This window comes from Pseudorca crassidens, chromosome 5 (genome assembly GCF_039906515.1).
Source record: "Pseudorca crassidens isolate mPseCra1 chromosome 5, mPseCra1.hap1, whole genome shotgun sequence".
Classification (NCBI taxonomy): Eukaryota; Metazoa; Chordata; class Mammalia; order Artiodactyla; family Delphinidae; genus Pseudorca; species Pseudorca crassidens.
Window position 1 is genome coordinate 10,743,162 of NC_090300.1, and position 72,089 is coordinate 10,815,250.

The following is a 72,089-nucleotide window of genomic DNA, read 5'->3' on the forward strand; positions in this document are numbered from 1 at the left end:
ATAAAAGCAAAAATTGCCAGAATTAAAATATGTTGACATTATATAAAGAGCTTTTATATTAGGAGTTTTACATTATATAAAATATATGTTATATATGGAAGTTTTACACACTTTTAGCTATTGTTATATTAGATTCTTATATACTTACCAAAAAGTAGTAAGAATATAGAGAATTGTAACAACATAATAAATAAGCATGTTTAAAAGACATGTAAAGAATACTAAACCCAAAACTGAAAGAATACCTAGCCTTTTTGAGAACATAATAATGTATATAAAATTGACCATGTGTTATTAATAAAGCAAAATTCAATAATTTTTAATAATTGTTTTCATGTGAATCATAATGCAATTTTAAAATATTACAAAGAATTTTTTAATGCATTTGGAAATTAAGAAATTTTCTAAATAATTCAGACTAAAAGAAAGCATCAATGTGAAAATTAGAGAATAGAATTGAAGTTTAAGTAAAATAGTATCTATTAAAATGTTATTATTTAGCTTGTTAGAAAAGAAGAAAAGCTTAAAATTAATTCATTGAGCTTTAACTTAAGATGCTAGAAAAAGAACAAAATAAAAAGGTTAAAAAGATAGAAATAAAATATACAGAAATTAATTTAATAGGTTAAAAAAATCTGAGAAAGAGGATCAATGAACTAAAAGTTAGCTCTTGGAAAATGCTGATAAAATTGACAAACTTCTAGCAAGATTGATCAAGAATAAAATAGATAACCCTTCTCTAAAAATGTTAAAAATAAAAAAGTGGAAATTACTACAGATGCATCATTATAGAGATTAAAAAGAGACTATTATGAATAACTTTATTCCAATAACTGTAAACACTTAGGTGAAGTGCACAAATTCCATACATACATATATATTTATATATGCATATACACACATACACACACACACACACACACAATCACACACTTTACCCAAACTGAGTCAAGGAGGAATTTTTTTTAACTAATCAACCTAGTTAATTAAAGAAATGGAGTCAATAATCCAAAATATTTACACACACACACACACACACACACGCCTATACATTTTAACAGGTGAGTTTTAACCAAAAATTTAAGAATTTTCTGGTCCAATCTCACATAAATTCTTACAGAGACTAGAAAAACAAGGTATACTCTCATTTTATGAGGCTAGTACAACTTTGATACCAAAGATAGTATAGAAGAAAAGGCAATATCACTAGTGAACATAAAAAAAAATATCCTAAATAAAACATTAGCAACCTGAATCCCGCAACTAACTAATTTAAAAGATAACACAGGGCTTCCCTGGTGGCGCAGTGGTTGAGAATCTGCCTGCTAATGCAAGGGACATGGGTTCGAGCCCTGGTCTGGGAAGATCCCACATGCCGCAGAGCAACTGGGCCCGTGAGCCACAACTGCTGAGCCTGCGCGTCTGGAGCCTATGCTCCGCAACAACAGAAGCCGCGATAGTGGGAGGCCAGCGCACCGCAATGAAGAGTGGCCCCCGCTTGCCACAACTAGAGAAAGCCCTCACACAGAAACGAAGACCCAACACAGCAAAAATAAATAAATTAATTAATAAACTCCTACCCCCAACATCTTCTTAAAAAAAAAAAGAAAACATTAAAAAAAAAAAAAAAGATAACACAACATGACTAGGCTGTGTTTCCTCCCAAGAAATAAGGTTGGTTTCACATTAGAAAACCTATTAATACAATTCACTATATTGACATTGAAGGAGGAAAGGGCATATGATTATCTCAATAGAATCACAAAAGGTATTTCATTCATTCACTCACTTAAGTATTTATTAGTGCTTACTATGTACCAGGCACTATTCCAGTGGCTGGAAAAAAATCCCTGCCTCCATGAAATTTGTATATCAATGAAAATAAAATGAGATACAGCAGATGGAGAAAAATTAAGCAAGGGAGAGCATTGTAGGATGCCCAAAAGGAGCAAGATCTTGAATTTTTATATAAGATTGTCAAGTAAAGCCTCACTGAAAAGGTTACATCTGAGAAAACCTGAAGGAGGTGAGAGACTATGCCCCAGAGATACGTGGGGGTCTGAGAATTCTGACAGAAGGCCCAGCCAGGGCAATGGCTCTGGACAGGAGGGTGCCTGAAGGACCTGAAGAACTTCGTGTCTGGGCAGAGTGAGGGACATTTGAAGGAGTTGATAGAGCATACATCATAGAGTCGGAAATGAGATCAGATTGCATAGAGCCTTGTAAGGACTTTGGCTTTTACTGCCACGGAGATAGGATGCCACTGAAGGAGTTTAAGCAAAAAAAAAAAAAAAAAAAAGGTGGGGGGCTTCCCTGGTGGCGCAGTGGTTGAGAGTCCGCCTGCCAATGCAGGGGACACGGGTTCATGCCCCGGTCCGTGGGGATCCCACATGCCGCGGAGCGGCTGGGCCCGTGAGCCGAGGCAGCTGAGCCTGCGCGTCCGGAGCCTGTGCTCCGCGGCGGAAGAGGCCACAACAGTGAGAGGCCCGCGTACTGCAAAAAAAAAAAAAAAAAAAAAAAAAGGGACAAGATGTTATTATACTTTAACTGGATCACTCAAACGACCAGGATCACTCAAATAACCATATCAGAATAGATTGTAGGTGGGAAGGATGAATCAGGGTGACTAGTGAAGATGCTACTGCAATAATCCTGGCAAGAGATGATAGTGGCTTAAACCAGGATGAGAACACTGAGAAGTCAGTGAGTTCTGAATATATTTTGAATGTAGAGACAACATTCTTTGCTGACAGATTGTTTATGGGGTCTAAGAGAAAGAAGAGTCAAGGGGAATTACAAAAGTTTGATCTGTGCAACTAAGAAAATGCAGCATTTATTCATTATTTAATCATTTACATTAAAAAAAAAAAAACCTTTCACCAAACTACAAAAATAAAATATCATTGCATTCAAAAAAAAAGTTTTAGGGCAACCACAGACGGGGGATAAATGGAAAATAAACTTTTTCACCTGAATAGAGAATTGCATACATTCAAACTCCTAAAGCAAGCAGAGAAATGGGGAGCTATCAAGACACTTAGAGCAACAAGACTGAAATTTGCAAGCAAAGTGAATGCCAACTGGGACCACATTTCCTCAACTCTCCATTATGGCTGTCTCACATCAGTCCCCCAGTGAGAAATGGTCTGCCTTCCAAACATTTTTAAGTCCGTTTTTTTTTTTGGAACTCAGGATATATTATTCTCATAAAAACAATGTTACAGACAGGGTAGAATAGCCCACAGAAGTCCACTTAACTCATAACACGGATTATATCATTACTAATAGGCCTAAAGAACACAACCATCATTGACAGTATTGTTCCTCAAGGAAAACCAAGGCCAACTTCTACCCCAAACACCATAGTGCTAGTTTCCTCTTGATGTATACCCAGGAGTGGGAAGGTAAATTGTCCCCACCTGCTATCCAAAGCCACAGAGGGGGAGATTCCAGCAGTTCCATAAGCATCAGGAAGAAAAATTAGGAAATAAAAAAGCATCCCCCAACCCTAGACCTCCCCACCGTCTTACCCCAACAAAATCTCCAGCTAGACAGTCTCACCGTAACCAGTGGCAGCCAAGAAGAGTCCCAAGCACACCCGGATGCCTCCAGGATCAGAACTTTTGGTCCAGTCCCAGTGAAATGGAGCAGGACCCTATGGTCCTTCCCTACCATGTCCTCTGCCTGCCTTTTGTCTGTGGAAAAACTCGCCAAACAATAAGTTTAATCAGAGAAATGAGAAAATGCAGAAACAAAGGAAAACAGGCAAACAAGACCAAATAATAATAGTTTAGTCATTAAGCAAAGTCAAGGACCTTTAGTTCCTCCTCAAGGACTATAGATAATATTCTGAGCCCTGTTCTGTGAGCTGTCTTATAGATAATGAAACCCCCATCAGGTGGAAGAAGTTAACTACACGGTGATCAGGCTGTAGCCATGACATAAGCTGCCACAATTCTGAGAGCTGGCTCAAAAAATGGGAACAAACCAACCCTGGAACTAAAGACTAACTGTACTTAAAACACTCAAGATGACACTAATCAGATCACCGATGACCAATTTCAAGATGACCGTCAGAGCTGCCCGGGCTGTTTCTGCATGTAGCCCCCTCCCTCTGCCTATAAAAGCTCTTGCCCCCTGATTATCAGCTGGGAGAGTGAGTCTTTGGACAGGAGTCTGCCACCCTCACCCCCAAGTTGTGGCCTCTGAAATAAAGCAAACTTTCCTTTCCACCAACCTTGCCTCTTTATTGGTTTTTGAGTGGCGAGCAGCTGGACCCCCCTTTCTGTTACACCAGCTTGCTTTGTGAAGAGGACTTCTGGCAACCAGGCCTGGAGATGAGTCGTCAGGTCAAGGTTCACGTCTAAGATAAGTTTTGAGTTCTGTATTCAATCAAGAGCTATCTGAACTGTAGCAAATAAATATTATCAATAGGAGGTTAGAGGATAATAAGGTATTCCCTTCGCTGATGCAGAAGAAACCAAGAACACATTATTGGGCCAGAGAGGCCCACTGGCCTGTCATTCACAGCACAGGACAGTGGGTAAATGGGCTTCCTGCAGACGCTCTACAGCGCCCTTGGGAGACAAATGGGTAACAGTCACAGTTCCCCCATTTTTCATGAAGAGGAAATAAAGCCCAGAAAGTATAAGTGGCGGACTTCCAGAAAGGTTTTCAAAAAATAAGAAGCGAACCTTCCAAAATCAGACTCTCCTCTCTCTAGGTAAAAAGTCCTGCATCAACTGCAAGTATTTCCTGTTGAGACTTGCTGAAAATTCTTTGGGATTTGTTGATGAGAGCTAAGCATTGCTCAGGTCTCATGGGTTGGGGGGGAAATGATCATTTATAACTGTGACATTTTGCAAATGTTTCAACCTCTGCAGAGCTAATTATGTGTCCTAGGGCTTTTCCTAGATTTTTCTTGACTGTTTGAATTAGTGATGAATTACTTGGCATAGCTCTTCTGATTACATATGAAATTAAATCTTCTTACTTCTAGTGGGTTTTACCCCCTTTACTTCTTTTCTCATTATCTGGACTACTCAGAAAGAATACTGATATCTACTCTCATTTCACACAAATGTGTTAGATAATTTTTATGCATACATGTCAGACTTACCAAATTCATCTTCCAACTCTAGAAAAGATAAACTTGTAGTCTATTTTATGCTCAAGTTATCTTTATATATCTTTATATATATAGATATAAAATATCTTTACATTTTATTAGGTAACTCCACCCTTCCGTCACAAACAGGACTTCTCAGAAATCTTTTTGGGGCTGAAAGACGCAATACAGTTTTCAAAAGAACTACGACAAATACACAATATAGAAAAGATAAAGAGAAAAATGGACATGATCGTGACAATATATGCCTCTTATTCTTCAGTTATTTAATATGTAAGAAATTCTTGTTACACTTTCATCCGGCATCTCAATTGAAGTTCTTCTTTAAGGCATTCAGCAGGCGTGCCTTCTAGAAACTTTTCCTCATTCTAGTAAAAAGAGTAATGTACACTTTAGAAGGGTTCTTTTTTTTTTTTTAAATTCACTTCTGAAAAGAGAAGATGCCAGCCTTCTTTGACTTCATATGTAGTCGGATGGAAGGCCCTTAATATTCGTTGTCTTCCAGTGTTAAAGCAGGCAGCTAGGCAGGAGCAGAGAAGGGGGTGGGGACACAGGCCAAATGGCCGGAAACCACCACGCATCTTGTAAACAGTGGGGGTACCTGGGCAGACAAAGAAAAGCGGGAACCTCCAGACTGACAGGAAACCACATATTCTGGGGTGAGAGCTGTCCTGCAGGCAGACAAAGAAAGGAGAGAAAAGGCAGGAATCTCTGGCGTTCGAACGAACGTACCTTTTTGCTCACTATGACTTCATTACAATAAAATTAGCCTCGCAGATAAGAAGTTCCCATCATGCACCACTGCAATGACACTTCCCTTCAAGGTTAAATAAGGACACAAATCCCTCCTCCCCTCGGGAAGGTGGAGCTGGGCTGAAAATCAGGGAATACGGCCTCCCACACTACCTGTGCTCCACATAACCGGCTTGCCAAAGACACGCTGGGCAGCTACTCACCTGAGCCTGCCCACTCTCCCCTTGAAAGCGTATTATGGCTTAAATAAACCCTCACTTTGCTTTCTTGACCTCCTCCTGTCTCATCTCCAGATACTTTCTCCAACGAGACAGGAACTTTTCACCAGGAACATCTTGGCAGGGGCAGCCAGGAGACTCCATGAACCTCAGCCTCTCGCCTCCCTTGTGCTTGAGGCACTGCCTGACTTCCCACTTCTCTCTCTCTCTCCCCCCCTATTCTCTGTCGCATTTTGGGACCTACTGCAACTACGTGGCCACAGGTAAGGCCATAAAATCCACTAGGGCGCTTGTCGCAAGAAATCTCCCACCAGATGAGTGGGGTCATGGAAGGGACTAGAGAGAGGATAAGTCTGTCTGCCTACCTCAAGGCAAGTTCCACGCGACGTTTTAGGCACACAGTTAAAAGCATAACACCGCCTCCTCCCCAGGGCTACCCTTATAGGCTTATTATTGGTCTACCTATGCCTACCCTTCTCTCCTCACTGCACCCCTACCTCACTCTCACTTCCGTGCCTAACTCTGCTGGAAACGGGAGAAAAGAAATCTGCCAGGCATTTTCCAACCTCGCCCTAGGTTTTGCACGTCTCACTGTACAGGGCATGTCAGGAAAAGTTTCCAGCCATCTTCACAGGCAGCTAGGGACCTGAATCATAGGAGCTTTGACCTCTGGGTCTGCCTTATCCACCATTAATTAACTGTCATCAGGTCCAAATGTGTGGGAATATAAAATGCAACCTTACTTAGAGTTTGTCCCGTGGTTGCGCCACTTCAGTCCCTTCAGGAGCTCCCTGGCGCTGCGGGAGATCTGTGCGTGTACCTCCAGGCATTGGGAAGGGGGACAGTCCCCTGCCGCACAGTTGGGACCCATGGTGGTGGGACCGTGAGGGTGCCACTCTTCAACCTCCAGCACTGGCCCGCAGTCCGTGGACCACCAGGCAGTGGGCATCTGTCCCCGCCCTCATCTCCACCCCCGCCTCGCCCAGCGGAGTGGGGCAACTCACCACAGGGAGAGGGGTGCACATGGCCACTCTCTGGGGATACATGCCCAAGGGGTGACCATGCCCAAGGGGTGACCTGCCTCAACTATAACACCATCCTACAGGGACTCCCCTGGTGGTCCAGTGGTTAAGACTCTGCGTTTCCACTGCAGGGGGCTGGAGTGGGTTGGATCTCTGGTCAGAGGACTAAGATCCCACATGCTGTGCAGCACAGTCACAAAAAAAAAAAGAAAGAAAATACCATCCTACAGTTATAAAATACCATCCTCTTTTGCAAAAGGCAGGGAAAATAAGGAAAACATAAGGACAGAAGTTCCTTATGTTCAGGCTCTTATGGCCCTAAGAAAGAACCAGAGCTATGCAAGTCCTATATTAGGGAAACTTGCTGGCTGGGACCCATTCAGGCTCCACAAATGCCCTCTCTAGTGGCATCCCTGGAGGAACCCAAGCCCCATCTTTAGCCTCTCCCTCTTTGGTACCAGAAGTGCAGCCAGAGCTTCGTTGCCCACTTCAGGAAGTAGTAGGTGGGCCTCAGGCCAAAGTCCACACCCCTTTTTCTTTGTCTAACCTCAACCACTGCTGCATTTGCTTAGGCAGTTTCTCAGAGGACCCTAGCTGGTTCCCCGAAGAATTCCAGGCACTGACTCTCTCCTTTGACCTTACCTGGAAGGACCTAAGTATTGTTCCTTCCCACTGCTGCACCACTGAGGAAAAGACCCTTATTTGGGCTCAAACATATGCTGATGGATTATACATTGCCCAACCTCATCAATACCCTGTGGACCTTACCCCAGTGCCTCTAATGGATCCCAATTGGGACTCACAGCCAGGCCAACCAGATATCACTAGTAGGGATCACATGATCCTTTGCCTCATTGAAGGGATGAAATGATGCATAATTAAAACTGTTAACGATAATAAGGTTAAAGAGATCACCCAAGGCCAAAATGAAAATCCAGCCCTATTCAGGCTCATGGTAGATGCCCTCAGAAAGTATATGAATGTAGACCTAAACATTTTAGAGGGACACACTGTATTTGTAACTCACTTCATTAACCAGTCTGCCCCTGACATCACCGGAAGCTTCAAATCTTGTCATGGGGCCGCAAGACCCCCTCAACCTTCTTACTGATACAGTCTTTAACAATAGAGACCAGGCTGAAGAGGAGAGGAAGGAACAGCGTGACTTAAGAAAGCAAAGACAGAAAGCCAGGCTTCTGGCAGCCATCATGACAAGACCTAAAACAGCTCCTGGGAGGAGCTTCAAGACAGCGGAAGAGTAAGACGCTGAGCTCACCTTCCTCCCCACAGATACACCAGAAATACAGCTACACGTGGAACAACTCCTACAGGACACCTACTGAAGGCTGGCAGAAGACCTCAGACCTCCCCAAAGGCAAGAAACTCCCCACGTACCTGGGTAGGGCAAAAGAAAAAAGAATAAACAGAAACAAAAGAATAGGGACGGGACCTGCACCAGTGGGAGGGACCTGTGAAGGAGGAAAGGTTTCCACACACTAGGAAGCCCCTTCGCGGGCGGAGACTGCGGGTGGTGGAGGGGGGAAGCTTTGGAGCCGTGGAGGAGAGCGCAGCCACAGGGGTGCGGAGGGCAAAGCAGAGAGATTCCCGCACAGAAGTTCAGGGCTGACTGGCACTCACCAGTCCGAGAGGCTTGTCTGCTCACCGCCAGGTCGGGCGGGGCTGGGAGCTGAGGCTCGGGCTTCGGTCGGAGCGCAGGGAAAGGACTGGGGTTGGCAGCGTGAACACAGCCTGCAGGGGGTTAATGCACCACGGCTGGCCTGGAGGGAGTCCGGGAAAAAGTCTGGAGCTGCCGAAGAGGCAAGAGACTTTTTCTTCCCTCTTTGTTTCCTAGTGCGCGAGGAGAAGGGATTAAGAGCGCTGCTTAAAGTAGCTCGAGAGACAGGCGCGCACCGCGGCTAACAGCGCGGATCCCAGAGACGGGCATGGGACGCTAAGGCTGCTGCTGCCGCCACCAAGAAGCCTGTGTGCAAGCACAGGTCACTTTCCACACCTCCCCTCCCAGGAGACTGTGCAGCCTGCCACTGCCAGGATCCCGGGATCCAGGGACAACTTCCCCAGGAGAACACACGTCGAGCCTCAGGCTGGTGCAATGTCACGCCAGCCTCTGCCGCCACAGGCTCACCCCCCATCCGTACCCCTCACTCCCCCCGGCCTGAGTGAGCAGAGCCCCCGAATCAGCAGCTCCTTTAACCCCATCCTGTCTGAGCGAAGAACAGACACCCTCCGGCGGTCTACACACAGAGGCAGAGCCAAATCCAAAGCTGAACCCCGGGAGCTGTGTGAACAAAGAAGAGAAAGGGAAATTTCTCCCAGCAGCCTCAGGAGCAGCGGATTAAATCTCCACAATCAACTTGATGTACCCTGCATCTGTGGAATACATGATAGACAATGAATCATCCCAAATTGAGGAGGTGGACTTTGGGAACAACGATATACATATATTTTTCCCTTTTTCTCTTTTTGTGAATGTGTATGCGTATGCTTCTGTGTGTAATTTTGTCTGTATAGCTTTGCTGATACCATTTGTCCTAGGGCTCTGTCTGTCCGTTTGTTTTGTTGTTTGTTTGTTTGTTTAGTATGCTTTATAGTGCTTCTTATCATTGGTGGATTTCTTATTTGGTTTGGTTGCTGTCTTCTATCTTTATTTCTTTTTTTATTACTTTAGAAAAACTTTTTATAATAATTATTTTTAACTTTTATTTTAATAACTATTTAATTTAATTTTACTTTATTTTATCTTCTTCTTTCTTTCCTTTTTTTCCTCCCTTTTATTCAGAGCTGTGTGGAGGACAGACTCTTGGTGCTCCAGCCAGGCGTCAGGGCTGTGCCTCTGAGGTGGGAGAGACAAGTTCAGGACATTGGTCCACAAGAGAAATCCCAGCTGCACATAATATCAAATGGTGAAAATCTCCCAGAGATCTCCATCTCAACACCAACACCCAGCTCCACTCAACGACCAGCAAACTACAGTGCTGGACACCCTATGCCAAACAACTAGCAAGACAGGAACACAACCCCACCCATTAGCAGAGAGGCTGCCTAAGATCATAATAAGGCAACTGACACCCCAAAACGCACCACCAGACATGGACCTGCCCACCACAAAGACAACATCCAGCCTCATTCACCAGAACACAGGCACTAGTCCGCTCCACTAGGCAGCCTACACAACACACTGAACCAAACTTAGCCACTGGGGGCAGACACCAAAAACAATGGGACCTACGAACCTGCAGCCTGAGAAAAGGAGACCCCAAACACAGTAAGTTAACCAAAATGAGAAGACAGAGAAACACAAGCACATGAAGGAGCAAGATAAAAACCCACCAGACCTAACAAATTAGGAGGAAATAGGCAGTCTACCTGAAAAAGAATTCAGAATAATGATAGTAAAGGTGAACAAAAATCTTGGAAATAGAAGGGAGGAAATACAAGAAACATTTAACAAGGACCTAGAAGAACTAAAGAGCAAACAAACAGTGATGAACACACAATAAATGAAATTAAAAATTCTCTAGAAGGGATCAATAGCAGAATAACTGAGGCAGAAGAACAGATAAGTGACCTCGCAGATAAAATAGTGGAAATGACTACTGAAGAGCAGAATAAAGAAAAAAGAATGAAAGAATTGAGGACAGGCTCAGAGACCTCTGGGACAACATTAAACACACCAACATTTGAATTATAGGGATTCCAGAAGAAGAAGAGAAAAAGAAAGGGACTGAGAAAATATTTGAAGAGATTATAGTTGAAAACTTCCCTAATATGGGAAAGGAAATAGTTAATCAAGTCCAGGAAGCACAGAGAGTCCCATACAGGATAAATCCAAGGAGAAACACGCCAAGACACATATTAATCAAACTATCAAAAATTAATTACAAAGCTTCCCTGGTGGCGCAGTGGTTAAGAATCTGCCTGCCAATGCAGGGGACATGGGTTCGATCCCTGGTCTGGGAAGATCCCACATGCCACAGAGCAACTAAGCCAATGAGCCACAACTACCGAACCTGCGCCTCTGGAGCCTGTGCTCCACAATGGGAGAGACTGCAACAGTGAGAGGCACGTGCACCGCGATGAAGAGTGGCTCCCACTTGCCACAACTGGAGAAAGCCCTCGCACAGAAATACAGACCCAACACAGCCAATAATTAATTAATTACTTAATGTTTTTAAAAGTAATAATTACAAAGAAAAAATATTAAAAGCAGCATGGGACAAACAACAAATAATATACAAGGGAATCCCCATAAGGTTAACAGCTGATCTTTCAGCAGAAACTCTGCAAGCCACAAGGGAGTGCCAGGACACATTTAACGTGAAGAAGGGGGAAAACTTATAACCAAGGTTACGCTGCCCAGCAAAGATCTCATTCAGATTTGGGAGGGAAAGTAAAATCTTTACAGACAAGCAAAAGCTAAGAGAATTCAGCACCACAAAACCAGCTTTACAACAAATGTCACAGGAACTTCTCTAGACACGAAACATAAGAGAAGGAAAAGACCTACTATAACAAACCCAAAGCAGTTAAGAAAATGGGAATAGGAACATACATATCGATAATTAACTTAAATGTAAATGGATTAAATGCTCAAACCAAAAGACATAGACTGGCTGAATGGATACAGAAACAAGACCTGTATATATGCTGTCTACAAGACACCCACCTCAGACCTAGGGACACATACAGACTGAAAGTGAGGGGATGGAAAAAGATATTCCATGAAAATGGAAATCAAAGGAAAGCTGGAGTAGCAATTCTCATATCATACAAAATAGACTTTAAAACAAAGACTATTAGAAGAGACAAAGAAGGTCACTACATAATGATCAAGGGATCGATCCAAGAAGAAGATATAACAATTGTAAATATTTATGCACCCAACATAGGAGCACCTCAATACATAAGGCAAATAATAACAGCCATAAAAGGGGAAATCGACAGTAACACAATCATAGTAGGGGACTTTAACACCCCACTTTCACCAATGGACAGATCATCCAAAATGAAAATAAATAAGGAAACACAAGCTTTAAATTATAAATTAAACAAGATGGACTTAATTGATATTTATAGGACATTCCATCCAAAAACAATACAATACACTTTCTTTGCAAGTGCTCATGGAACATTCTCCAGGATAGATCATATCATGGGTCACAAATCAAGCCTTGGTAAATTTAAGAAAATTGAAATTGTATCAAGTATATTTTCTGACAACAACACTATGAGACTAGATATCAATTACAGGAAAAAATCTGTAAAAAATACAAACACATGGAGGCTAAACAACACACTACTTAATAAGCAAGAGATCACTGAAGAAATCAAAGAGGAAATCAAAAAATACCTAGAAAAAAATGGCAATGAAAACACGATGACCCACAACTTATGGGATGCAGCAAAAGCAGTTCTAAGGGGGAAGTTTATAGCAATACAATCCTACCTTAAGAAACAAGAAACATCTCAAATAAACAACCTAACCTTACACTGAAAGCAGTTAGAGAATGAAGAACAAAAAACCCCAAAGTTAGCAGAAGGAAAGAAATCATATAGATCAGATCAGAAATAAATGAAAAAGAAATGAAGGGAATGATAGCGGAGATCAATAAAACTAAAACCTGGTTCTTTGAGAAGATAAACAAAATTGATAAACCATCTGCCAGACTCACCAAGAAAAAAAGGGAGAAGACTCAAATCAATAGAATTAGAAATGAAAAAGGAGAAGTAACAACTGACACTGCAGAAATACAAAGGATCATGAGAGATTACTACAAGCAACTATATGCGAGTAAAATTGACAACCTGGAAGAAATGGACAAATTCGTAGAAATGCACAACCTGCCAAGACTGAACCAGGAAGAAATAGAAAATATGAACAGACCAATCACAAGCACTTAAACTGAAACTGATTTAACATGTTCCAACAAACAAAAGCCCAGGACCAGATGGCTTCAAAGGCAAATTCTATCAAACATTTAGAGAAGAACTAGCACCTACCCTTCTCAGACTCCTCCAAAATATACCAGAGGGAGGAACACTCCCAAACACAATGTACGAGGTCACCATCACCCTGATACCAAAACCAGACAAGGATATCACAAAGAAAGAAAACTACAGGCCAATATCACTGACGAACATAGATGCAAAAATCTTCAACAAAATACTAGCAAACAGAATACAACAGCACATTAAAAGGATCATACACCATGATCAAGTGGGGTTTATCCCAGGAATGAAAGGATTCTTCAATATATGCAAATCAATCAATGTGATAGACCATATTAACAAATTGAAGGAGGAAAACCATATGATCATCTCAATAGATGCAGAGAAAGCTTTCGACAAAATTCAACACCCATTTATGATAAAAACCCTCCAGAATGCAGGCATAGAGGGAACTTACCTCAACATAATAAAGGCCATATATGACAAACCCACAGCCAACATCGTCAATGGTGAAAAACTGAAATCATTTCCACTAAGATCAGGAACAAGACAAAGTTGCCCACTCTCACCACTCTTATTCAATATAGTTTTGGAAGTTTTAGCCACAGCAATCAGAGAAGAAAAAGAATTAAAAGGAATTCAAATTGGAAAAGAAGGAGGAAAGCTGTCACTGTTTGCAAATGACATGATACTATACACAGAGAATCCTAAAAATGCTACCAGAAAACTACTAGAGCTAATCAATGAATTTGGTAAAGTAGCAGGATACAAAATTAATGCACAGAAATCTCTTGCATTCCTATACACTAATGATGAAAAATCTGAAAGTGAAATTAAGAAAACACTCCCATTTACCATTGCAATGAAAAGAAAAAAATATCTAGGAATAAACCTACCTAAGGCAACAAAAGACCTCTATACAGAAAATTATAAGACACTGATGAAAGAAATTAAAGATGATACAAATAGATGGAGAGATATACCGTGTTCTTGGATTGGAAGAATCAACATTGTGAAAATGGCTATAGTACCCAAAGCAATCTACAGATTCAATGAAATCCCTATCAAACTACCACTGGCATTTTTCACAGAACTAGAACAAAAAATTTCACAATTTGTATGGAAACAAAAAAGACCCCGAAGAGCCAAAGCAATCTTGAGAACGAAAAACGGAGCTGGAGGAATCAGGCTCCCTGACTTCAGACTATACTACAAAGCTACAGTAATCAAGACAGTATGGTACTGGCTGAAAAACAGAAATATAGATCAATGGAACAGGATAGAAAGCCCAGAGGTAAATCCACACATGTCTGGTCTCCTTATCTTTGATAAAGGAGGCAAGAATATACAGTGGAGAAAAGACAGCCTTTGCAGTAAGTGGTGCTGGGAAAACTGAACAGCTACATGTAAAGAATGAAATTAGAACACTCCCTAACACCATACACAAAAATAAAATCAAAATGGATTAAAGACCTAAATGTAAGGCCAGACACTATCAAATTCTTAGAGAAAAACATAGGCAGGAGAGTCTATGACATAAATCACAGCAAGATCCTTTTTGACCCACCTCCTAGAGGAATGGAAATAAAAACAAAAATAAACACATGGGACCTAGTGAAACTTAAAAGCTTTTGCACAGCAAAGGAAACCATAAATAAGACAAAAAGGCAGCCCTAAGAATGGGAGAAAATATTTGCAAATGAAGCAACTGACAAAGGATTAATGTCCAAAATTTACAAACAGCTCATGCAGCTCAATATCAAAAGAACAAACAACCCAATCCAAAATTGGGCAGAAGACCTAAATAGACATTTCTCCAAAGAAGATATACAGCTTGCCAACAAACACATGAAAGAATGTTCAACATCATTAATCATTAGAGAAATGCAAATCAAAACTACAATGAGATAGCATCTCACATCACTCAGAATGGCCATCATCAAAAAATCTACAAACAGTAAATGCTGGAGAGGGTGTGGAGAAAAGGGAACCCTCTTACACTTGGTAGGAATGTAAATTGATACAGCCACTATGGAGAACAGTATGAAGGTGCCTTAAAAAACTAAAAATAAAACTACCATGTGACCCAGCAATCCCACTACTGGGCATATACCCTGAGAAAACCATAATTCAAAAACAGTCATGGGCTTCCCTTGTGGCGCAGTGGTTGAGAGTCCACCTGCCGATTCATGGGACACGGGTTTGTGCCCCGGTCCAGGAAGATCTCACATGCTGTGGAGCTTCTGGGCCCGTGAGCCATGGCCTCTGAGCCTGTGCGTCTGGAGCCTGTACTCTGCAATGGGAGAGGCCACAACAGTGAGAGGCCCACGTACCACACACACACACACAAAAAAAAAGTCATTTACCACAATGTTCATTGCAGTACTATTTACAATAGCCAGGACATGGAAGCAACCTAAGTGTCCATCAACAGATGAATGGATAAAGAAGATGTGGCATATATATATAATGGAATATTACTCAGGCATAAAAAGAAACAAAATTGAGTTATTTGTAGTGAGGTGGATGGGCCTAGTGTCTGTCATACAGAGTGAAGTAAGTCAGAAAGAGAAAAACAAATATTGTATGCTAACACTTATATATGGAATCTTAAAAAAAGAAGAAAATTGTCATGAAGAACTTGGGCAAAATGGGAATAAAGATGCAGACCTACTAGAGAATGGACTTGAGGATAAGAGGAGGGGGAAGGGTAAGCTGGGACAAAGTGAGTGAGTGGCATGGACATATATACACTTCCATATGTAAAATAGAGAGCTAGTGGGAAGCAGCCACATAGCACAGGGAGATCAGCTTGGTGCTTTGTGACCACCTAGAGGGGTGGTATAGGGAGGGAGACGCAAGAGGGAAGAGATATGCGGATATATGTATATGTATAACTGATTCACTTTGTTATAAAGCAGAAACTAACATACCATTGTAAAGTAATTATACTCCAATAAAGATGTTTTTTAAAAAAAAAAATTCACCTCCTGGTCACCCCAAAAGTACTCTCTGAAGACCCCCGCCAGGAAAGGGAGCCTGTTTTAGCTGTGGGAGCCCCAAACACTGGAGCAAGGAATGCTCAGGACGCAGGTCCCAGCCTGTTAGGGAAACCACTGACTGAAACCGTCCACCCTGGCCAGGCACCACAGTAATCATCCGCATGAGTTATTTTACGACAGGAAATCCTGGTAAGGAACACGGAACTAACAAGCCACCACCAACCGGAAGAATTCGGCAAAGGTAAAAAGGAGAGAGGAGACACCAGTCCATAAGTCCATATGTCCTACCAACCTCCCAGAATCCTCCTTGCTGGAATCCATCTTGGCTGAGCAATGCACACGTCACCAGGAAGGACCCTGAGTCTGAATGATTGGCCAGAGACAACCCAGAAACTAACCCCATCACCATAAAACCCGAGACTGTGAGCTACGTGGCAGAGCAGTTCTCCTGCGTTCCCTTACCCTACTGCTCTCTGCTTGGGTCCCCCTTCCCAATAACATCTCCTGCTTTGTCAGCACATGTGTCTCCTCAGACAATTCATTTCCGAGTGTTAGAGAAGAGCCCGCTGTCGGGCCCTGGAAGGGTCCCCCTTCCTGCAACAAGCCTACACCCAAGAAGCCATGCCCACTCTGCAAGAAGATGGGCCACTGAAGGAGGGAATGCCCCCAGCTCCGAAGGGAGTGAGGAAGGTCCCCGATGCCAGTCATGGCAATGGTTGACTGGGGGACCTGAGACCTCCCAAGGCTCCCGAGAAGACAGTCATCATCACACAGGAGGAACCATGGGTGACCATTGACGTGGCAGGTAAACTTGTCCAGTTTCTAGTAGACATGGGAGCCACTTACTCTGTCCTGCCTTCTCATGCTGGGCCCCTTGCCCCTGAAATCGGCTCTATTGTTGGGGTAGAAGGAAAACCAAAGGTAAAACATTTCACCACCCCTCTAACCTGCACCTGGGGAAAGACACTTATAACTCACGAGTTTCTTGTCATGCCTAATGCCCCAGCCCATTATTGGAAAGAGATTTTCTCCCAGTCTTGGGGGGCAACACTTACTCTCCCCGAAAACCAAAACCAGGGAATATTTTTGTCTGCTCTATGTATTATACAGGACACAAAATATTCCCCCAGAAATTAAAAAACAGATCCACAGGTCTGGGGTCAGGGAATCCCAGGAAAACAAAATTTGTCACCCCTATAAAAATCACTTAAAGGAGGCTAATAATCTCCCTTCCAGGCATCAATACCCTCTATTTCCAGTAAACTCTCCATTTCTCTGCTCTTCTGCTTCTCATGAAGTCACGTCTCCTTTAACCACACCCACACTAAGGGTCCTCCTTGTTGTTCACATCAGCACAGCTCCAGTTGACAAACATCCACTATGCCAGGGGTCCCCAACAGCAGGAGGTGAGCGGCGGGTGAGCGAGTGAAGCTTCATCTGTATTTACAGCCGCTCCCCATCGCTCGCAGTACCGTCTGAGCTTCACATCCTGTCAGCATGATGGTGAGTTGTATAATTATTTCATTATATTTTACAATGTAATAATAATAGAAATAAAGTGCACAATAAATGTAATGCACTTGAATCATCCCGAAACCATCCCCCCACCTCCCAGTCCGTGAAAAAACTGTCTTCCACGAAGCCGGCCCCTGGTGTCAAAAGGGTTGGGGACCGCTGCTCTGTCCAACTCCATGAATGCCATTGCTAAAGTTACTAACTCATCTGACTGTTGGATCTGCCCTGGCAACCGCACCTCCCCAGAGGACCTACATCTTTTAGGACTCCTGCTTCCTTGGGCGACCTGATGGGGTAACAGCAAAATATGCTGGGTTCTCATTTACCACCCAGTAAGGAAGGAAGAACTGGGGCAGGAACCAACTGGGGGCCAAATTCTCTGGAACAGACACCCGCCTCCAAATTAGAGGAAAGGGTATTTCAGCTTTTAGGCAAAGCTAGCCTCGGTTTTTCTGATATTAGCATCCAGGGACAAAAATTAAGATGGCTTAATGAAACATACTACAATCACAGTCTAATTTTTAGTAATCACAGGTGGGTGACAGACACCAACCAGACTGCCAATATCCAACAGCGGGGAATGTCACTATCTGGTGGAAGAATCTAGTGACTGGAATAAACAAAACTAAAACTCACAATAAAAACATGATAATGGTTAACAATACACAAGAGAAAGCCGATGCAGGGAGTAGACAATATTCCAAACTAATGTTTAATATAACTAATAACTATATTCAGATGTACTCCAGTTCCTCCCTGTTACAGCTGCTGTATCAAAACTTGAGGTGCCAAGGGAGAAGAAAAAACACCACGGCTTCAAAAATCTCCATCTTTAAATGACGATGCATCAGGATTTCAACACATCCCACCTGAGGATGGGGACCATCAACACCCACTGGACAAGGTTGCTGCTTCCTTCTACTCCCCACTAACCACCTCTGCCACTATAAACAACCCCGAGACCCCTCTCTCTGACAGAAAAGCAAAGAGATCTGGACCCTCAGGTAAGGACAATGCCCATGCTCAGCTGGAAGCACTTACAGAAGAGGGACTATTGACCCTTGACCCTTAAAATATTTTTTTAACATCTTTATTAGAGTATAATTGCTTTACAATGGTGTGTTAGTGTCTGCTGTGTAACAAAGTGAATCAGCTATACATATACATATATCCCCATATTTCCTCCCTCTTGCATCTTCCTCCCACCCTCCCTATCCCACCCCTTTAGGTGGTCACAAAGCACTGAGCTGATCTCCCTGTGCTATGCGGCTGCTTCCCACTAGCTATCTATTTTACATTTGGTAGTGTATATATGTCCATGCCACTCTCTCACTTTGTCCCAGCTTACCCTTCCCCCTCCCCATATCCTCAAGTCCGTTCTCTAGTAGGTCTGTGTCTTTATTCCCGTCTCACCCGTGCCCTTAAAATATTTTAAGGGTCCAGACTCCTTGGCGGTGGGGGGGGGGGGGGGGAATGTTACAGCAGGCAGGTAGCTAGATACAAGCAGAGAAAGGGAGGAATGGGCCAGGTGTCAGGAAACCACATATCTTGTCAACAACAGGGGTCCTTGGGCAGACAGAGGAAAGCAGGAACCTCCAGACTGACAGGAAACCACACATTTGGGGGTGATAAGTGTCCTGGAGGCAAAGGAAGGTGGGAAAAGGCAGGAATCTCCAGCGTCTGAAAGTAACCTTTTGCTCACTATGCCCTCATTACAATAAAATTAGCCTTGCAGATAAGAGGTTCCCATCATGCACCACTGCTGTGACACTTCCCATCAAGGCTAAATGAGGACACAAATCCCTCCTCCCCTCGGGAAGGTGGAACTGGCATGAAAATCAGGGAATACGACCCCCAAACTCCTCCCTCCCCAATGAATGTTCTGTCCCTTCATTTCTGCCCCCCACATAACCAGCTTGCCAAAGAAACTCAGCGCAGCTACTCACTTGAGCCTGCCTGCTCTTCCTTTGAGAGCATACTATCACTGTCAATAAGAAGGTTGAGGGACTTCCCTGATAGTCCAGTGGTTAGGACTCTGTGCTTCCACTGCAGGAGGCACGGGTTTGATCCCTGGTCAGTGAGCTAAGATCCCACAAACCACACGGTGCGGCAAAAAAAACAAACAAAAAAAACAGAAGCAGCAGAAGGTTGAGAGGGGTTTGGGGTCCCATGGCAAGTTTTTGCAGCTTCGGAGGAATGTCACCAGGATAATTAGCAAGAAAGAGTAATTAAAAACAACACAAATGCCAAAGAAGAACAATAAGAAAGGCTGGCCATTTTTCCAGTCTGAGTTACAGTTCCTTATGTCTCTGCTGTTGTTTGGAATGAGTGAACCACACTGGCAAACAGATGAAAAAGCCATAGGAGGTCACACAATCACAACAGTCAGCAGCAGAACAATGGAGAGGGGAGAATAAGCCTAACCCAGGAACAAAGGAAAGGACCAGAGGCAAAATGGAATTCCCTCCATTAATCACAAGAGTCTTTGCTTCTTTCTTCCCCGTGACACACCATTTCCCCCCAAATCTGAAAATGATATCTAAGAATAAAATGTGCATTTTAGTCTGGAGTCATTTTGTCTTCCACCAGAGGACCGGCCACCCATGGAAACGGGGGGCAGAGGCAGGGGGAAGGGAAGCTGCTGGGTTTGCTCTCCTACGGGAGAGGGGCAGCTGCTGTCACAGACACCTCCACTTCAGTGAGAAAGGGATAACCCCAATCAGAGCTGGAGAGAGCTTCTGCTATAGCCAATGACTGGTGAGAAAAAAGTTAAGTCCCATATGTCTCCTACCTGCAAGAATATTATTTCAATATATAATTCAATTCTTTATTCCCTCAGCTTCTCCACTACCAGTTTTTCATAAGATGTATATATACCAATATATATAATAATGAATAGGTATGGCCTATGATTTGAAGCATATAAAGTATAATATTTATTAAAATATTTCATATTTATACAATAAAATATATATTCATTTATTCAACAAATAAATATGAATACATGTAATGAATGGGTGTGGTCAGCTCTTCCCTAGCCTTGCTTCAAATCTTTACTGATGTTTGTACTTAACAAAGCAAACAGAAACAGTTTGAAATAAATCATGAAACCTTTCAGGGATATAGCCATGTCAAAGAATACTGATTTATGGGACGAGATGGACGCAATATATGGCTAAGTTTAAAACTAAGTCTATCACTAAGGCTACAAAACAGCATGTCACAGTGTGTGACTTTTAGTTACAGTTATCTATTCATTCATCCCTTCAGCAAATGTGTATTGCCCATCTACCAGCTGCCAATCACTGTTATACTCACAAAGATCCTTTGGCCTTAAAGAGTTACATTCTAGAAGGGGGTCTGGGGGAAGCAACCTGGCAATAAACAATAGATGGAATTAAATAAGTATGTTCTCCAGTATGTTAGAAAATCCTGAATTCTGTGAAGGAAAGCAGAGTGGGGCAGACTAAGGAGGCCCAGAAGTGGTGGGTTTAAGGAAGTGTGGAGTGGGTTTTGGATCTAAATAGGACTGTCAGGCTGGGCTATTTTGAGAATGTGAGATCTGAGCAAAGATCTCAGATGAGGGGTGAGGGTGAGGGGTATTTAGGGAGATGGTTCTAAGGCAGGAGATAGATGGGCTCCAGGCTAGACGTTTACAACCAGCCCCCTGTTTACACTTCGAGATGGAAATAACAACAGGAACAAGGTAAATAGCTGGACTTTGTCTCCAGTGAACACTTTAAAATAACAATCATGGCAGGGGCAGAGAGGAGCTAAACCCTGCTTGGGTAAAAGATCAAGACGTCACGTATTTCTCATCCTTGGGGCCAGGGAGGCCTTGACTGCATAAGCACAGAAAGGCTCCTCGGGGGTCCAAAGGGGGGGCCCTGAGTCAAAGAACAAAGCAAGATGATTAGCCAGATGGAAACAAAGACCGGGAAGACTACCCCTCTATAAATGATTTAAACTTCCCAAAGGCGCGACTTTTCTCCGAGCTCACCTGTGCATCTGTCGGCAGGTACACTGCTTTTGTAATAAACACCTTTCGTTCCTCTCTACCTTCCGTCTCCTTGTCAGAATTAGTTTTTTCAAGGCAGACAAGGACAGGAGCTCAGACTAGCCACTGGCCCTCGTTGTCCCGTGGTTAGGATTCGGCACCCTCGCTGCCACGACCAGGGTTCAATCCCGCGTCAGGGAACTAAGGTCTCGCTTCCAGCTGCTGCTCACTGGTGTCTCTCGGAAATCAGTCGCACTTGGGAAAGAGCCAGGACAAGGGCCTGAAGATACAGTGTGCCTGGAGTGCATAAGTGACAGCAATGGGGCCAGGGGGCGCTCATGCTGGAAGAACAACGAGCAGAAAACATGTCAGAAATGGATGAGGAGGGCAGATCCTGGGCGTTTTATAAGACACTGTGTAGTATTATTATTTCCATATAAACACTAGAAAAGTGTAAGCCAAAAAGGTTGATTTTTTTTTCTGAGTGACAGGATAGCAAATACTTCATGCTTTCTACGTACTTTGCTTTCCAGCTGTATCGAAATATCATTGATATACATTACTGTATAAGTTTAAGGTGTACAGCATAATGGTTTGACTTACACATATTGTAAAATAATTACAACAAGTTTAGTTAGCATCCATCATCTCATACTGATACAATAAAAAGGGAAAGCAAATAAATTCATTTGTACTATTTTTTTTAGATTCCACAAATAAGCAGTATGATATTTGTCTTTGTCTGACTTACTCCACTTAGTGTGATAATCTCTAGGTTCATCCATGTTGCTGCAAATGGCATTATTTCATTCTTTTTTATGGCTGAGTAGTATTCCACAGTATATATGTACCACATCTTCTTTACCCATTCCTCTGTCAACAGACATTTAGGTTGCTTCCATGTCCTGGCTATTGTAAATAATGCTGCTATGACCATTGGGGTGCATGTATCTTTTTGAATTATGGTTTTCTCCAGAATATGCCCAGTGGTATTGACACATACATGCTACTGTATATAAGACAGATAACTAATAGATACCTACTGTATAGCACAGGGCACTCTACTCAATACTCTGTAATGACCTATATGGGAAAAGAATCTAAATAAGAGTGGATACATCTACATGTATAACTGATTCACTTTGCTGTACAGCAGAAATTAACAGAACATTGCAAACAAGCTATACTCCAATAAAAAACAAATTATTTTAAGGGAAAGCAAAAAAAGACAAGAAAGATTTTTTCCTTGTCATGAGAGCTCTCAGGATCTACTCATTTAACTTCCCTGGACAGTTGACCTGTGAACGACATGGGTTTGAACTGTATGATCCACTTATAAGCAGATATTTTTTAATAAATATACAAAAATAAACATGTAGAATATCATGTGCAAAACTTGAAGTGAATAGCCTGTTTTACATAGGCACAAGGTGAGTGATATTTAATATAAAATGAATAATGTGTTAGTTTTCTTACTGTTTTATAACTTTGCTTTCAAAGAATTAGGGGGCTTCCCTGGTGGTGCAGTGGTTGAGAGTCCGCCTGCCAATGCAGGGGACACGGGTTCATGCCTGGGTCCGGGAAGATCCCACATGCCGCGGAGCAGCTAAGCCCGTGAGCCATGCCCGCTGAGCCTGCGCGTCTGGAGCCTGTGCTCTGCAACGGGAGAGGCCACAACAGTGAGAGGCCTGCATACCACAAAAAAAAAATAAAAAAAGAATTACATTACAGTACAGTATGTCTCTCTCTTGTAATTGGAGAAATTGCATTATCAGCCTATCATCACAGGTAAGTGGTTTTTTTAAATGTAACAATGTTTCCATTACTATATTATGAATATGACTATAATACTGTATGCCATAAAAATTTTACAATGATTCATTCATTATTGTACAGGCGAGGCTACTGTGAAACAACTGATTACACTAGGCTACCATAAAGCAATCATGTTGCTACTGCTTCAATATCAATGCATGAACTGATATACCTCTAAATAAACATAAATTTATTTTTCACATTACCTTTTCACTTTGAAGTTTAGTGTTAGTCATAAGCATAACGTCTACAGTGTATTGCATCACATAAGACAATATTGCTGTAGGTACTGACAGACAGATGATCTTGTAGACAGACACAAACCTAAGAGTATCGATAAATACAGTGCAGTACTGTAAATGTATTTTCTCTACCTTATGATTTTCTTAATAACATTTTCTTTCCTCTAGCTTACCTTGTTACAAGAATACAGGATATAATACATAGAACATACAAAATATGTGTTAATCAACTGCTTATGGGACTGGTTAAGCTTCAGGTGAATAGTAGTCTATTAGTAGTTAATTTTTTAATTTATTTATTTATTTATTTTTGGCTGTGGTGGGTCTTCGTTGCTGCTCATGGGCTTTCTCTAGCAGTGGAGAGCGGGGGCTACTCTTCGTTGTGGTGCGCAGGCTTCTCATTGTGATGGCTTCTCCTGTTGTGGAGCACAGGCTCTAAGTGTGCGGCCTTCAGTAGTTGTGACATGCAGGCTCAGTAGTTGTGGTGTGCAGGCTCTAGAGCACAGGCTCTGCAGCTGTGGTGCACGAGCTTAGTTGCTCCACAGCATGTGGGATCTTCCCAGACCAGGGATCGAACCCGTGTCCGCTGCATTGGCAGGCGGATTCTTAACCACTGCACCACCAGGGAAGTCCTGTAGTTAAGGTTTTAAGGAGTCAAAAGTTACGTTTAGATTTTCCACTGTGTGGGGGGGTAGGTGTCCCTAACCCCTGCCTTGTTCAAGGGTTAACTGTATATTATATAGCAGTGTTAACCATAGTCATCATGCTGTACATGACATCCTAGTGCTTATTTATCTTATAACTGGAAGTCTGTACCTTTTGACCACCTTCCTCCAATTATGTTTCTTTGTGTATTGGTTTCACAATTAGGAAAAGAAGGAAAAGATATATATCTGATGAGGGGTCAATATCCAAAATATATAAAGAACTCATACAACTCAATAGTTTAAAAAAAAACAATTAAAAATGGGCAAAGAACCTAAACAGACATTTTTCCAAAGGTATATAAAAGGCCAACAGGTACATAAAAAGATGCTTAACATCACTAGTCATTTGGGAAATGCAAATTAAAACCACAATGAGATATCATCAAAAAGACAAGAAATAACAAATGCTGGTGTGGATGTGGAGAAAAGGGAACCCTTGTACACTGTTGGTGGGAATGTAAATTGGTGCAGCCACTGTGGAAAACAATATGGAGTTTCCTCAAAAAATTAAAAATTGGACTACCATATGATCTGGCAGTTTCACTTCTGGGAATATATCCAAAGGAAATGAAACCACTAAATCAAAAAGATATATGCACCCCCATATTCACAGCAGCATTATTTACAATAGCTGAAATACTTAGGAAGCAACCTAAGTGTCCATCAATGGATGAATGGATAAAGAAGTTGTGGTATATATGTAATGGAATGTTATTCAGCCATAAAAAAAATGAGGAAATCCTATCATTTGTAACAACATGTATGAAACTTGAAGTTGTTATGGTAGGTGAAATAAGTCAGAGAAAGACAAATACTGTATGATCTCATTTATATGTGGAATCTAAAAACGAAAGAAAGAAAAACAGAACAAAACAAACAACAACAACAAAAAACTCATAGAAAAAAATCAGACATGTGGTTACATGAGGCAGAGGGAGGAGGGGGAAGGATTGGAGGAAGGTAGTCAAAATGTACAAATTTCCAGTTATAAGATAAATAAGTACTAGGATGCAATGTACCACATGATGACTCTGGTTAACACTGCTATACAATATACATGATATTTGTTGAGAGTAAATCCTAGGAATTCTCACCACAAGAATTTTTTTTCCCTTTTTCTTTTCTTTTTTCTTTTCTTTATAGTGTATCTATATGAGACGATGGATGTTAGATGAACGTATTGCAATAATCATTTTACAACATATGTAAATCAAGACATCATGCTGTACACCTTAAACTTATGCAGTGATGTGTGTCAATTATTTCTCAATAAAACTGGAAAAAAAAACAAGTTTTTTTAAAGTATTGATGCCTGGCTCCACCCCCCAGACATGCTGATAAACATAATAGGATGCAACCCGGGCATCAGAATTTTTTAAATCTCCTCCAGGTAGTTTTATATGCAACAACAATTGAGAGTCCCTGGCATTCGAAGGGCCAAAAGAGGGCCCAATACCTGTGGGGAACTGGAAGAAAATGTAATGGGAGGAGTCAACAGATGCCAATTATATGCCAAATTTCCATACTAGGAAGTCTGGATATATATACATAGATAGATATAGAAAGAGTTAGAGATAACTGATAGGTAAATGGATGGATGGATAGATAGGTAAAGTGATAGATAGATAGATAGATAGATCTAGCTGCCTGTAAAAGTCTCATTTCTTGAATAGCTAATAGATATCTCAAAACTATGATGTAAAAATCCAAACTCCTGATTTCTACCCCCACCCCTACCAAAAAAAATCTCCTTTCCTCCTTAAGTCTTTCCCATCTCAGTAAGTCTCAGCTCCATCCTTCCTAAAGCTCTGGGAGGCGTCCTTGAAGCTCACTATTTTAGGCATCCTTATTTAATCCTTACTCTTCAGTAGTTCTCTTACCTGAAGCTCTTGAGAGTACATTACTGCTGCTTATTGACCATGCTGACTCACAATGGTGGTACAGGGTTTCCTTATGTGCTTTGTAATTTTGTATTGTGAGCTCTTCAGGACTCTTTTGGACTCTCTTGGTGGGTATCTCATGCTATCTGGATGGAGGGTACTCCTCCTGAGAGGTTTTACATTTACTTTGCCAAAAGCCTACCTCTTTCACAGGCTCGGAGCTCTTTAACGTTAATTTATTGACTTGAAGTTTCCAGAACCATACAGCTAGAAAGATTTCAATCCCAACTCTGGGTGAGGATAGGGATATAGTTGTGAATTTTCAGGAAAGACTTTTTCTATCTAAAATCTAAATGAAGACATACAAATGTCCTTTAGACACCATTCTGCACCACTGGATAAGTTTTCTAGTGTGCATCTTCAAAGGCCCCAGCTTTCTGGGCTTCCCTGGTGGCACAGTGGTTGAGAATCTGCCTGCCAATGCAGGGGACACGGGTTCGAGCCCTGGTCTGGGAAGATCCCACATGACGCGGAGCAACTAGGCCCGTGAGCCACAACTACTGAGCCTGCGCGTCTGGAGCCTGTGCTCCGCAACAAGAGAGGCTGCGATAGTGAGAGGCCCGCACACCACGATGAAGAGTGACCCCCGCTTGCCACAACTAGAGAAAGCCCTCACACAGAAACGAAGACCCAACACAGCCAAAAAATAAATAAATAAATTTATTTAAAAAAAAAAAAGGCCCCAGCTTTCCATGGGGGTCTCAAATGCAACCTTTAAACTCATAGAATTCCCAAGTCATTATCACCTATGCTTGTGTAGGTCCTAAGATGAACCTCTATGTGACTGAGACAAGGATTCCATGTTACCGTCTCCTGATCCCATTCCCAGGCTTCCAGTGTGGTTTGGCTCTGGAGTTCAGTTTATACTTCATTTTTAGCCCATTGGAAATGTCCTTACACGTTTTCTGGCTCAGTTACACATTTTAAAATGATATCTTTTCATATTTCCTCTAACATGTGCAAGTGTTTTCTAGCAGGAAGCTTTCTGGGTAATCTGGTTTGCCATATTGCCAGAGATAGACATAGCAAGTGGTAGCATGATGCCATAAACATTAATAGACTGTGTTAAAATGATGCACCTCAAACCTGAAGAAAAACCATTACGATTTTTCAGGGATTTATAAAATCATGCAACACTACATATGGAATTTTACAAAGTGTCATGAAATGTGGTAATAAATATTTAGAAGTTTCTTTTGAGGTTTCTCATTTTAAAGCAAAGGTATTTTACAAATCAGAGCCACATTCATTGGGGAAACACTTGTTCTGTCACAGTTAAAGGCTGAAATAATACCAAAAAAAGCATATGGTGAAACCCAAAATGTATATCTTTGTCAGCCAAATATTGTTGGATGATACATGGAAAGCATTACAGAAGAGTAAAGAAACAAATGTTGGAACAAATTACATAGTGTTGAAGGTTTGCTATATATTTGGATGAAGCACTGATGTTTCTAACACATTTCAGCTTATGGTATTTTCTGGATTCTGTTTCCAATAACAAAATACACGAAGAACTGTTTTTTGTGGGACACAATAGAGGACGAAATAATATTTTCCCTCAGTTATTAATAACTTCTTTTAGAAAGATTACAATACATGGAAAAGAGCAGGAAACTACTTGAATTGGAATTTTAGAAATTCCCAAGCAAAGGTACAGATAAAGTACCCCACATGAAATGCATTCCCTCTATCATTCACAGGCAAGCTATTGGCAGCAAAGATGGTGAAGCCATAAGACAGCAAAGTGCTACAGGATGTCGTGGGTGAGGTTAGACTTATAAAAACAAGACATTTTAAAATGTAGGGACTCTTTGCATTCTTGTAGAGAGGGTAACTTTCTTAGATCAGGTTCCCTGAGAAGCAGATTCTGAGAAAGAATATCACATAGAAATTTTATTGGAGAATGCCCTTAGGACCAACTGTGGGGAAGTGAAGGAGGCAGGATTAGGCAGAAGGAGAAATTGAACTGAGATGAAGTTCCCACAAGGTCCTCAACCAATCCCCTGTGTAGCTCTGGAGCTGGGATGGCCCCTCAATGTGGTCCCATCTCGCCACAAGCTGGCTCAGCCCTTAATCCAGACCCGACCTGTTATTGAATGAGAGCTGCCCCTGGGAGGGGATGTGACCTTGGGTGAGGCGTCTTTCTTCCACTGAGAGCTGTACCTAGAGGATGACCTGCCAGCCATCAACATGACATGAAGGGCTGGGGGAAGTGCCCCACGGCGTCCACCAAAGCCACCATGCAGAGGATTGAAGGAGAGACTGTGGCAAAATGCCTGAAAGAACTGGCCAACTGAAAGACGAGTTCTTCATTTGCCTCTTACAAAGAAATCAAGAGATCCAAATGTGCTGACCTTGGCTATAGTGACAACTAGAAGACACAAGGATGTGACACACCACAAAAAATTCAGTCTAACAATAGACGAAAACATAGCTACTTTTTTTTAACATCTTTATTGGAGTATAATTGCTTTACAATGGTGTGTTAGTTTCTGCTGTATAACAAAGTGAATCAGCTATTCGTATCCATATATCCCCATATCCCCTCCCTCTTGTGTCTCCCTCCCACCCTCCCTATCCCACCCCTCTAGGTGGTCACAAAGCACTGAGCTGATCTCTCTATGCTATGCAGCTGCTTCCCACCAGCTATCTATTTTACATTTGGTAGTGTATATATGTCAATGCTACTCTCTCACTTCGTCCCAGCTTACCCTTCCCCCTCCCCGTGTCCTCAAGTCCATTCTCTACATGTGTCTTTATTCCTGTCCTCCCCTAGGTTCATCTGAACCATTTTTTTTTTACATGTTGTTTCCAGAACTTAGGTAGCCTAAAAAACTCTAATGCATGCACACTTAAGAAACCTGGAAAATTGTTTCAACTTGTGAAAAAGCTTCAATAGTTTCAGTGCATGTTAAACCTAGATGTTAAACTCTTTCAAAAAGATACATGCACTTCAGTGTTCAGAGCAGCATTATTTACAGTTGACAAGGTATGGAAGCAACCTAAATGTCCATCAACAGATGAATGGATAAAGATAATGTGATATATATATAGTGGAATACTACTCAGCCATAAAACAGAATGAATTTTTGCCATTTGCAGCAACATGGATGGACTTGGAGGGCATTATGCTAAGTGAAATAAGTCACACAGAGAAAGACAAATACTGTATGATATCACACATATGTGGAATCTAAAAAATACAACAAACTAGTAAATATAACAGAAAAGAAGCAGACTTACAGATATAGAGACCAAACCAGTGGTTATCAGTGGGGAGAGGGAAGGGGGAGGGGCAATATAAGGGTAGGAGATTAATAGGTGCAAACTATTAGGTATAAAATAAGCTACAAGGACATATTGTAAAACACAAAGAATATAGCCAATATTTTATAATAACTGTAAATAGAGTATAACCTTTAAAAATTGTGAATCACTATGTTGTACACTTATAACATATAATATTGTACAGCAACTACACTTCAATTTTTTTAAAAAAGAAAAAAAGACCTAGATGTTAAAACTTTTAAAATTATAAACCTTCACTAGATAAAAATTTCCTAGTTATTTTTTAACAATAATATTTAAGTAATTTTGAATTAGCTTTAAACAATGACAATTACAATTTGGAAAGCATAGTCAAAGATATGCTTTTTCCATTTGGATTAACATATTGTTGGAAGAACTTTTTCAACCATGACAGCCAATAAAATCAAGTATCTAAATAAATTGAAAACATAGGCTTTTGAATTTCTACATCACAAAATGTTAAACCAGGTTTTTTAATTAAAGTATCTGATCACGCAATGATGCGAGGCTTAAATTGCATACTTATTCAGAACCAGGATAATTCAGCAGCTCAAAGCTCCTGGGCTCCCACAATTCCCCAGTTGAAATGCCCATTCTCTTCTTTCTAGGCTCCAGCTCCTAGACTGTGTCTGGTTATCCTCCTTAACACTTAGTAGAGCAGCCTCCAAGCCTTTATCTCCATGTATCACCATCAGTAAAAAAACGTTTAAGCATGTAGCTCCTTTTATTTGTTTATAAATTATACACATGTTCTACACTACTGACAAATTATCTATCTTATGTAACATATACAAAAATACAAATGTAAACAGATAAGACAATTCTTGCCCAAAATGCATAAATTATGAAGAAACATCAGGCAACTCCAAATGAAGAAAGAGTCTCTAATGTAACTGGTATTTACTCTTCAAAAATGTTATGGTCCAGCTACATGTAAAAGAATGAAATTAGAACACTTCCTAACACCATACACAAAAATAAACTCAAAATAGATTAAAGACCTAAATGTAAGGCCAGACCCTATAAAACTCTTAGAGGAAAACATAGGCAGAACACTCTATGACATAAATCACAGCAAGATCCTTTTTGACCCACCTCCCAGAGTAAGGGAAATAAAAACGAAAATAAACAAATGGGACCGAATGAAACTTAAAAGCTTTTGCACAGCAAAGGAAACCATAAACAAGACAAAAAGACAACCCTGAGAATAGAAGAAAATATTTGTAAATGAAGCAACTGGCAGAGGATTAATCTCTAAAATATACAAGCAGCTCATGCAGCTCAATATCACAAAAACAAACAACCCAGTCCAAAAATGGGCAGAAGACCTATATAGACATTTCTCCAAAGAAGACATACAGTTGGCCAACAAATGCATGAAAAGATGCTCAACATCACTAATCATCAGAGAAATGCAAATCAAAACCACAATGAGGTATTGCCTCACATGGGTCAGAATGGCTATCATCAAAAAATCTACAAACAATAAATGCTGGAGAAGGTGTGGAGAAAAAGGAACCCTCCTGCACTGTTGGAGGGAATGTAAATTGATACAGCCACTATGGAGAACAGTACGGAGGTTCCTTAAAAAAGTAAAAATAGAACTACCATACAACCCAGCAATCCCACTACTGGGCATATACCCTGAGAAAACCATAATTCAAAAAGAGCCATGTACCACGATGTTCATTGCAGCACTATTTACAGTAGCCAAGACATGGAAGCAACCTAAATGTCCATCAACAGATGATTGGATAAAGAAGATGTGCCACGTATATGCAATGGAATATTACTCAGCCATAAAAAGGAACAAAATTGAGTCATTTGTAGTGAGTTTGATGGACCTAGAGTCTGTCATACAGAGTGAAGTAAGTCAGAAAGAGAAAAACAAATACCATATGCTAATGTATATGTATGAAATTTTAAAAAGCAATACTGATGAACCTAGTGGCAGGGCAGGAATAAAGACACAGACGTAGAGAACAGACTTGAGGGCACGAGGGTGGGGGGAAAGGGGAAGCTGGGATGAAGTAAGAGAGTAGCATTGATGTATATATACTACCAAATGTAAAATGGATGGCTAGTGGGAAGCTGCTGCATAGCACAGGGAGATCAGCTGGGTGCTTTGTGACCACCTAGAGGAGTGGGATAGGGAGGGTGGGAGGGAGACACAGGAGCGAGGGGATATGGGGATATATGTATACATATAGCTGATTCACTTTGTTGTACAGCAGAAACTAACACAACATTGTAATGCATTTATACTCCAATAAAGATGTAAAAAAATATATATTTTGGACAAACAATATAGGGAAAAGAACTTTTTTAAAAATTTTATTTATTTATTTATTTATTATTATTATTATTTTGGCTGCCGTTGGGTCCTTGTTGCTGTGCATGGGCTTTCTCTAGTTGCAGCAAGCAGGGGCTACTCTTTGTTGCGGTGCTCAGGCTTCTCATTGTGGTGGCTTCTCTTGTTGTGGAGCACGGGCTCTAGACGTGTGGACTTCATTAGTTGCAGCATGCAGGCTCAGTACTTGTGGCTCACAGGCTCTAGAGTACAGGTTCAGTAGTTGTGGTGCACAGGCTTAGCTGCTCCGTGGCATGTGGGATCTTCCCAGACCAGGGCTGGAACCCGTGTCCCCTGCATTGGCAGGCAGGTTCTTAACCACTGTGCCACCAGGGAAGCCTGAAAAGTACTTTTTATAATAACAAAATAGAAAATTAAAATTTTTAAAATAACGTTATAGTCATGAAAGACAAAGATTTAGAAACTGTTCCAAGTTGGAGTGACAACTAAATGCAATGCATGATCCAGGGTTGGATCTTGAACTCATAAAGGAAATTTTGGAGAAAATAGGCAAACTTTGAGTGGGATGTGTGGATTATATCGTCATGTTAGATGAATGTCAATTTCATAATTTTGATTTTTGCATTGTAAATACACTCTAAATATTAAGGGTTACAGGGCATCATGTATGCAACTTATTTTCAAGTAGTTCAGGAAAAACTAAAACCCACAGTCAATGTATGTGTATGTATTTGTGTGTGTGTATGTGTGTGTGTGTTTGTGTGCATGTAGAGAGACAGAGAGTAAAAGAATGCAAATATGAACAATATCAACATTTTGAAAATCTGGCTGAAGGATATACAGAGCTCTATAGATCTTTGCACTACTTTTGTGAATTTTCTGTAAATCTGAAATTGTTTCAAAGCAAGAAACGTTAAAAATTTAATACAAACCAAACAGAACAAAAAATCCTTTGAAAAGATGACACAAAAAATAGAAACTAGTTTTAAAGTTTCCAGTTATTATTAGTACAATACAATGTATTGATTTTATTAAATTACTAATAACTTTAACTAGTTTTAAAGTATTCTAGTTATTATTAGCACAAAACAATGCATCGATTTTATTAAAATACTAATAACTTTTTCAATATGAGACTATTAATAGTTGTAGATATTTGTCCTGTCCTCTTCTTTATGAAACTGTTCCAGAGGAAAACCTTCAGTGAACTTTGCATTCATAAAAAATTAAATTAAGTTTCCAGATCATAAAACCAACCCCTCTCTTAAAACATTAGATTTAAAACTTTTAAAAGTTTTAAAACTTAAAACTTTTTATGGGTTAACATTTAATATTTGAGAATTAATGAATCATAAGCAATTTAACAAATACATTTAACATCTATTTCCAACTGAAAGGTTTAAATTATTTTATTTAAGATAATGTTTACATTTTCTCAAGAAATAAAATAGAAATGCTTTCCTATAAGACACTTAAAGTCATGTTCTAATCCTTTTCCACATTTCTGGTTCTCCCTTCCCTGTTAGTTTCAAAATAGGGTGACATCCTCAGAGTAGTCAGGATTTGGAATATCATGTAGGAGGAAGTGGTAATAGTTTTAACTGCAAAAAGTTGTTCTTCCTGAGACCTTCCCTTCTACCCCCTCCTCTTTCGGATCCCCAAAGAATGGTAAACTGATACAGTCGAGGGCTTCCCTGGTGGCACAGTGGTTAAGAATCTGCCCGCCAATGCAGGGGACACTGGTTCAAGCCCTGGTCCGGGAAGATCCCACATGCTGCGGAGCAGCTAAGCCCGTGCGCCACAACTACTGAGCCTGCGCTCTAGAGCCCGCGAGCCACAACTACTGAGCCCGCGAGCAACAACTACTGAAGCCTGCTCACCTAGAGCTCGTGCTCCGCAACAAGAGAAGCCACCGCAATGAGAAGCCCGTGCACTGCAACGAAGAGTAGCCCCTGCTTGCCACAGCTAGAGAAAGCCCGCGCACAGCAACAAAGACCAAATGCAGCCAAAAATTAATAACTAAAAAATAAATTTAAAAAAAATGATACAGTCGAGTCATTAGTGTCATAGACTAATCCCTCGCTGTCTCCTTACTTCAGCTCTTCTGACCTTTCTTGACCAGCTGACTCATGAAAAGGAAAGCCTGCTGTCCCCAAATTCAGAGGGATGGGAACTGTGCACTGACTTCAGAAGAGCATGTGAAGGATTAATACACAATCACTTTAATTACACACACAGACCACAAAATGCATATCAACATAGATTATGTTTTATTTGAGTATTTGTATTTCATTAGTGTGTAATACAAGTTATAGTGAGGGTTTATGTAATTCTGAAATAAGGTTCTTTTTTTTTTTTTTGCGGTACACGGGCCTCTCACTGTTTTGGCCTCTCCCGTTGCGGAGCACAGGCTCCAGACACACAGGCTCAGCGGCCATGGCTCACGGGCCCAGCTGCTCCGTGGCATGTGGGAGCCTCCCGGACTGGGGCACGAACCCGTGTCCCCTGCATCAGCAGGCGGACTCTCAACCACTGCACCACCAGGGAAGCCCCTGAAATAAGGTTCTTGAATAACATTGTGTCATGTCTCCCCAGAGCAACGGCCCTCAAACACTAAGAGCCATTTAATGAAGGTACCTACCAACAGCCCAAGTGCCCCCAAAACTCTGTCACAAATCTACTGTGTAGACAACATTACTGAGTACTCTGTTTTACACGTGGAATTTGACGAGGAAGAAAGCTATGTGCAAGAAATCACACTTCAGCAGTCTGCCCACGTATAGGTAATGAACCACAAGCATCCTCCGTGAACACTCCTCCACAGATGTACACAATCAAAGGTCCCAGACTCACAGACATAGAAAACAAACCTACGAAAAGGGGAAGGATCGGGGGAGGGATAAATTAGGAGTTTGGGATTAGTGAACAGAAGCCCTTTGAAGTGCAAAGGGAAAAACCAAGCAATTGTGCTGCTTCAACTGAGAAAAATCTTTATCCAGAAGGATCCAGAAATCCTCTGATAGCCACTCCCACATTTGTGGCAGACAAAGTAGATCAAGACAAATAGGTCTTGATCCGGGATGCTTGTGAACTGAATGCAGCCTTTCATACATGAGGATGGTACCCTTCTCCTGACCACGGATTCCGAGGCTGAAACAAGCAGCTCTGGGCACACTGGCAAATGGAGTAACCGCCTTTGTCAACCTAAGTGAATCCCTTAACAGTGGTGATGCTTCAGAAATACGGTAGGAGGACCAATCTGCAAGTGAGATTACTCGGGCATGTAATACCTTCGCTAAAGCACTTAATACGGCAGAAAGCTCCTTGCCTCCAAGCCTGGCAGGTGGGATAGACACCAGTGGAGGAGGGAACATCTATGTCATCAGTAGAGACCAGTCCACACTCATCATTCAGATCCAAGCCCTCCTCCTTTTAAACACTCACATCACATGACCAGCCCAATTCTAGAGTACCTCAACGTGTACTACCTCTGCAAGTCTACGTTCTGCCTGCTTTTCCTCTCCATGCACTGGGCCAGGTCAACCCCAGCCCTTCAGGTACTTGGGAAGGACTGCAAAACCAGCCTGTTGCAAGCCTGCTGAAATGAGCTCTTCACCCTTGGACTGGCCCAGATCATGAGTCTTTCCATTACCTTGTGGCCATAGTCAATCAGCTGCAGAAGTTATCCAGGAAGATAAACTTTCTGGCAAGCAGATAAAGCAAGTCGTGGAGCACATCTGGAAGCTTCAGGAGTTGTGTAAAAGCTGTAGTTTTCTTTACCCCCCATCATCCAGGTTTGGCCAGCACAAGCCAGATTTTAAAATTCCAAGAAAGGCACAGATGGAGGATTATTTTCAGAAAACCTACTCAGAAGACACCTACTGATTGGTCCAGATTCTCAACCGCCTGCTGGCCCTCAGGCTGATGAGCTCTAACATAACCGAAGAACTTTTTTTTACTGATCTCATTGGCAATGTTTCCATAGACAGCATAATCCCCTACATCCTCAAGAAGAAGATGGCAGAGTATAATGGCCAGATAGATCACTGATGCCAATCTATAGAGCACACCACACACCTGCTGAGAAGCACAAGGATCCACCCAGGACCGCTCAGATACAAAGAAAATGAAGTCGTGGTATTTTGGTATGTGCAAATATTTCCAGTATGTTAGTCATTTCCTACCTGGTTTCTTCTTACCTGTTAATATCAGACACAAGCAACTAAAAGACTAATAGGCTCTTTTCCTGCCATAAGAAATGTTTTAATGCCTTTTGATGAAGCAGCAGATTTTGGAACAATCTTTTAACTCAATCTGTATTTAGAAATTGTCAAAACACAAAAAACAATGTTTTATAATGTCAGAGACTAGTATTAAAGAAAACTAAGAGAAAACTCTTGAAAAACAAAGAAGCCTTATATTCCATGGTAAATTCTAATTCATTTTAAAAAACCTTAAGCTAGACATTTGCAAATAATTTGCTATTAACATTCCATTGAATGCTCAACTTGTCACCTAGGAAGTTTTATGAATAGTGTTTTTAAGAACACAGTAAAGTAAGTAGATAGGATGACAGAATTCAAGCCAATATTCTCCTGACCGCTTCCAAAGAAGAATAAAGCCACAAAGGATTACTATGCCCTTTTGCCTTGTACTTATTATAGTAATTTGCGTTAATATGGTTTGTGAAGGTTTTCTCGTTATATTCAAGAAAGCAGCTAATTGCCTATTAACAACAGTTGTCCTTTTAAAAGAAAAAAAAGATTAAAGCTTAGCAAAAATAAAATTGTTTAGACAAGATCTGATTTTAAAATTTCAAGAAGTGGTTAGATAACCTGTGCTTTTATTTACTTATTATGTGTTAAGTAGACTATATTCCAACGTGTAGATAGACACATTTTTTAAATTATTGCCCCCCTAAAATTATTCCTACTCACTGAATTTTCACTTACCTATGCCCTTATGATTAAGCATTTGGTGGAAATCAAAATCAGTACTACGTATTGAAATAAGGAATGTATGTAAAATTACACTAGAACTCTTACATGCCTACTGCTTATTTTTAAAGACAAGAATTAACCACATAAATGCTGTTAATTCACCTGGCAATAATTGCTATTATGTTGCCCTTCTTTTAGATGCAAAAAGAAAAGAAAATTAAAAGTTGACTACCGTGGCTTCCCAGGTGGCGCAGTGGTTGAGAGTCCGCCTGCAGATGCAGGGGAGACGGGTTCGTGCCCCGGTCCGGGAAGATCCCACATGCCGCGGAGCGGCTGGTCCCGTGAGCCATGGCCGCTGAGCCTGCACGTCCGGAGCATGTTCTCGGCAACGGGAGAGGCCACAACAGTGAGAGGCCCACATACCACAAAAAAAAAAAAAAAAAGTTGACTACCATTAACTGGGCAAGAAATGAAAAAGTAGCAACTTCTATGATTTTTGTTTGTTTGTTTGTTTTTTTGTGTGGTACGCGGGCCTCTCACTGTTGTGGCCTCTCCCGTTGCGGAGCACAGGCTCCGGACGCGCAGGCTCAGTGGCCATGGCTCACGGGCCCAGCTGGTCCGCGGCATGTGGGATCTTCCCGGACAGGGGCACGAACCTGTGTCCCCTGCATCGGCAGGCGGGAAGCCCTATGATTATTCTTAATTGAAATTTTATTGAGATAATTTTAGATTCACATGTAGTCGTAAGAAATTATACGGAGATACCTTGTACACTTTGGCCAGTTTATCCCAATGATAACATTTTGCAAAACTGTAGTATAATATCACATCCAGGATATTGACATTGATACAATCCATCAATCTTAATAAGATTTCCTCATTTTTCTTGTACTACTCATCTGTTGAGTGTGTGTATGTATGAAGTTCTATTATTACCTGTGTAGGTTTACACATCCACCACCACATTCAAGATAAATCATAAAAGCTAAAACTATAGAACTCTTAGAAGAAAACAAAGGTGTAAATCTTTGTGACCTGGGACTAGGCAATGGTTTCTTAGATATGACACCAAAAGTGCAAGCAATAGCAATAAATAAATAAGACTTTATAAAAATTAAAACCTTTGTGCTTCAGTGTACAGTGTTAAGAAAGTGAAAAGACAACTTACTGAATGGGAGAAAATTTTTACAACTCATATATCTGATAAGAGTTTTTTATTTTATTTTTTTATTTTTTATGGGTTTTTTTTAACATCTTTATTGGAGTATAATTGCTTTGCAATGGTGTGTTAGTTTCTGCTGTGTAACATAGTGAGTCAGCTATAGGTATACATATATCCCCATATCCCCTCCCTCTTGCATCTCCCACCCGCCCTGCCTACCCCACCCCTCTAGGTGGTCACAAAGCACCGAGTTGATCTCCCTGTGCTATGCGGCTGCTTCCCACTAGCTATCTATTTTACATATGGTAGTGTATATATGTCCATGACACTCTCTCACTTCGTCCCAGCTTACCCTTCCCCCTCTCTTTGTCCTCGAGTCCATTCTCTACATCTGTGTCTTTATTCCTGTTCTGTCCCTACGTTCTTCAAACTATTTTTTTTTTTTTTTAGATTCCACATATATGTGTTAGCATACAGTATTTGTTTTTCTCTTTCTGACTTAACTTCATTCTGTATGACAGACTCTAGGTCCATCCACCTCACTACAAATAACTCAGTTTCGTTTCTTTTTATGGCTGAGTAATATTCCGTTGTATATATGTGCCACATCTTCTTTATCCATTCATCTGTCAATGGACACTTAGGTTGCTTCCATGTCCTGGCTATTGTAAATAGTGCTGCAGTGAACATTGTGGTACATGACTCTTTTTGAATTATGGTTTTCTCAGGGTATATGTCCAGTAGTGGGATTGCTGGGTCATATGGTAGTTCTATTTTTAGTTTTTTAAGGAACCTCCATACTGTCCTCCATAGTGGCTGTATCAATTACATTCCCACCAACAGTGATAAGAATTGCTTGTCTAAAATATATAAAGACCTTAAAGAACTCTTATAAGTAAATAATAGAAAAAAACACATTTTTTTAAATGGGCAAATTATCTCAATAGACATTTTTCCAAGGAAGAGGTACAAATGGCCCAAAAACATGAAAAATTCCTCAGTATCATTAGCACATCAGAGAAATGCATATCAAAACTATAGTGAGACACAACTTTACACCCATAGGATGGCTAGAATCAAAAAGAAGGATAGTAAGTGTTGGTGAAAATGTAGAGACATTTGAACCCTCACATTCTGCTAATAGGAATGTAAAATCAGGCAGCTGCTTTGAAAAGCACTCTGGCAGTTCTCAAATGGTTATATGTGGAATTACCATATGACTTAGCAATTCTACTCTTAGGGATATATCCAAAAGAAATGAAAATATATGCTCACACACAAAATAATGTTTATAGCAGAATTATTCATAATGGCCAAAAATCAGAAAGAACCTATATGTTTACCAACATATGAATGGATAAATAAAATGTGGCATAGCCATACAATGACATATTACTTGGCAATAAAAAGAAATAAGTTATGCATACATATGCTACATCATAGATGAACCTTGAAATTACTGTACTAAGTGGAAGAAGCTAGTCACAAAAAATCACATATTTCATGATTTCGTTTATATGAAATATACAAAATTGGCAAATCTGTAGAGACAGAAAATCGATTAGTGTTTGCCTAGGGCTGTGGGGGGGAGTTGGAGAGAAGTAGGGAATGACTTCTAGTAGTTATGGGGGTTCTTTTTAGAGTGATGAAAATGCTCTAAAACTGAGTGTGAGGATGGTTGCAAATATTTGTGAATATACTAAAAACCATTGATTTGTATGCACTTCAAATGGGTGAATTGTATGCTATGTGAATTATAACTCAATAAAGTTATTATTTATTTTTTAAATGTTAGCAAAAAGGCAAATCACGAGGGCCCTTCATGCTGTGCTTTTATAACCATATCCACCTTTTCCCACCCCTTCCTATCCTCATTTCTATTCAGTGGCAATTACTAATCTGCCCTCTATTTCTAATAGTTTGTTATTTAGAAAATGTTACATAAATGAAATCATACACAGTGCATTTTGGGATTGACTTTTTTTGCTCAACAAAATTTCTTGGAGATTCCTCCAAACTGTTGCATGTATCAATAGTTCGTTTCTTTCTATTTGTTACTTTTGGTTTGGATGCACCATAATTTCTTTAACCATTCACCTCTTGAAAGACATCTGGGATGGTTCCTGTTTGGGGCTGTTAGAAATAAAGCTCCTAGGAACATTCATGTACAAGTTTTTGCATCAAAATAAGTTTTTATTTCTCTGTGGAGCGGGACGGGGCGGTGGTGGGGGAATGCCCAATAGGGCAGTAGCTGGATTATATGGTAATCTGGTATACAGTTTTTTAAGAAACTGCCTGTTTTCCAGAGTAGCTGTATCATTTTACATTCCCACCAGCAATGTACGAGTGACCCAGTTTTTCCACATGCTCATCAGAATTTGGTGTTAGTATTTATTGTGTTAGTCATTCTGATAGGTGTGTAGTGAGATCTCATTGTGGTTTTAATTTGCATTTCCTTGATGGCTAGTCCTGTTAAACGTTTTTTCCTGTGCTTCTCTGCCACCTGTTTATCCTCATCAGTGAAATGTCTGTGCCTGCTTTTTGCTCATTTTCTAATTGGATTGTATGTTACTGTTGAGTTTGTGATGTTCTTTATTTGTTTAAAATACTAGTCCTTTTTGGATAGGTGTTGTATTAGTTTCCCAGCGCTGCTGGAACAAATTACCACAAACTGTGTGTCTTAAAACAATGGAAATTTATTCTCTCACCATTCTAGAGACTAGAAGTTCAAAATAAAGGTATCAGCAGGGTTCCACTTCCTCTGGAAGAAAAGCCGTCCTTTGCCTCTTGCAGCTTCTAGTGGCTGTCAGCATTCCTGGGCTTGTGGCCACTGCCCTCTCTCTTCTCTGTCTTCACATCACCTTCTCCTCTGTCTGCCTGGTGGCTGCATCACTCCAGTCTCTGCCTCCATCGCACTGACTTCTCTTCTCTGTGTACTTGTCCAATTTCCCTCTGCCTCTTCCTTACAAGGACACTTGTGATAGCATTTAGGGTCCACTTGGATAACCTCAAATAATCTTATCTCAAAATCTTTAGCTTAATTACATCTACAAAGACCCTTTTTCCAAATAAAATAACATTTACAAGTTCCAGAGGTCAGGACTTGATAGTTTTAAGCAGCCATTATTCACCCTATCATGAGTGGTTTGCAAACATTTTTCTCCCAGGCAGTAGCTTGTCTTTTTATCCTTTTAACAGGATCTTTCACGGGGCAAAAGCTTTTTATTTCGATGAGGTACACTTTATCAATATTTCCTTTTATGGATCATGCTTTTGGCATCTTTTTTTAAGATGGGCTATTAGAGAAGCAAATAAGTGAGACCCGTCTATTTCGGCACTGGCTGAAGAGTCATGTCTGCAACCCAAAACACTCATTACAGGAGGAAATGTGGGCTGCAATAGAAGTTAAAGAAAATTTATTTGTGCCCTCTGTAATGTGTGAAGGCCTTGATAGCAAGTGGACAGAATAACACAGATAAAGCTATATTTTAAAAGGCAAAAAAAAAAAGTTAACTTTGTCTTTTGCCACTTTGGGAAGTGAACTCAGCCATCCTGCCCTGGCATTATAGTAGCAAAGGATCAGAATCAAACTGAATCCTGAGGAACAAATTAACAGAGTAATTCTAGATTGGTTATGAACCTGAGAAAAAATATAGCTATAAAAAACATTATTGTACTAATCAAAATTTGAATATAAATTGTAGATGAAGTAATAGCATTGTATCAATGTAAAATTTTCTGATTTTGATCATTGTGCTGAGGCTGTGTAAGAGAATGTCTTTTTTTCCTAGGAGATACATGATAAGGTTTTTTTTTAATTTTATTAAAGTATAGTTGATTTACAATGTTGTTACATTGCAACATTTACAATGTTAATTTCTACTGTACAGCAAAGTGACAGTTATACATATATATATTCTTCTTCACATTCTTTTCCATTATGGTTTATCACAGGATACTGAATATAGTTCCCTGTGCTATACAGTAGGACCTTGTTTTTTATCCATTCTGTATATAATAGTTTGCATCTACTAATCCCAAACTCTCAGTACTTCCCTCCTCTACCACCCCCTTCCCCTTGGCAACAAGTCTGTGTCTGTGAGTCTGTTTCTGTTTCATAGATATGTTCATTTGTGTTGTATTTTAGATTCCACATATAAGTGATATCATATGGTATTTGTCTTTCTCTTTCTGACTTACTTCACTTAGTATGATAATCTCTAGGTCCATTCATGTTGCTGCAAATGGCATTATTTTGTCCTTTTTATGGCTGAGTAGTATTCCATTGCATATATGTACCACATCTTCTTTATCCATTCATCTATCAATGAACATTTAGGTTGTTTCCATGTCCTGCCTATTGTGAATAGTGCTGCTATGAACATAGGGGTGCATGTATCTTTTCGAATTATAGTTTTGTCTGGGTATATGCCCAGCAGTGGGATCATAATAAGGTTTTTTGTAGTAGCGGAACCATGTCTCCAACTTGCTTTCAAATGGAATAGATCTGTTTCCAGGTGGAGAAGGGAACATAGATCACTCTCCAAAAAGGGGTTTAGAACCTAAGTGTCAAGAGGGTGGGTAGCCAAAGACACCAGGTGCCCTAGAGTTTGTCGCTTACCACAGTGGTTCTCAGATTTGGTTGAATCCCAAGGAAGCTTTTAAGAACCCTTAGTGCCTTAGCATCTCTCCATCTCTCTAGTCACCAAATCAAGATATCTGGGGGTGGGCACTAGATGGTAATTTTTACTATCCCCAGGTGATTCCAATGCGGTGTTTGAGAATCACTGTCTTAGTTTTGCTCCTCAAAATGTGCTCCATAGACCAGAAGCATCAGCAACACCTGGGAACTTGTTAGAAATACAGACTCTCAGGCCCAGCCTCAAGTCTACTGAATCAGAAGCCGCATTTTAACAAGATCCCCAAGTGATTTATGTGCACGTAAAAATCTGATGAATATATATCTGGAGAACTCATAAAGAAGAGAAAGGCCCAGAGTCCCGAAGGTAGAATAAGGCCCATGCCTCTGTGTTTTTACCAAGTTCCCCAGTGAAAGAGTTTCAATACGTGACTGTCCCAGTCTGTCTCTTAGATAAGGCAAAACTTACCTTCCCTCAGTGCATTGTCCCAATCTGACAGAATTCACTAACCACTGTTAAAAGGAATAATCCACTATTGAATGTCCTGCCACTGAGGCAATTTAATAGGATAACGTACAAGTGTCTCAAGTCAACCATATTTTATTTTTATTATAACTCTATCCTAAATCATGACCAAAGTCTGAGGCTATTAATAAACACTGCATTTCTATTTGAACAAAATAATATCTAAAACACAAAAATGCTGCAAAATAGTGTTAGCATTTTCTATTGTTTCACATTGCACATGAAGCTGAGACATTTCACGTGTAGCTAGCCATGCTCATATAATAGCAGTGCCATAGGTAATCTAAGAAATAGTGTGGGGTTTTGCAAGTGTGTGGGCATCTCTTGCCTATTCTGGAAACCATATTCTGGGTGCCATATCATCTTTGCCGTTTGCCTCTTTCTCATTGTCAGCCCCTCCCTCACTGACACATGGTGCCGTCTTAGGTAAAACTGACCTTTTCTTGCTGGGGCGGGGGGGTTAAGTTAGGAGACTGGCATTAACATACACACTACTATATATAAAATATATAAACAACAAGGACCTGTTATATAGCACAGGGAACTCTATTCAATATTCTGCAATAACCTAAATGGGAAAAGAATCTGAAGAGGAATAGATATATGTATAACTGAATCACTTTGCTGTACACCTGAAACTAACACAACATTGTCAATCAACTATACTTCCATTAAAAAAAAAGAAAAAGAAAAAAAACCTGAGCTTCTCTCAGCCCACACTTCCTTTCTAGTCTTTCGGCAGTTTGTAGGGCAAAGAAAGATCCTGTTTACTGGAAGAAAGGTCTTCCAAAAGAAATTATAAAATAACAGTAAATGGAATTAAGATTTCTAAGGATAAACCACAATGTAGATACTTTATAATATTTTGTATAACAACAATTAATGTTGAATAAACATGCTTCTCATCAAAAGTGGATAGAATTAAGGGTGTGTGATTCAGAAAGTTTTAAAAAACTGAAAAGAAAAACTGTATCAGAGTCTCCATCGTTGTGCACTTACTATTAATTTCACTTTACAAAAACTGGAGTGAGAGGGTATTGGAAAGAAGAGAGCAACAAAAATTTCAGAGTTTCAGTGTTTCAGGACTTTTCATGAAATTTCAAAATAATCTCTGACACTCTGTTTTCTCCGCTTCTCCTTGTGCTAGAATAGTTGCCATACCACTCTGTAATGGGTGGTTAAATTAGGGGAGATGAAGTGGTTAATAAGGTGAGGCAGGAACATGTGGGGGAAAAAATACAAGAAATCACTTCAGGAAACTGTGAGACTTTCCATAAAGCACTTAACTTGCAAAATCTATAACTTGAAGGAGATTGAACTAAACAAACTGGTTTCCCCACTTTAATGTTCTGATTATTCCTTTAATGTTTATTACATCAACACAAAATCAAACTTCCCAATAAAAGAGTATAAAGTTAGTGATTTGTGTTTATAACATAAAGCTGAAATGAAAATGACACTTCTCCAATATATGTGTGTTGCCTCCCCTATGGCATGCCTATGACAGTCATAAAAAATTGGCAATGGAATTATTTCCCCTGAGTAAAATAATAACTCAGAATCCTTCCCAACACAAAGTTCAGGCGGCCATTGCTTCATTCATTCATTTATTCATGCAACAAATATTTATTCTGTGCCTCTTCTGAGGTCCACTGTACACAGCCCCTGTCCTCAGAGAGCTTACACATTTTAGGACAGACATTGAAACAAGTAATTACAGCATGATGATATGTGGCATGAGAGATGAAACCTTTTTTGCTCTACCTGGTTTAGGATTTAGACTCTTCTTAAGATAGAAGCTTAAGAAAATAAATAGGTCACAGAATTTACATAGTTTCCCATATAAGGACTTCCATTCACACTAGGTATTTCTACGGAATTTTGAAATGTTCTTTATAGCTGGTCACATTGCTGTTTCAACTATGTTGAGGTTCTACCATTAAGAGAGAAGACAAGAAAGAATATCAGGTAGGCAAGAGCACTCTCTGCCTTTGTGTTTAAAATTACATTAGTTCCGGGAATGAATGAAATCAATTAGAGTCATTACATTGCTTCCATTTCCTCAACTAATAACATTCATTTTCTAATTCTCACCTGGCAATATTCAGTTCCTTATCATCTTATAAGTTCATTAGCTTTCTTAGTTATGAAATAACTGTTACCTAATTTTCCACAGGATTCTGTATCTTTTTCCCAATTAGATTAAATCCTATATACACCTTTTCCTTTTTATTTATAGAATACTATCAGTGTACCATAAATTATTTCACTTAATAAGTGTGTTAGTCCAATCAAACTGCTATAACAAAATATCACATTCTTGGGCACTTATAAACAACAGAAATGTATTTTTCATAGTTCTGGAGGCTGGGAAGTCCAGGATCATGGCAGATTCAGTGTTTAGTGAGAGCTTCCTGGTTCATAGACAGAGACTTCTCGCTGTGCCATCACATGGCAGAAAGGGCTAGGGATCTCTGTGGGGTCTCTTTTGGAAGCTCATTAATCTCATAAGGGCTCCGTCTTCTTGACCTAAGCACCTCCCAAAGACCCCCACCTCCTAATACCATCACATTGGGCACTGGGATTTCAACTATGAATTTGGGGGGAACACCATAGCAATAAGTAATTCCCAATATGTGAAGGAATAATATACTTTAGAAAAGAGATAAGGGTAATACCCACTTTCTAGTATGATGATTAATTACTGCATGACTCAAGTTGTTTTAAGGGTGCTCCTACTGTGGATTTTTTTAAGTATATCAGCATTGGAGAGGGTGTGGAGAAAAGGGAACGCTCTTACACTGTTGCTGGGAATGTAAATTGGTACAGTCACTATGGAGAACAGTATGGAGGTTCCTCAAAGAACTAAAAATAGAATTGCCATATGATCCAGAAATCCCACTCCTGGGCATATACTTAGACAAAACTCTAATTTGAAAAGATACGTGCACCCCCATGTTCATAGCAGCACTATTTACAATAGCCAAGACATGGAAACAACATAAATGTCCATCGAGAGGTGAATGGATAAAGAAAATGTGGTGTATATATACAATGGAACATTACTCAGCCATAAAAAATAATGAAATGATACCATTTGCAGCAACATGGATGGACCTAGAGATTGTCATACTGAGTGAAGTAAGTCAGACAGAGAAAGACAAATATCATATGATATCGCTTACATGTGGAATCTAAAAAAATGGTACAAATGAACTTATTTACAAAACAGAAATAGAGTGACAGATGTAGAAAACAAACTTATGGTTACCAAGGGGGGAAGGGGAGATAAATAAATTGGGAGATTGGGATTGACATACACACACCACTATATAAAAATTAGATAACTAATAAGAACGTACTGTATAGCACAGGGAACTCTACTCAATACTCTGTAATGTCCTATATGGGAAAAGAATCTAAAAAAGAGTGGGTATATGTATAACTGATTCACTTTGCTGTACACCTGAAACTAACACAACATTGTAAATCAACTATACTTCAATTAAAATATGGTTTACAGAAAAAGAATGAAATAATACCTTTTGCAGCAACATAGATGGACCTAGAGATTATCATACTCAGTGAAGTAAGTCAGACAAAGACAAATATCATATGATATCATTCACATGTGGAATCTAAAATATGATACAAATCAACATATCTAGGAAAAAAAAAACAGATTCACAGGCATAGAGAACAGACTTGTGGTTGCCAAGAGGGCGGAGGGTAGGGGAGGGATGGATTGAGAGTTTGGTATTAGCAGATGCAAACTATTATATACAGAATGGATAAACAACAAGGTCATATTGTATAGCACAGGGAACTATATTCAGTATCCTGTGACAAACCATAATGGAAAAGAATATGAAAAAGAATATATATATATATGTATGTATAACTGAGTTACTTTGCTGTACAGAAGAAATTAACACAACATTATAAATCAACTATACTTCAATTAAAATTTTTTAAAATTAGCAATACATAGAAATGTTAAAAACCTAAAAAAAAAATAGTATATCAGCATTAGTGAAAAGAATCAGGAAGCTCTAGTTAAATCTAGCCAATCATAATTCCAATTAAACATATTTTAAGAGGGTGAAATTTGAATACATGACAAAGTAAAGGGATGGAAAAAGATATTCCACACAAATGAAAGCCAAAAGAAAGTGGGGATAGCTATACTTATATCAGAAAAAATAAACTTTAAGCAAAAACTGTAACAAGAGACAAAGAGGACTTTTTCACACCATATACAAAAATAAACTCAAAATGGTTTAAAGACTTAAATGTTAGAACTGAAACCATAAAACTCCTAGAAGAAAACATAGGCAGTGCACTCTTTGACATCAGTCTTAGCAGTACTTTTTTAATATGTCCCCTCAGGCAAGGAAAACAAAAGCAAAAATAAACAAATGGGACTACATCAAACTAAAAAGCTTTTGCATAGCAAAGGAAACTAAACAAAATGAAAAGGCAGCCTACTAAATAGGAGAAGATATTTGCAAACAATATATCTCATAAGGACTAAATATCCAAAACATACAAAGAACTCAGACAACTCAATATCAAAAAAACAAACAACCCAATTTTAAAAATGGGCAGAAGACCTGAATAGACATTTTATCAAAGAAGACATACAGATGGTCAACAGACACATGAAAAGATGATCAACACCACTAATCATCAGGGAAATGCAAATCAAAACTGCAATGTGAATAGCACCTTATACCTGTCAGAATGGCTATCATCAAAAAGACAACAAATAACAAGTGTTAGTGAGGATGTGGAGAAAAGGGAACCTTAGTACACTGCTGGTGGGAATGCAAATTGGTGCAGCCACTATGGAAAACGGCATGGAGATTCCTCAAAAAATTAAAAATAAAACTACTGTATGATCCAGCAATTCCACTTCTGGGTAATTTTTTGAGGAAAAACCACTAATTAAAAAAGATATATGAACCCCTAGGATCATTGTAGCATTATATATACATATATACACAACTTGCAAAAAGAAAATTATAGATTTTGCCTTTCTTCCATAGTATCTGTCTCAACTTGTCAATGTGTATTTTCATTTGACATTTAATGTCACTCTAAGTAAAGGAACATTTAAAATTTCAAGCATTAGCATGAATTTTACCATTCATCTTTATATTGGTCAATGCTAGTTTTAAATGCAAATATAAGAGCATTTAACTTGCATGTGCAGTATCACCAAAATCACATAATTCATATTTCATAGCTCTTACATGCATATATATTTCATTCTTACCAGAACAGTAGAAATGCTGCACAAGACTAACTGTACTGTTTGTATTTCTTTATATGTACACATTCTACCAACACTTTACCTTCAGCTTACTAATGAGGTGGACTGAAAAGGAATTATGAATTGTCCTATCATTCATTTTCCTTCTATGTCATCCTTTTTAGAGTGAGTGGTTAGAAAGTACTTAGAAAATAATAATGTTCCTCAGTTATTCATACTTCATAGAACACCATTGCCATTCTAGGTCCAAAGCAAGTTCTGGCTCAGAAGGAATCAGAAAGGCCTTTCAGCGCTGCCAGCACCCCTGAGTCCCCAGTTATAGAGGTACTGATATGGAACCTGCTCACAGAATTCCAGTGGACCCACAAAGCATTCTCAAAAGTAAATTCAGAAAGCATTACTTGATGTGAATATTTTATTAGGCAAATCAAACTGCGAGTCAGGAGACTTCAAACTAGAAGTGGTTAGAAGCTCAGCTTTCAGCAGTTACAGCTCAGTTCATAAAGCATGAATGAAGGAGTTAACATTTTTTAATGTGATTAATTACTAAAAACTTCCATTTTTTTAGAGTAGTAGAATTATTAAACTTACTTGTTTGAGCTGATGGGCTACAAACCAGTCACTAACATTAACATGTTAGTGGTAAGGTCACACTAACATGAAGAAAGCTTAAATTTTCTTTAAGGTCAGAGCCAGCATTTGGGGGAAATCACTATGACAGTATAACGGGATGGACTCTGCAGTCAGAGCAGGTACTAACGCACTTCGTAGAAAGGGATTAGGTAGGTGCCTGGATCAGAAGATGGAAATTAGTGGAGTCTGTACCTGAATAATACTTAGAAAGTAGAAGTGACCGGACTGGGTAACTGGACGTGGAGAAGCTAAGGGAGAATAAAAAATTAGTTAGATTCCCCAGTCTTCTGGGCAGGTAACTGGATGGATGCTGGTGTCACTGCCTGAGGGGAAAAGAGCCAGAGGTAGTCGCGCAAAGAGAAAGAACCTGGATCTGAATATTTCAGATATCTGCAACCTCCCTTACAAAAATCCCATTAATCCAAAAGCTGCTCCTTATTTTGGTTTGAATATCCCTTTAACCGCCTCCGTACGGCAGGTTGACTGCTTGGGCGGGCAAACAGCCGAGAAGATTCGTCTCACAAGAGGGAGCCCTTGCACATAACCTCGAAGACGGACAGCTGTAAGACTAGAGAAACAGAAATCCTTCGAACTCCCTAAAATACCCGCCCTGAAAGGTGTCGGAGAGGCTCCGCCCCTAAACACCAATAACTCCGAGCCGAAAAGCGCCGGACAACTGGCTCCGCCCCCGCGGGAGGGGGCGACGGATGCCCGGATGCGGATTCTCGGCGGGATTGCGTCACCTGAGGCCGCCCGGTGGGGCGGGGCTCTGCCTGCGCCTTGGGCTGCGCCGCAGCGTCACGTGACCTTGTCCAGCCAGCCAATGGGTGAGCGCGGCGGAGAATTTCGAATGTGGTTGCAGCGGTCAGCGGCGGTAAGAGAGGGTCCCTGAGGCTAAGGGGGCTCGGAGCTCGGGACGCGCACGGCCACACAGCCTCGCGGAACCTTGGAATGTGAGGAGGAGGGCGACAGCTGTGGCAGAAGCCGTGGCCAAGGTACTGTGGTGGACGTCCCTGCTGGAGGCGGGTCTCCGGGCCTCTTCCGGGAGCCCCCGTCCCGTCCCGCTTTCTCAAGAGGAGGCTGCAGGTTTTTCGGGTGTGACACAGGGGCATCTTGACCCCTGTTCCCCTTCCCTCTGGGTCTCTTTGTTCTGAGTTCGGTGGCCAAAAACTCAGGCTGTGGCGTCGGCCTGACCAGGGGCCTCTCTCTGCTCAGCCCCCCGACCTGCGCTTTGCGATACTCTTATTTCCTCTTCTGTTCAGTGGGCCCGGAACCTCGCGCCTCGCGGAACTGTGTGGCTTAAGTGATGTGAAGGTAAAGCGTTTACAGTAGTTAAAAGCCAGGCTCAACGTGGGGGCACACAAACTGGCAGCTATTTTTTGTGTGGCGCGATGCCTTTGACGTCCTTTTCTTTTGCTGCTTCTCTTACCCTGGAAAAGCCGGCACTGGCCAGTGTTCTACAGCAAGAGTGATGAAAGAATTATGATGGAGATCAAATATTCTAGGTTCTTTTGAACCTAGGCCCCTTACCCGAATACTGTACAGATTGAGACTGCCCTCCGCGCTGTGACTGTTTTCATTCCTTCTCTCCACCACACCCCCTTTTAAGACCATCAGCCTAGACGGGAATGATAGGGCATATTTCTTTTGTAATTTTAAGTTGATTAAATGTAAGAACGAAAGTTTTTTATATAAGTTTTGCTTTTAAAATAACCAAACCAACTTGCTCAGTTACATAATCTGCCTGGCTCTCAAACATCTACAGGTTTGAACTCCAAAAACTCCATTGTGGTAGGGTATTTTATAAAACCTACTTAACATTAGTGTTTAAAAATAATAGTTGTGCTTGCTCTACTGGAAGCACCCCAGTATATATTGTATCTGTATTGGCAGAAAGAAAATATTTAATGAAATCTACAATGTCTATATTTAAGACCCCAGAGGAAGATAAGGAAGGCCTGGAGAAAACACTCAAGAAAATGTAAGATTCAGGAAAATATTTGACTAAGAAGAGATGAAGGTGTCCTTTTGCAGTGAAAATTGTATACGTAGATTGTGGTAGGAAACAAGAATTATTTTTTGCAATTTTAATATCTGCAAAGTACAGTCTAGGGCAAAAGAGGTTCATGAAAACTAGTTTGACATGCTTAGTAGCAAAATACTGAAGCCATCTGATTTGCAGCATTGAAAGATTTACATATACTTATGTACTAATACACTCAATGGTATGGTCTCCTGGCAGTGCATATTTTGCTACTTTCAACTGTATGTAGAACAATAATTATATAATGTCTGCTGTATGCATGATCTAAGTTTTAAAAATAACTATGAGAAAATTGGCATGTTCCTCCGCCCCAGTTCCTGCTTTTTCTAGCTCTGTGATTGTTATAACAGCCTAGTAAAATTGTATATAGTGTTCCATAGTATAACTAAACCTCTCAAGATCACCTGACTTTCTTGAGCATGTGTGCATATCTTAAGTAACTGGAAAGCAAAGCCCAGATACGTGTTTGCCTCTGAACTAATGCTGTAAGCCTAATAAACATTAAAAGTTGGTCATAAATATTGTCATAGGAAACATAAATAATAATAACATCAAAATATATTAAGCATTTCCCTTAATGCCTAGTATTGGGTTGGCCAAAAAGTGCCTTCGGTTTTTTAAGTAAAAAGAAAAGACACGTTTTTCGTTTTCACTAAGAACTTTATTGAACAACGTATTCACCCTTTTGTTCCACTACCTTCTGCCATTTTTCAAGCAACTTCATAATTCCATCTTCCCAAAACTTCTTATCTTTTTGAGCAAAGATCTGTTCCAAGTGCATTTTACAGTCTTCCAGGGAAGTGAAATTTTTTCCATTAAGAGAATTTTGTAAAAACTGAAATAAATGGAAATCCGAAGTTGCAATGTCTGGTGAATTTAGCGGATGAATCAGAACTTCCCAACCAAGCTGTAACAGTTTTTGCCTTGTCATCAAAGAAACATGAGATCTGGGGACTTCCCTGGTGGTGCAGTGGTTGCGAGTCCGCCTGCCAATGAAGGGGACGCGGGTTCGTGCCCGGGTCCGGGAAGATCCCACATGCCGCAGAGCGGCTGGGCCCATGAGCCATGGCCACTGAGCCTGCGTGTCCAGAGCCTGTGCTCTGCAACGGGAGAGGCCACGACAGTGAGAGGCCTGCGTACCCCCCCAAAAAAAAACAAAAACATGAGATCTTACGTTATTCTGATGGAAGATTATGCATTTTCTGTTCATTAATTCTGGACACTTTTCGTCGAGTGCTGCTTTCAGTTGGTCTAATTGGGAGCAGTACTTGTTGGAATTAATCATGGTTTTCCAGAAGGAGCTCATAATAGAGGACTCCCTTCCAATCCCACCATATATACAACATCACCTTCTTTGGATGAAGACTGGCCTTTGGTGTGGTTGGTGGTGGTTCATTTCACTTGCCCCACAGTCTCTTCTGTTCCACATTGTTGTACAGTATCCCGTTTTCATTGCCCATCACAGTTTGTTTTAAAAATGGAATGTTTTCGTGACGTTTACGTAGAGAATCTCATGTGGAAATACGGTCAAGAAGGTTTTTTTCACTTAACTTATGTGGAACCCAAGAATCAAAGTGATTCACATAACCAGGCCGGTGCAAATGATTTTCAACTTTTGATTTGGATATTTTGAATATGTCAGCTGTCTCCTGTGTGGTATAACGTTGATTGTTCTCAATTATTGTTTCTATTTGATCGCTATCAACTTCAACTGGTCTACCAGACCGTGAAGCATCGTCCAGTGAGAAATCTCCAGCAGAAAACTTTGCAAACCACTTTTGACACGTTCGATCAGTCACAGCACCTTCTCCATACACTGCACAAATCTTTTTTTGAGTTTCGGTTGCATTTTTACCTTTCTTGAAATAATAAAGCATAATATGCTGAAAATGTTGCTTTTTTTCTTCCATCTTCAGTATTAAAATAGCTACATAAAAATTCTCCAATTATGGGCTTCCCTGGTGGCGCAGTGGTTGAGAGTCCACCTGCCGATGTAGGGGACGCGGGTTCATGCCCCGGTCCGGGAAGATCCCACATGCCGCGGAGCGGCTGGGCCTGTGAGCCATGGCCGCTGAGCCCGCGCGTCCGGAGCCTGTGCTCTGCAACAGGAGAGGCCACAACAGTGAGAGTCCTGCATACTGCAAAAAAAAAAAAAAAAAAAAAAAAAATCGCCAATTTTGATGGTTTTTTTATGTATTTTTTTTAATGCATGCTGATATGACAGCTGTCACATAACGATCTAACAAAATTGTTTCCAAGGAAGTTAAAGACAACTAAGTGCTACTAGAGCCATCTTATGGAAAAAACTGAACGAACCTTTTGGCCAACCCAATGTATAGTAAGCCCCCAATGAGTATTTGTTAAAGAATAAATAAGTGGCATATTATAGAGCCTTTGTGTTGGAAATCCATATTTATTAAGCCTTCCATATAAAGTACCCGAGGAGGATAAAATTATGCCACAAATATTAATGTAATTTAAAAGCTGCAAATGTAGGTTATTACCAGATTGTCTGTCTACTTTGGGCTAATTCTAGTTACAAAGTCTCTAATCCGTTTTTTATGAATAACCTGTGTTTTCAGTTTTGTTTTATATTTGATATCACCCCTTGAAAAATTAAATATTTTCCATTGTTTTAAAGTCCTAGGCAGAAGATGGCCAAGGAAAGATGCCTCAAAAAGTCCTTTCAAGATAGTCTTGAAGACATAAAAAAACGAATGAAAGAGAAAAGGAATAAAAACTTGGCAGAGATTGGCAAACGAAAGTCTTTGATAGCTGCACCATGCCAAATAATCAGTAAGAGATTTTCATGTTGTCCTTTACATCACTGTTTAAGATTAGATTTAATAACTGATAAAAAAATTTTTATTGTCTTTTAGCCAACACTTCCACACTGCTAAAAAACTACCAAGACAACAACAGAATGTTAGTCTTAGCTTTGGAAAATGAAAAGTCCAAAATGAGAGAAGCCCAGGATATCATCTTACAGCTGAGGAAAGAATGTTACTACCTCATGTGTCAGCTGTACACACTGAAAGAAAAACTTACTTCAAAACAGACAGAAGAACCTGCTCAGGTATTTTGATCACAAAGGCTCAGTTTCTTGGGAAAAATGTTAAAGCCATGAATTAGTAGTTTAGATCAATTTTGTTTTTTAAATTAATTACTGATAGCTCTGTTATTAGTGAAGTGATGAGAACATCTTTCTTCAGTGCTGCAGCCCAGTTGTATGTGGGCCAGTTAAGAAAGCTTCAAGCATATACCTGTAGCTGATTGAGGCTTATACTCGTATAACTTGCTTCTGAAAGCAGGTAGCAAGACAATGTATAAAAGAAATAGTTTAGCCTCTTGCACGGCCAGACCCTTTGAATGGCAGCGATGTGAGTCAAAGGTAGGGGCAACCAAGCCAAAGGTCTAAAAGTGGTTGTGGAAGCAGACTAGTCCAAAAGTTTTAATCAGTGCTATTAATCTTAGCTTTTTTATGTAGTTTTGCTACACCAGTGGGGTTTTGAAAGGACTACGTTGACTGGGGAGATGGGAAGTATTTAAGCGCTTTATGGAGAATCATTTTTACCTACTAGTTGGCTAAATAAGGACAACTATATATTAACTCCTAAACAAGAAATATCCTGAACATTTTGCGTCTGTTTTTCAGTCTGATTCAGTTTGTGTCCAGGAATGTATAGAAAGGCCAGCCGAAACATAAGAGACGGGGAGAAATTTTGATTTAGGGTCTTATCTGGGTCTCGTCACACATTAATCCCTAGAAGAGAGAGGACAAGCCAGTTTCTCTCCTTTTCCCAGAGGCCACTGCCAGGAAAACTGCATGGGGCAGAGAAAGAAAAGAGCAGTGGTGAGTGTCAGGTGTTAACACTTGGGTGTCCATCTGTTTGCCACGCCAGTGAAGACAGTTGTGTTGGCACCTAGGGCAGGAGAAGAAGCCAGAGCCTAGTGATTAGGGTAGGGGTCTGGACTCCAGAAAGGAATTAAGTCACCTCTCCATTGAGAGTCAGAGTCAGTGAAAGAGTTCTTGCTTCCCTACAACTAAGGTAATTCCATATTTTTTCTGTGTATGACATATATAGAACATGTGTGTGTATACACACACATATGTACACATATAGCAACATATACATACATAATAGAAAATTGTCTATAAAGATTAGATACGATTTTTTTTTTTTTTACCTTCATGTAAAGGTTATTTGAAATATTTTTCCTTCAGAATATAATCTTTCCTAATTTTTTTTCTTTTCCTTGTTTGGTCAACTAGTGAGGAAAAAAATTTCTCCAAAGACATTTGAATCTTCCTTTTCCCTTTCCAAATTTTTGCTGAAATCACACAGAGTGGTGTCAAGTGAGTACTCAATGAGATAATCACAAAAACAGTGGTGAAAAAATTCTGTTATTGTAGGCCTTTTGACATTTATCAGTGATTTTTGAATATTTATTAAAAGATATCGTTAGTTGCTGGGTGAAAGTATTCCTAGCATTTAAAACATCAGAGTTTGTTTTCTGCCACGTACTCGCTGTATGTATCACTCATTCTCAACCATCATTGTATACGTGTGCATCCTTGTTTATCAAGTCAATTTTGCAGTGCTGGAGAACTTAAAATGCTTTAATAAGAATGTTTTTCTTGGGCTTCCCTGGTGGCGCAGTGGTTGAGAGTCCGCCTGCCAATGCAGGGGACACAGGTTCGTGCCCCGGTCCGGGAAGATCCCACATGCCGTGGAGTGGCTGGGCCCGTGAGCCATGGCCGCTGAGCCTGCATGTCTGGAGCCTGTGCTCCGCAACGGGAGAGGCCACTACAGTGAGAGGCCCACGTACCACAAAAAAAAAAGAATGTTTTTCTTGCCTGCCAATAATTAACTTACCTTGTAAGGATTAATCAGAAAGTAATTTCTAATAGCATTTTGTTCCCTAAGTTTTATCATGGCTCTTCTAAATAATTTTTATATCACTCTGTAGTTAAATATCCTCCTTTACTTATCTTCAGTAATAATACTAGCTTTAGAACATTAGCTATATTGATAATAAATTTAAAACTTTTAACAGGATTAAATTTCTAGTTGTTTCTGATGAACAGTTTTAACCTGTTCATTATAATGTCTTCATATTATATGTACATCAAATTTCATAAAACAACTGCACTGAATTGGAATGACTTTTAAGGAATCAGACTGGGCCACTCGTCTTCCTAACAAAGATCTACACACCTTCCTGTGTCTACACTGTGTTCTCTGTCTTCCTTCCTGTGCCATTGGCAGAAGTGTCTCTGCTCCTATCCAAGGCCAGTCCCTCCCCTTGTGCATCAGATTCCCTTCTTTTCATCTCCTCTAGGACTTTGCACCCTTCTCCAACATTTACGTCCCTCTACTGAATCGTTCTAGCTACATACAAATGTGCTTCAGTATCTCTCATCTTAAGAGGAAAAGAAAATAAATGGAACCTCTCCTGATCTCATTCCTCCATCTCATCTCTCTGCTTCCATTCACAGCAGAACTTTTCCAGAGAGAACAGAGCACTTACTGTCTTCCCTTCCTCAGCGTCCCCTAACATTTGAACTCACTCTTACCAGGCTTTCATCCCCACCATTCTGTTGTCACTGTGTGTCAAGGTCACCAAAACCTCCGTGTTACCAAATTCAGGGGTCACTTCTCTTTTTTGTTGGCCTTGAAGTAAAACATAGTACAGGGATAACTCTTTGCTGGAAATACTTTGATCTCTTAGCTTTCTTACCATCATACTCTTTCTGACTGTTCTATGTCCATCTCTTCTGCTGGCTTCTTTACTTTTAAACATCAGTTGTCCTAGGCCCATCTCATCCGCTCCCATAGCTTTAAATATTGTCTGCCTGCTGGTGGCTTCCAAATTTGTAGCTCAAGACCTACACAAACACACACACACACACACACACACACACACACACACAGTTACTACTTGATATATTCACTTAAATATTTATAAAGGATCTCAAATATATTACGTACAAAGCACAACTCTTTATTTCCCCCTTCCCAAGACATTGGACTTCTGCCTCCCTCTGTAAGTCTTACTCAGCTCAATAAGGCAACCCACCCATTTGCTCAAGTCAGAAGCTTCCTTCTCACTCTGTGTCCCTACCTCCACCCCTATTCAATGTGAGTGCACTGTTATCGCAAAGCCTTCCCCTGGGCTTCACCTCCACAGCCATAGGAATCCTGTCCAAGCTGATATGTCTTGCTTGATTTACTATGATGACTTCCTAACAGCCTGTGCCCTTGGCCCTTTTCAATCCATGTTTCACACAGTGGCCAGACTGAGCTCTTTAAAACTCAGATCATTTTACTTCCCTGCTTAATATTCAAATGACTTCCCATCACACATAGACTAAAATCCAAACTCATGGTTCTCAAGGCCCTACATTATCTGGCCCCTGTGTGCCCACCTCTCACTGGTCTTTTCAGTGACTATGTTCCAGCCCCAGTGGCCTTTCTTTTCTGCACAGCAAGGTTTTCCTATATCATGACTTTTGTATCTGCTGTTTCCACTTCTTCCTCCTTCAATGGCTGGCTCTTTGCGTTCTTCAGATTTCAGATGAAAGTCATCCCATCTAAAAGAGACCTCCAACATCAGTTACTCTCTGTCATTTCAACCTGAGTATTTCCTTCATTGCATTTATCACCGTCAGCTTTTTTACATTTCATCTCCCTACACTAGCATGTAAGCTTTAAAAGAGTAGTACTTAATCTATTTTGTAGCTATAGATTCAGTTCCTAGAACAGTCCCTGACCATAGCAGACTGTCAATAAGTACTGTTGAATAAATGAATGCTTTGTTATGAATATTTCCATTGTACCAGTGTTTTCTTTGTTTTAATACATTGACAGGACCGGGAAGTATGTCCCTCTGGAATGGACTCCAGTAGCGACAGCAACTCCAGGAATTTACTCGTGGAGGATTTACCGTTAGTATCAAATTCATTATTATGATTATTAATGCCAAGAAGTATTTAATTCTGTGCTCCATTTATGAAAGGAAATTAACATTATATTGACTCTTATATTTGGGTCTGACGTTCTCTCTAAGAATGTATTTAAGAAATTTTATATGTTGAAATTCTGTGCTATGTAGCCAAGCCAAAGCTTTCTTCTATTTAGTTACTTTTTTGATGTCTAGGAATAAAAAGCTTCTCCTGAATTTTTAAACTATGCCCTTCAGTTATATTTTTCTTGTATCATGTTTTTATTCTAAGGATTGGTTATTCAAATGATGGTATTTTGCCAGTACTACAAATAGTCTGGTTTAGAAAAGAAATCTAATAAAATATCATAGTTAACACAGCTTTCACACTGTCTTGCTAATCCAATTCATTCTTAAATACCATCAGACCATATATACCTTCTTCTTCTCTTGGATTAAGTATACTTTATTTGTTTGCTTATGAATTACTGAGATATAATTAGACACAGTAAAATGCACAGATCTTAATTACACAGTTCAGTGAATTGGACTAACGTATACACCCGTGAACCAAAACCTGAGTTAAGATGCAGAGCATTGCTGTCACTCTGGCCCAGGGTTTCTCAGTCTAAGCACCTCTGACATTTTGGGCTACATCATTCTTGCTTGTGGGGCTGTCCCAAGCATTGTGGGATGTTTAGCAGCATCCCTGGTCTCCACCCACTAGAGGCCAATAGCAGCCCCCCTCGAACAGTTATAAGAACCAAAATGTCTCTCAACATTGCCAAATATCCTGGGGGCATTGTGGGGAGGGGGAGGTTAACTGTCCCCAGGTGAGAGCTACTGCCATAAGCCATTCCCTCATGTCCCTTTCGAGTCTGTGCCTCCTCCTTGCAGAAGTAATCACTAATATGATTCCTATCCCCATATTAATTTTAATCATGAATAGTTTTTAAACAGTTGAATGTTAAGATGTGACGAAATATTTATGTGGTGATCAAAAAGCAAGATGAGGTAATTGAGTTTTTATCAGGTTTCTAAAATTGTTATTAGTTGGTTGCCATAACTCTGTTACCTAAACTTGTACTTAAGTTTTGATGTCCATAGGGGGAAATTCTCTAGAGAAAATAGAGAATAAAATTATAATTAGAATGAAACAGCCATATTAAAGCATAAAGAATGGAAATTTCTTGTTCCATGAACCAAGGGGGAACAAAATTTTTAAAGAAAATGAACAGTATTAACTTCAGAGGAGTCAGTAGGTAAGCACCGTAGAAGTGTTCACTGCCCACAAATCACAGCTCGGCTAGTGATAATGCAGGCTCCTAAAGAAGGATCTAACTGAATTTCTTTGATGTATTTTATAAGTCGATCTGGTTGGCTGTTTCTCCAGTTAAATGAAATGGTGAATTATGGAACGTTTTCAGGAGGAACTGTCCAATTTGATACATTAGTTCCTCCAGTGGCAGTTGAATGTCAGCCGTAACAAATCAGCCTCCATGTAATCAGCATACGTGTTTTTTGGTTTCCTTTGATATAGAACAGATGTACCGATTTAGAGCGGAATTATGAAATGATACTAAAGAAAAAAACTTACTTTGTAGAAAATCTTAAAATTTGTTTTTATTACATAATAAATAATTTTTTGTTTTTTATTGGTATTTTCTAAGGCAAGTTCCTCTTCAGGACGCTGACTTTCCAGGACAAGAAGAATTGTTCCAAATAGAAGGTAATACAAATGAAAATCTAAAAATACTGCTAAAGGCAAGATGAGATCTTTGGGAACAAGTAACGTAATTAAATTTCTCTAATTTTTATTTGTTTACCTTTTTAAATCTTCTCGTCTGATATTCTGCTCAAAGCAAATATCTGTTTATTTTACACAGAATAACAAGAGTTTTAAAACACATCCATTTATTTTTCCAAATCTATAGTCAGAAACCTTGCCTATAACTGTGGCTGCAGTTTACTGAGCCTACTATGTGTTACGCTCTCTGTTAGGCATTTAACATATGTTACCGCAGTTAACCCTCATAACGACCTTGGAATATATAGGTACGGACAGTCGGAAGGAAGTAAATATGCTCCCCAGATTTTTTTTTTTTTTTTTTTTTTGCTGTACACGGGCCTCTCACTGTTGTGGCCTCTCCCATTGCGGAGCACAGGCTCCGGACGCGCAGGCTCAGCAGCCATGGCTCACAGGCCTAGCGGCCATGGCTCACAGGCCTAGCCACTCCGCGGCATGTGGGATCTTCCAGTACCGGGGCACGAACCCATGTCCCCTGCATCAGCAGGCGGACTCTCAAGCACTGCGCCACCAGGGAAGCCCTCTCCCCAGATTTTTATTTATTTATAGTAAATGTGGGAAAACTACAGGATGAATTTTCATTAGTTCCATTTTTAACTTTGAATTCTAAGATTCTTGAAATTTAAATTTCCATAAAGTAAAACTATCTTTCTCATTTGTTTTTTTAAATTCTCAGAGCCAGTACCTAATATTTCTCAAGACAGACTGGGATTCGATTTGGATTCAGGTGAAGATAAGTCAACTGATAATGTCTTACCTAGAACAGTATCTCTCCGTCGCAGTTTAAAGAAACATGTCAACAATCCATGTCAGTTCAATGCCTTGGATGATTTTGGAATCAGTCATTTGTCAGAGCAGTTTTTGGAACTGGAAAGAATTAGATTTGTAGGCCCACCAGTAAACACGCACGTACCTGAAAATGTAGAACAAAATTTTTGTCAATGGAACAAGGATCAAATTTACTTATCACCAAGGCTAATTCACCCAGGAGGATCTACTAAGACAAAAGAAGACATTTTAGAGTATAAATTAGACCAAACTAAAAGTAAGCACAGAGCTGCCCAAGGAAGAAAAAGAGAAGAGAAAAGAAAAGCTAACAAAAGGAAAAAAACAAAATCTGTCTCAAAATATAAAGGGAGCAAAAAAAAAACTGTTTCCCAAAAAAAGTTGGATAAATCTGTTACCTCTAGGGATGCTTACAATTTTAATTTGCAAGAGGGTGTTCATCGCACTCCTTTCCGACAAAAAATGAGCGATGATTCTAAAAGAGAAGAAAACAACAATGAATCTGAAGTGAGCATCTGTGAAACAAGTGGTTCAGGAGATGATTCTGATGACCTCTATCTGCCCACGTGCAAGTACAGTCAAGATCTCACCAGTGAATCGGATAGGAGTCCAGTCACCAGGCCTCAATCTAAAAGAGCACTGAAACATAGGGGTGAAAAGGAGACAGAGGGTTCTGAGCCAACAAAAACTCCTCCTAGTAAGTGATTTACTTGTTTGCCTGCATTTTTAATGTTTATGATAAATGATCACTCCCGGTGCTTATATACTATACTTACCATCTGTTTCTCTGGAGGAGGTTACAGACTTACCATCTGTCTCTTTGGGGAAAGTTACAGTCAGATTAAATAGTGGGGGGCTGTGGGGTGGAAATCACAGTTGTGTTGCTTCGAAATGCTTTAAGCTAATTTAAATCCTCTTTAAGAACAAATACTACTTGTTATGGAGAAAGCAATTTTACTTTCAGTAAATGAAAGCTTCCAAGGCGAGGAAAAAACTTTTGTGGAGTTTAAGTTGAATTTAAATGCCTATTACACACTCCCCTGAAACATCCCGTTGAAAATGAAATCAAACTTGAATCCAGTGACCTGTAATTTTAATGGCTTTGCTTTATATAGTCAACTTGACAGGAACCACAATTTAAAATAATTTTCTATTTAGTGAAGGTGGCCTAATTAGACCAAGAAAACCTTTTCCTCAATTGATGGGCTTAGTATTCTTTTGTAAGACATTTGTAAAACATCTAAAAACTGTGGCTTAGAAAAATCTTGCTTTTATTGGTTAGATCAAAAAGTAGGCATGGGGGCTTCCCTGGTGGCACAGTGGTTGAGAGTCCGCCTGCCAATGCAGGGGACACGGGTTCGTGCCCCGGTCCGGGAGGATCCCACGTGCTGCGGAGCGACTGGGCCCGTGGGCCATGGCCGCTGAGCCTGCGCGTCCGCAGCCTGTGCTCTGCAACGGGAGAGGCCGCAACAGTGAGAGGCCCGCGTACCACAAAAAAAAAAAAAAAAAATGCTGTAATGATTTTAGAGTAAATCAAACAAGATTGGCAAAATATTGATAATTATTGAAGCTGGGTAACTGGGGGCTTATTATACTGGTGTCCCCGTCTTTGTGTATACTTGAAATATTTCATGATAAGTTTTTAAAAGAAAAAAAAATACACTCTAAGATTGTGTTACTCAGAATTTGGTCCCCAGACCATCAGTATCAGCATTACCTGGAAACTTCTTAGAAAAGCAGAATCTCAGGCCATACCCCACATCCTTGATTCAGAATCTGTATCTCTCTAACAAAATCCCCAGAAGATCTGTATATGCTTTGAAGTTTTAGAAGCTTAACTCCGGAATATAGCAACTGATCTGATGTTGTTGTTTAACCATATTTTCCAAACCAAAAGTTGGAATAATTAGTATGGTACAAGATGCTTATGTAGGGACAAGAAAGACAGAATATTTGAATCCCAAATAACCCTGGACAATGGTTAATAAGTATAAAGTCATTTTACAGTTACAATTTAGTTTTTCTTGGGAAATGATTTGCTTTTTAAAACTATTTTAAGAGCTTGTTTGTCTTATAGTGTTCTTACCTGTGTGCTGGGTAGCTGTCTCCCAATATAGATGTAGCCCCAAGTAGAATAACTTGGATGTTTATGACAGGAAAAACATTGGGTAGCTGTTTAGCTGACTAGCTTTACTAGAGGGAACACCTTTTCTCCTGGTTTACCCAGAGAATACGATTTAGAATTCTCATTTATTTAATAGAATGAGTTTGTGTGGCTTTATAAGACAATAAGAAGTCACTTGATGATAAACTTAGGAATTGAAAGAGATTGAGGCCTGGATGATTCTAAAGAGCAAGGTGTGACTAAATGAAATTGCATAGTTTAAACTAATTCATTGTGCCCAAGCTATCCTAGAAGAATTTTAATTTTTTCTTTAGTTTTTAAGAATTTTAAGTTTTAGTAAACTATTGTTTTAGTCAGTTCTTCACAGCTACAATAATTAATATTTCAGTGTTATCTGGGAGGAAAAAATGATGAACAAGTTTTTAAAAATCTGTGTTATAAAATGCTGGATTTTGTATACTTTTAAGATGTGTAATTGCGTACAGTTTTAGTTCCTGTGTTTGCTTGTTTGTTTTTTGGAACCATATTCAATAAAACTTGTTTTCTGTAGGTGCACTACCTGAAACTCACCAGTCACCTCATTTTCACCTGAAGGATATCACAAATGTCCCCTTGTATCCTGTAGTGAAAACCAGAAAACTTTCTCTTTCTCCAAAAAAGAATGTAGAAAGCCCACCAGTGTCTTTGCATAAACGTAGGTGCACAGCCAGTGTGAACTATAAGGAACCCACGCTCGCTTCGTAAGTATTTGGCTTGTGGGAGCTAACTTTTAATGATACGCATGGGGGGATTAAGGTTATGGACCTTATTTGAAATACAACATTTTGATGAAAATCTGAACCGGGAATATTAACAATGGCATACTCTACAGTAAATTTATACTGAAGAGTAAGTTAGTATTGGGATGCTTATAATTATGCCTACGAGTTCTCTTTACTCTTACAGGAAACTGAGAAGAGGGGACCCTTTTACAGATTTGTGTTTCTTGAATTCGCCTATTTTTAAGCAGAAAAAGGATTCCAGACGCAGTTCTAAAAAAAAAAAAGCATGAAGCGAGTACAATGAAGCGTTTGTTGGATGTTGTTTAAATTCATCCTACACCCTCTTCTGTGGTGCCAAGAGAATCTGTAAGATACTGTTCAAGTGGGTTGAACTACTGCCATAGAATATTCTCTTGACAGGACTCTAGATCGTGAACATTTCTTCAAAACTATGCTTCAAATATGATGGCTTTTCTTAAACCTTTGATACATTTGGTTTATTTTTTCTTTTAGGTATAAATAATTGGACTTAAGCACTATAATAGTTTAGATTTTTTATACTGCCTAATTTTAGTCAAAATGTATCTTATACCAGCATTTGGAAATTAATGTTTCTTCAGATTAAGATGTTTTAATTATAAGGCATCTTTATTTTTCCCTTAAGTAGGTAATACTATGATTGAATGAATGATTTTTGAAGACAGGCTGAGGATCTTTTGAAACTCTTTGTACAATATTTGAACAAAATAAATCCTTGTCATTCACAGTAGCGTGTACCCTAAGCTGTTGGTGGATCCCTTATACTATTGTTGTATTTGGTTTTTCAGATAAAATGTGTATTAGATCATGATCAGAGAATTGATGGTTGCTTAGGCTCAGGGACCAGGTGAGTGATTGGCTCTGAACCCCCAGCTCCAGGCATACATTGTTCATAGGGATACCTCAGCAAAATCACAAATTATTGTGTCATGGCCTTTCAGTATAGTTACTTGTTTAGTCAAAAACGCCAGATGTTAAATGTGTGAATGCTAAGGACTTTTTTGTATTTTTGATCAATTCCTAAGGCCATGGCCGGTGGCACCACCAACGACAGAAGGGAGGGATGCTCAAACTTGAGGAAGCCATGAATTCGCTCAAGCTAGGTCTTCAGAGAAGTGAAGCCAGTTTGCAACCAAACAAACCTGGGACCAGGCTGTAGAGAGCAGACTGTGGCCAGAGCTGGAGTGGGTCTGGCCTGGCTTAAACTGTGCTCCAGCCTAACAAGGAAAAACCAGCTGGTTTTGGGTCTCTGCCTTTGCCTTTAAATCATGATGTGACTTCTTTTCCCCAAGGTTCCTAATTGAAGAGTAAAATTTTAACCAGTTTAAAAAAAAATTAATTCAGTGAGAGGGAATTAGTTCAGTTCTGAGAGTTTGAAGACTACATTTGTATATACCTCTGTAAAATTTAAAGTTACTCATTTTTAAAGAGCAATAAAGTTTGTATAAGATTAGTGCTTGTGTTTTTCTTCCGTTCTTTAAATATCAGAGGTAGCATATCTCCCTGGTCATCTTTCTCTCCAGCCTTCACCACTCTCGCCCTTGTTGGACATTTCTCTCCCAAACCTTGGTTTTCTCTGTAGTCCTCGCCCCCATAGGTCTCCCATCCTCACACGTCTCTTCTCTTTCAGCTTCTCGTTGTGGAACGGCCCTGTCCATGATCAGCAATTTCTGTTTTACTGGGTGACTCTTCTAACCCTGACCTCAAGTTTTCTTGACTGCGACTCCACATCTTTCTGCATTCCATGCCAGTCACACCCAAAATCCTTTCCATCAGCCCAAGTTTTTCTGTCCCTGAAGGAATCACTGGTTCATATGCCCTACTCTCCCATCACAGTCTCTTATTTTTCTAGTTTGTTCAGCCACTGCTCTTACAGCTGTTCTTTGAATTCATAGAAACTCTAGAATGGCTGTCTTAATTAAGATTGAATACAATGTAAACTTTAATTTCTCAGTCACAGTTGCTGCATTTCAAGTGCTCAGTAGCCACATGTGGCTCCAGTGGTTACCATACTGGGGACAATGCAGATGTACAACATTCCCGTCACCCCAGAAAGTTCTATTGCATGACGTTGCTCTAGGCCAGCACTGTGCAAACTGCAGACTACGGACCGAATTCAGCCCTCTGCCTGCTTTCATATGGTCTGAAAATGTTTTTTATGTCTTTAAATCAAAAACTTGCTCTCGGGGGCTTCCCTGGTGGCGGAGTGGTTGAGAGTCCGCCTGCCGATTCAGGGGACACGGGTTCGTGCCCCGGTCCGGGAAGATCTCACATGCCGCGGAGCGTCTGGGCCCGTGAGCCATGGCCACTGAGCCTGCGCGTCCGGAGCCTGTGCTCTGCAACCCGAGAGGCCACAACAGTGAGAGGCCCGCGTACCACCAAAAAAAAAAAAAAAAAAACTTGCTATCGATTTTGATGATAGAAAACGCTAACTTTGAACCCCTATTAGTACTTACATAATATCCTTCATTTTGCCTCTTGCAAAGGCTTGCAAAGTCTAAAATATTTACTCTTGAGCCCTTTACCCCAAAAGCTTGCCAACTCCTGCTACCTTTGACTGCCTTTCCTATGACTTTATAGATCTTTCTCTTCTGATGTTTTTTCATCTATCTTTGATCCTCACCTTCCCTTCATCTCCAAAATCAATTATTTTTCTAAATGTGGTGGTTTTATACTTTTACAGTTTTTGTATTTTAATATTCTTATTGTAGCATTTATCCATAGACTATTAAGATTGTTTTGTGTTTTAACATTTTTACATGAATGTTATATTGTATATATCTTTTTGCAACTACTTTTAGCTCAACATTGAGTTTTTAGATTTGTCCACATTGGCAGATATAGATTATTTTCATCGGTGTACAGAATTTTATTATATAAATAAACCAGACTTATTCTTCTTTTGATAAACATTTTGCTTCCACTTTTTCATTATCATAAATTAGTGCTGCACTGAATATTCTATATTCTTGTATGTGTGTAAATAAGTTTCCGTGGAGTTAGTACCTAGAAGTGTAGGGTTGCTTTCTAAATGGTGGTACCAATTCTCCAGACACAAGGAGTATATCATTTTCCAAACAGCAAATTTTTTTAAATTTAAATATGTATTTACTTTTTTTTTTTTCAGTATACTTGATTTACAATGTTGTGTTAGTTTCAGGTGTACAGCAAAGTGATTCAGTTATATATATAACCTGTAATGGAGGTTCTTCTTATAGGTTATTACGAGATATTGAACATAGTTCCCTGTGCTATACAATAGGTTCTTCTTGTTTATTTTATATATAGTGTGTATCTGTTAATCACAAACTCCTAATTTAACCCCCCCTCCCCCACCTTTCCCTTTTGGTAACCATAAGTTTGTTTTCTTTGACCATGAGTCTATTTCTATTTTGTAAATAAGTTCATTTGTATCACTTTTTAGATTCCACATGTAAGTGATATCATATGGTATTTGTGTTTCTCTGACTGACTTCACTCAGTATGATAATCTCTAGGTCCATCCATATTGCTGCAAATGGCATTATTTCGTTCTGTTTTATGGCTGAGTAATATTCCATTGTATATATGTACCACATCTTCTTTATCCATTCATCCGTCAATGCACATTTACGTTGCTTCCATATCTTGGCTGTTACAAAATAGTGCTGCTATGAATGTTGGGGTGCACGTCTTTTTGAGTTAGACTTTTGTCTGGATATATGCCCAAGAGTGGAATTGCTAGATCATATGGTAATTCTGTTTTTAGTTTTTTAAGGAATCTCCATACTGTTCTCTATATTGGCTGCACCAATTTACATTCCCACCAACAGTGTAGGAGGGTTCCTTTTTCTCCATAGCCTCCCCAGCATTTATTATTTGTAGACATTTTGATGATGACCATTCTGACTGGTGTGAGGTGATACCCCATTGTAGTTTTGATTTGCATTTCTCTTGTACTTAGCGATGTTGAGCATCTTTTCATGTGCCTTTTGGCCATCTGTATGTCTTCTTCGGAGAAATGTCTATTTAGGTTGTCTTCCCATTTTTTGATTGGGTTGTTTGTTTTTTTTCTTGATATTTAGCTGCATGAGCTGTTTCTATATTTTGGAAATTAAGACCTTGTCTGAGGCATCCTCTGCAAATATTTTCTCCCATTCCGTAGGTTGTCTTTTTGTTTATGGTTTCCTTTGCTGTACAAAAGGTTTTTAAGTTTAATTAGGGCCCATTTGTTTATTTTTGCATTTGTTTCCATTACTCTAGGACAGGGGTCCCCAACCCCCCAGGCTGCGCAGCAGGAGGTGAGCAGTGAGCGAGCAGAGCTTCATCTGCCGCTCCCCATCGCTCACATTACCGCCTGAACTATCTCCATGCACCCTGCCTCAGTCTGTGGAAAAATTGTCTTCCACGAAACTGGTCCCTGGTGCCAAAAAGGTTGGGGACCACTGCTCTAGGAGACTGATCCAAAAAAATATTGCTGCAGTTTATATCAGAGAGTGTTCTGCCTATGTTTTCGTCTAGGAGTTTTATAGTTTCCAGTCTTACATTTAGATCTTTAATCCACTTTGAGTTTATTTTTGTGTATGGTGTTAGAGAATGTTCTAATTTCATTCTTGTACATGTAACTGTCCAGTTTTCCCAGCACCACTTATTGAAGAGCCTGTCTTTTCTCCATTGTATATTATTGCTTCCTTTGTCATAGATTAATTGACCATAAGTGCATGGGTTTATATGTGGGCTTTCTATCCTGTTTCATTGATCTATGTATATGTTTCTGTTCCAGTACCATACGGTTTTGATTACTGTAGCATTGTAGTTTGCTCTGAAGATAGGGAGCCTGATTCGTCCTGCTTCATTTTTCTGTCTCAAGATTGTTTTGGCTATTTGGATTCTTTTTTGTTTCCACAAAAACTTTTAAATTTTTTGTTCTAGTTCTGTGAAAAATGCCATTGGTAATTTGATAGAGATTGCATTGAATCTGTATATTGCCTTAGGCAGTATGTCATTTTAGCAATATTGATTGTTCCAATCCAAGAACATGGTATATCATTCCATCTGTTGTGTCATCTTCAGTTGCTTTCATCAGCATCTTATAGTTTTCAAAGTATGGGTCTTTTGCCTCCCTAAGTAGGTTTATTCCTAGGCACTTTATTCTTTTTGATGCAATTCTAAATGGGATTGTTTCCTTAATTTCTCTTTCTGATAGTTCCTTCTTAGTTTATAGAAATGCAACAGATTTCTGTATATTAATTTTTGTATCCTGCAACTTTATCAAATTCATTGATGAGCTCTAGTAGTTTTCTGGTGGCATGTTAGGATTTTCTATGTATAGTATCATGTCATCTGCAAACAGTGACAGTTTTACCTCTTCCTTTCCCAGTTGGATTCGTTTTCTTTTTTTCTCTGATTGGTGTGGCTAGGGCTTCCAAAATTATGTTGAATAAAAGTAACGAGAGGACTTCCCTGGTGGTCCAGTGGTTAAGACTCCATGCTTCCACTGTAGGGGGCACGGGTTTGACCTCTGGTTGGGGAAGTTCCGCATGCCACGTGGTGCAGCCAAAAAAAAACAAAAAATGGTGAGAGTGGGCATCCTTGTCTTGTTTCTGATCTTAGAGGGAATGCTTTAAGCTCTTCACCATTTGAGTATGTTGTTAGGTGTGGCTTTGTCTTATCTGGCCTTTGTTATGTTGAGGTTGTTTCCCTCTATGCCCACTTTCTGGAGAGTTTTTATCATAAGTGGATATTGAATTTTGTCAAAAGCTCTTTCTGCATCTATTGAGATGATCGTATGGCTTTTCTTACTGTGGTGTATTGCATTGATTGATTTCCGGATATTGAAAAATCCTTGCATTCCTGGGATAAATCCCACTTGACCATGGTGTATGATTCTTTTAATGTATTGCTGGGTTCAGTTTGCTAATATTTTGTTGCGGATTTTTGCATCTGTGTTCGTGAGTGATATTGGCCTGTAGTTTTCTTTTCTTGTGATATCTTTGTCTGGTTTTGGTAGCCTCATAGAATGAGTTTGGAAATGTTCCTTCCTCTGCAACTTTTTGGAATAATTTCAGAACGATAGGCATTAACTCTAAATGTTTGGTAGGAGTCACCTGTGAAGCCATCTAGTCCTGGACTTTTCTTTCTTGGGAGTTTTTTTATTACTGACTCAATTTCAGTACTGGTAAATGGTCTGTTCAGATTTTTTATTTCTTCCCAGTGTAGTCTTGGGAGATTGTACCTTTCTAAGAATTTGTCCATTTTTTATAGGTTGTCCATTTTATTGGCTTATGGTTGCTTGTAGTACTCTCTTATGGTCCTTTGTATTTCTCTTGTGTTGGTTGTAACTCTGTTTTCATTTATGATTTTATTGATTTGGGCCCTCTCCCTTTTTTTCTTGATGATTCTGGCTAAAGGTTTATCAATTTTGTTTATCTTTTCAAAGAACCAGCTTTTAGTTTTATTGATTTTTTTAATTGTTTTTTTAGTCTCTATTTCATTTATTTCTGCTCTGATATTGTGATGTCTTTCCTTCTACTAACTTTGGGTTTTGTTTGTTCTTTCTGTAGTTGCTTTAGGTGTAAGGTTAGGTTGTTTGTTTGAGATTGTATCTCTATAAATTTCCCTCTTACAACTGTTTTTGCTCTATCCCATAGGTTTTGTATTGTCATGTTTCCATTTTCATTTGTCTCTAGGTACTTTTTGATTTCCTTTTTAATTTCTTCAGTGATACATTGGTTGTTTAGTAGCATATTGTTTAGCCTATATGCTTTTGTGTTTTCTGCAATTTTTTTTCTTGTAGTTGATTTCTAGTCTCCTAGTGTTGCAGTCGGAAAAGATGCTTGATATGTTTTAAATTTTTCTAAGTTTACTGAAGACTGTTTTGTGGCCTAGCCTGTGATCTGTCCTGGAGAGTGTTCCATGTGCACTTGAAAAGAATGCATATTCTGCTGCTTTCAGGTGGAGTGCCCTATAAATAGCAATTAAATACATTTGATCTAATATGTCAGTAAAGGTCTATGTTCCCTTATTGACTTTCTGTCTGAATGATCTGTCCATTGATGTAAGTGGGGTGTTAAAGTCCCCTACTATTATTATGTTACTGTTGATTTCTCCTTTTATGTCCATTAATATCTACCTTATATATTAAGGTGCTCCTATGTTGGGTGCATATATATTTACAGTTGTTATATCTTCTTGAGTTGATCTCTTGGTCATTATACAATGTCCTTCTTTGTCTCTTGTAACAGTCTTTATTTTAAAGTCTGTTTTGTCTGATATAAATATTTTTATATACTTTCTTTTGATTTCCATTTGCATCTAATATCTTTTTCCATCCCCTCAACTTTCAGTCTGTATGTATCTCTAGATCTGAATGAGTCTCTTGTAAGCAGCATATATATGGGTCTTATTTTTGTATCCGTTCTGGCAATCTATGTCTTTTGGTTGGAGCATTTAGTCCATTTACATTTAAGGTAATTATTGATATATATGTTCTTATGACAGTTTTTAATTGTTTTAGATTTCTTTTTGTAGGTTTTTTTTTCACCCTTTTATTCTCTTACGATTGGATAACTGTCTTTACTTTTGGATTCCTTTCCTTTTTTGTGTGTGTATATCTATTATAGATTTATGTTTTGTCCTTACTGTGAGGTTTTTGTTTTAAGTTGCTGTTCTCTTAATTTCAAATGTGTTTTAAAATCCTGCATTTGTACTCACCTCCCCTCACGATTACTGTTTTTGATATCATATTTTACATCTAATTGTTTTCTGTATCCCTTAACTGCTTATTGTGGATACAGATGATTTTTCTGCTTTTGTCTTTTATCCTCCCTACTAGCTTTGTATGTGGATGATTTCCTACCCTTATGTTGGCCTTTACCAGTGAGCGTTTTCATTGGGTAATTTTCCTGTTTCTATTTGTGGCCTTTTCTTTTTTCCTAGAGAAGTTCCTTTAGCATTTTTATAAAGCTGGTTTGGTGGTGCTGAATTCTTTCAGCTTTTGCTTGTCTGTAAAGCTTTTGATTTCTCTATCAAATCTGAATTAGCGCCTTGCTGAGCGGAGTATTCTTGTTTATAGGTTTTTCTCCTTTATCACTGTAAATGTATCATGCCACCCACTTTCTGGCCTGCAGAGTTTCTGCTGGAAAATCAGCTGATAGCCTTATGAGGGTTCCCTTGTATGTTATTTGTTGCTTTTTCCTTGTTGCTTTTACTATTCTCCCTTTATCTTTAATTTTTGTCATTTTGATTACCATTTGTCTTGGTGTGCCCCTCTTTGGGTTAATCCAGTATGGGACTCTGTGCTTCCTGGACTTGGCTGACTTTCCATTCCCTGGTTAGGGAAGTTTTCAGCTTTATCTCTTCAAATATCTTCTCAACCCTTTCTCTCTTCTCTTTCTGGGACCCCTATAATGCAGATATTAGTGAGCTTGACGTTATGCCAGGAGTCTCTCAAACTGTCCTCATTTCTTTTCATTCTTTTCTCTTTTTTATGTACAGCAG

The 72,089-nt window shown here is 39.7% G+C and overlaps 1 protein-coding gene and 1 pseudogene across 1 annotated transcript; both read left to right on the forward strand.

Moving 5' to 3' along the window:
• Window positions 1-8,197: 8,197 nt before the first annotated feature.
• Window positions 8,198-35,979, forward strand: LOC137225577 (nuclear receptor subfamily 2 group C member 2 pseudogene; annotated as a pseudogene).
• A 13,950-nt stretch (window positions 35,980-49,929) lies between these two features.
• Window positions 49,930-65,064, forward strand: SGO1 (shugoshin 1). Its single transcript, XM_067737376.1, has 8 exons — window positions 49,930-50,099; window positions 53,790-53,944; window positions 54,028-54,224; window positions 58,021-58,097; window positions 59,764-59,822; window positions 60,577-61,383; window positions 63,362-63,551; window positions 63,757-65,064. The coding sequence occupies exons 2-8, from the start codon at window positions 53,803-53,805 to the stop codon at window positions 63,860-63,862; spliced, it is 1,578 nt and encodes a 525-aa protein (XP_067593477.1). The 5' UTR covers window positions 49,930-50,099; window positions 53,790-53,802; the 3' UTR covers window positions 63,863-65,064.
• Window positions 65,065-72,089: the final 7,025 nt, after the last annotated feature.

Bases quoted from the DNA above. Each gene is read 5' to 3' on its own strand.
- SGO1 (XM_067737376.1), top strand. From the start codon at position 53,803: ATGGCCAAGGAAAGATGCCTCAAAAAGTCCTTTCAAGATAGTCTTGAA. The intron at 61,384-63,361 runs GTAAGTGATTTA...TGTTTTCTGTAG, and splicing joins GCCAACAAAAACTCCTCCTA to GTGCACTACCTGAAACTCAC. The intron at 63,552-63,756 runs GTAAGTATTTGG...TTACTCTTACAG, and splicing joins AAGGAACCCACGCTCGCTTC to GAAACTGAGAAGAGGGGACC.